This window comes from Coloeus monedula, assembly GCF_965178545.1.
Source record: "Coloeus monedula genome assembly, chromosome: 1".
NCBI classification, from domain to species: domain Eukaryota; kingdom Metazoa; phylum Chordata; class Aves; order Passeriformes; family Corvidae; genus Coloeus; species Coloeus monedula.
In genome coordinates, this window is record NC_138781.1 from 52,027,220 (window position 1) to 52,099,308 (window position 72,089).

The window sequence follows — 72,089 nt, forward strand, 5'->3', positions numbered from 1 at the left end:
TTTAAGGAAATTTCAGAAAAATTTAAAAAGAAAGAAATCAGATTTGCAAAATGGGTCATTAAAGCTATATCTACCTCCTATGGCAGGAAAAAAAAAAAAAAGTTTGTTTAAAATAAAGCATCCATCTTTATCTGCTCCTGATCTGCACTACATCAGGTGCAATCTCCTTTGTAGTCTGCTTCCGGACTCTGCCCATTATTGTTTCTTTTTAATTTCCTACTTTAAAAAAACAGTGATGATTTTCCAATAATAATCACCTTATTTGCAGGTCAGATTTAGCATATGCATTCCATTATTACCATGTCCAAAGAAACTGCTCTCACTACTATTGAGTAATAACTTGCTTTACAGTGGTTCAAGTTCATTTATGACTGGGCTCTTTCATAGATACCTGTGAGAGTTCTGTGTCATGTAGATATTTTGATACAGAGAAAGCTGCAAGTAGATTTAAGGCTCCCTGAGAAATGGAGACAACATGAAAATTCACAGAGATCTAGTAGTATTATTTGACAACCAATCTGAAATACAGCAAGAGAACCCAAAAGCATCCCTTTCCAAGTGACATTCTCAGAGCAACTTTCACATTGTGCTGTGCTGTAAATCTTCAATGTCCCAGTATTAAATTTCTGCAGTGGGATTAAACATGTGCACCAAGAAACAGTTTCCAAGCAACATCAAGACCCCCATCATGAACACACCCCGTTCGACCTTGAGTGGACAGACAGGCAGACAAGAACCAGTTTTCCTACTGGGACATGTTGTGACATTTGTCTCAAGGATGTGGATGGTCTCTTCAACTCTCAGGTGCACCAGGTAGCACCGCTACCTTCCATACACACAGCCTAGCTAGAAGAGAGTACAACAGCTGGAAATGGTAACCCTTTTCTACTCCCTTGTTACACCCAGTCCAGTCACACACACCAAAATTTTTTATCTTAACAGGTACAATCCTTTTACAGGGCAAAAATAAACTCTGCAGTTCTGTATGGCATGCACTGAATTTCCCTCCCAACTTCTCTGCCTGGTACTGAACTGAGTTTAACTCACGAGGATACTATTTCCCTCAAGAAAAATTGTCTTTCCCACTGAAGTTTCAAAGCACTTTTCTTTGTATTTCTTTGGACACTGTAATCTCTCTGCATTACTGAGAGCAAATCACTTCCTGACATGTCTTACAAGAGTTATTTCCTCATCCATGATGTTTACCAATGGTATTGAAATCTCAAAACACTATTTTCATGGCTTATAGATACATTACCAGCTAACTGCATGAGAGGCTTTCCCTTACAGAGAAATTAACTTGCTTTGCCAGGAATCAAAGTTAATGTCATCAAGTAGCATTAAGTGGTCGATCAACTGTTTGTAGCTGTGATGCTGTGATCTCATCAGTCACAACCCATCACAACTCACTAATGATAATTTGATTCACAAAGCCCAGCTAGTTCAACTGGGAGTGTACTTTGGATTTTGTTGGACAAAGCAGGTGGCACCAAAACAGTTAACTTGAAATTTATTTATTGCCATAAATGTGATTGAAAAAAAAAAAAAAGCACTCACTTTGATACAGAGAAGGAGGCAGAGACTCTCAGAAGACAGAGACTGTGCAGGGAAGTCACAAAATCTCATTTCAATCACTTGTATCATGACTCTTCAAATCCACATTGTTAAAGATATTCATCAAGATGAATTTACTACAGTAGTGTCAAATCTCTTGTAATTATGTTGCCTTTGCATTGCTTGTAGGTACCACAGATTTTTACTTTGCTAAATAATTACTTCAGGAACCATACACTAAACTTAATGAGACACAGTCTGCTCTAGCCACCAACTTCTGGCAGACCTTATCAAGGTGTATTCCTTTTTCACTACCTACTGGAAAAAAATCAGAAGTGGTAGATGAAAGAGTACTTAATAAGCACTATGTAATAACTTCTCCACACAGGAAGGACTCCAAATTGAAAGAACATGTGAAAAACCTCAAAGGTGGACACAACTGCATGCAGTAGAAAAGGGGAAGATGGAAAGGGATATGAAGACAAGGAGGAAATAGGCCAAAGAAATGGAGATGGGGAAACAAACAGCAAAAAATACATGAGTCACCATAATTCTTGTTATGATTTACACTGGTCTATAGATTTCCATGTTGAAGACACTCCGTTTTTCAGGCTCTCCTGCCATAACAAAAAGTATTTAGACTTTGGAGAATAATGTAAATATTTGTAAAGTAAAAGCAGTTTGTGAGAAAAGTCCTGTTCTGAAATATCTGATTCAAAAATATTATAAAAAATTGTCCCATTTTGACTTGAGCATTCAGTTGAGCAAACTAATACATGTGTATATTAAAAATATATGTGTTCACACACATTTTCTAATTATCTGTTTGTGAACATTTAAAGATTTAGCTTTTTGTTCACAGACAAGCTGAGGACATTTTTTTCAGGAAATCATTTATTCTCATAAAATGGAGAAACTTTCTTCATTCTTGTGTAAATAGCAAAAGAACAAACAGATACTATTAGGAATCTCTGGAGCAGTGTTCTGGTGTTATCTACTATCAATTCCCAGCTCAGAGGTACCAAGACAGGCTGGGAAGGCTGTAGCTTCTTCCACTGGCACCAGCCATCAAGGTGTGTGGGTTTGTGTTGCATTACAGTGGTGAAAATATGCCTTCTTCCCTAAGTTCCTCTGCTCTCCCTCCCAAAGTCCATGAAGGCTCTACTCATGTTTGCATTTCCTACAGGGTTCCTAAACTGCATTTTAGAATTTCTCCATCAAACCTCTGTTCAGCTATTATACAGACATAATTAATAAAGCATTTTAACCAACAGAAAGCTCATTCATGAATTTGTCTTGATAAGCTTCGTCTCAGTGTTCTGAGATGACTGAAATGAGAGGTCAGACAGTATCTTCGAAGAAGAAAGTGTCATTTACTGCAACTATCTGCAACATAAAGGATTTTAAATTTCATGATAAAGCTATGCAAGAAGCATGAGAAGCAGCAATGCAGTCAAAATTAAATTTTTCTTTTTAATAGGAAAGTACATTAATGTGCATTTTTCACCAATATTTACCCTGCTTTAATTGTTTTACTGAAATATAAAGGCATGTGTTTCTAATTACATGGAGATAACTGCTGTTCACACTACAGGGATCCTTTGTTTAAAAGCAATACTTGCCATTCTTTAAAGGATGTTGGAGAAATAATTTAGAAAGAACAAAGTCGTGAACTTTTGTTCAGTCAAAGCAGTGAGTAACTTTAAAAATAATGCAGCTTGCTTTTTTTGTTCGCTTTAAAATGGATTTAAAATTTTAGATTTATTTTAATATGTCTGATAAAATTGTCCTATCTTTAACTCACAGCTGTATTTATTTTAGCATGTGAAATTCAATAATAGCTTAAAAAATTATATAATAATTACGAAAGAATTAAAGCAGATGTATATGTATCATGAAAGAGTGTAAAAAATGTGTCTTTTAATAGCAGCTTCTAATAGGGCATGTTGTCCATGGTAATAGCATTAAATTCTGTATGTAGGTGGATCCAAATACAGCAAATTGTTACTATTTCTCTTTGAAGAAAAAGATCACATCAGCTTGAACTTCATGGTTTTATTTCCTTTCTCTGTTCAGTTAATGGTGTCAAGCAGCCACATACAGTTAACAGCAATAAAGCAAATATTTGCTCCACTTCAAATGAAAATAGTCAGATGCAGTTATCAAAGGCATTAATATGTATTTAATGAGTTCACAGAAATACCCCCTGGTTTTCCAAGAGATGTGAAAACTGTCATAGTACAAACTTTCTCCAAACGATGATCTCCCCAGAACAAACAAGACATCTCCTGATTTAGTGAAAATTTCACTGTCTACAGCATTAATGTGAGAATGCTCACAAAACATAATCCCCTCAGTACCTGCACATTACTGAGACTACAGAGATAAAGTCAGTTTTATGATTTTGAAAAATAACTGGCAGCACTGAAGAATGAACCAACCAATTATGCCCTGAAGCAACCAGTGTGACTTTGAATAGAAATAAGGCATTGTAAGGTTATTTAATACAATATTTCAAAGAGAGTGTGACGATTTTCTCATATTCTGCATGTAGTCAGTGTTTTCTTTGTACAGTGCAGGATATTGTGCTTAAATAATTGTTGACATTTTATGCACATGATGCATATATTCTGGAATATAATAAAGATTAAAGGAGTTTCCTGGGCCGCTGGAGACATTATGTGTCATTGATAGAATGCCAGAAAAGAGAAAGCACCAACAAACCAAGCTCACAGAAAGTGTTCTATAGCTAATAACAACTGTCCTCCTGTCACCTCGAGATGAGAGGAAGGTTACAGCACAAAAAAATCCTGTCTACACTCTAGCTGAGGGACTCTTAGGAAGTGTACTATTTAGACTCTGGCCCCTTCTGCCAATCTTGATTAGTGATCTCCAAGAATACAACGACAGCTCTACAGATTTGCTGTCCATAGGTTATGTTGCCAGAAATATTCTCACTCATCAATATATTGTTTTGCTAAAATATCCATGTTAATTTTCAATAAGAGTTTCTTTGTTTTTTTAATAGAGCTCATATGTGGATATCTATTGCAGTGACACCCTGAACTTCTGTATTTAGTAAGGAATAGTCTATTAGTAGACAGGACTGTGGAACACACTGTTTAGATGCCCTCTTTCCTGAAGAATATCAGTTCAGTCAAATGGATTTACACATTTTTAAAGTCAGAAGGGAACATTAGGATAAACTAATCTGAAATTCTGTGTTAACAAGAAACATTTCTGTATGTAGCACATATAAAAATGGGCTGATAATGCTAGAAATAATCACCACCATTTAGAATTTTCTCTGTCAAGTATCAAGTAACATGGCATCAGCTCTGAGGATAGAGAATCATTCATATTTTGTTGAAGGGAAATAGACACATGGATACATAAATACACATGGACCTTGGATATAGCACAGCAAATAGATTTATGTTGTCACCTAACCAGAATTAAGCAATACCTAGTTGCCACATCCATTTCAATGCCCACTCTACAGAATCCCATTGCCAGTCAAAGCAATGGATATGGATATGTACCAACCATCTCTTTGAAAGATGATGGTGTAAATATCTGAGCATCTGACACAACTGCTCTGTCATGTGCTTCTTTAAATTCCAGTGCTGAAGAATAGCATGGACTTTGTAACACATTTTCCCACTACTATTCCCAAACTGAAGAAAGTGGGTCACATTTACTCAGAGCCCAGTACTGTTACATAGCCTTGTCTTAGAGTTCCTTCAGCTCCCCAGTTCCCAGTGCTTGAAAATTTCCCTCCAGAAAGGAAAAGCCACCACTTCCTACTAAGCAGGTTATAAAATTAGTTTACTTTAAAATGGTGGTATTATCCCTGCTTCTGAAAGTAGAAAGCAACCTTAGAGTGAGAAATGCTCAATACAGTTGTTCAAATACAACACCTTGGAAACCACAGTGGGTAGTCAGGGAAGTTAAAAGAGCCACAAGAACACCCTTGCTGAGGGCTACATCTCCCTCTTTCTATTCAAAAAGAGCTGTTCCAAAACCAGACAGAATAACTGGGATTCAGAGAAGTCTTTCATGACACTTTTACCTTGTTAATTAAATAGATCTATGAATTCACACTGGTATCACTACCCTTGGGCTGTGGCAGCCCTGGGATTTCTAGGAAAGGTAGTAAAGCCCAAAGATGCAGTGTATAATTTTCACCTAAACTTCTCAGGACCGGAGGGAAGAGCACATCTTCTGCAATGAATTTTCTTTACATTTTTTTTTATATGGGAGGCCAGACGGGAGAGTGATAAGGGATCTAGTTGCAGGGCTTGGCAGTGAAACAGAAAAAAAGACAGCAGTTTTGGTGGTAATTTTAGTTCACTTAGCCAGATAATGTCTCCATGATTCTCTACAACTACTTCCCTTTTCACACCATTGAGTTTTTCTAGTCTCTGATGTTTACTTTTCTCTCAAAGTAAGGATGTAACAAGTACCTTCTATATTGTCCCATAAGCAAGGGAGACAGGACTACAGAACTAGCTATTTTCCCACTAAATGGAGAAGGACAAAGATTCATGTCCAGGTTTCCCTGTGTCTTAACTGGAGAGGGCAGATTCAGTCTGCAGTGGTTTCTGTATTATTTTGTCCAAAGGTTACCTTTTTATACTTCTTCAGTTTGGCCTTTCTCATCCCCTCCTCTCGTTTCAGTCCCTGAAAGTAAGACTTGTTTTTGAAAAGGATTTTCTGTTCTATTTCTTCATTCAATCTGCATAACCCTAGTGAGATTAGAAATTTAACTTAGTCCCCCATTAGTCCTAAACTCAGTGCATCATAGGTTTGTTGAGTTGGGATGGATGCATTTCTCATCACTTAATTGATGTCTCGATAACTGCATTTCTCATCTTCTGCATTAAGGATTTCTTCTCTGTTTCTCATTTTTTGATTTCCATGAGCCCTAAAGTTACCATCCATTAAAAATATAAAAAAATAGAATCAAAGAATCACAGAATCATTTAGGTTGGAAAAGACCTTTGAGATCACTGACTCCAGGCTTTGATCACCACTTTGTCAGCTAGACCATGGCACTACCATATGCTTCTTGAACACCACCAAGGATGATGACTTCACCACCTGCCTGGGCAGTCCATTCCAATGTTTAACAACATGGAACTTCTTTCCATGAAGAAGTTATTCCTGATGTACAGCCTGAACCTTCTCTGGCACAACTTAAGGCTATGTCCTGTCATCCTAAGAGGTATTAAGTATCTCAGCCTTTTCCTCATTCTTGGTGACTATGTTCCCCTCTGCGTCCAATAAAGATGGAGATTTTCCTTGGCCCTCCTTCTGTTGGTAACATATTTATAAAAGCACTTATTATCTTTCACAGCAGTGCCCAGATTGAATTCTAGTTTAACTTCCACCTTTCTAATTTTCTTTCTGCATGACATAATGGCATCCTTATACTCTTCCTGAGTTTCCTATCCCTTCTTCCAAAAGTCATAAACCCTCATTTTTTCCCCCGAGTTCCTGTGAGAGCCGGGCTGGTCTTCTTACCCAATAGCTCCTGTTTCAGCACTTAGGGCTGGCCTGCTCCTGCACCTTTAAAGCCTAACTTTTTAATAGCCCTATCTTAATGTATATGTTTTTTAAATTTACAGGCAATTTAATTTTCATTCTTAACACTTTCAGTCAAGAAAATTGGTGGTCATCTGTGTAAGAGAATCAATGTTATGTTATATTATTAATCAATGTGTACTAAATAACTGAGAACTCAACTTTCCGGTAAAATGAGACTGCATGAGCTGGCTGCTAAATGATTTTCTTGCACAATGTTAAGGTAAATACACTCTTTCCTAGGCCTAGAAAAAGAGTTAAAAGTTGAGTGTGTTGTTTTAACACAGAGTGCTAAACAAAGCTAATTTTGAAAGATTGGATGTGCCAGAATGTGAAATGAATACTAGCATAACCAAACTGGTACTTGGCTTACAGATACAACAGTTTCCAGTGGCTTCCAATGCCATTTCAGCACAAAACTGATCCTGCCTTTTTCCTTTAACTTTCACATGTCCAGGTGTGTCTGTTTAAAAAGTTCTCATACAGACATTTTCAAACTACAAACTATTCCATATTGAGTTAAGTGTACACATATAGTAAAGATACTGAAATAACAAAAAAATAACATAACTATACATTGAAATACTAGTAAAAAGCATACTATTTTTTTTTCAAAATGAAAAACATGGCATTTTAGTATCTTTACATCACAAGAAAATGATTTCCTATATAAATGTATGCAATCAAGAAATGTTCAGGCAATGGCATTGCTTCATTGGCTCAACATCCCTAAATATTATAATTTAGGTCTTAAGGTTTAATTAGCAGAATACAGTTTGGGCAAATGAACAGCATGGAGGTGCCAAAACATGAAATCCTAAAAATAGGAACCCATAAATCTTCCCGCTGCGGTGCACATATGCAGCTGTACAGTATCTGATGGATTGAAAACTCTGCCTGAGAACAGCATTAAGATTCACAGCAGCAGAGGAACTCAACTGAACAAATTTCATAGGGCAGCAGGAATTTATCATGTTTGTTCTGTCAATGTAACTCACATCTCACTCGCTAAACCCCATAAAGGAGCACAGGAAGCAAAGAGAGAAAGGCAGAGGAGAGGAAATGGAGTGATATCAAACAGGGATTTTTTAAAGAGATTTATACATAAGCTACTTTGAGATCACATTGCTTCTTGAGAAAGAAAGAAAATGTAAAATAAAAGAACCATTAACTAGTATATTGTTTTATTTTGCACCGTGTTTCATGACATAGTGCTTTTTTGAGGTGCTCTGTCAAAATACCAATTCTCAAACCTTTTCAAAGGAGTGCATACTGTATTTCCACTTGAAGAGAAGTAGATCATAAACCCATAAGGTGAGCTCCTACAGCAATCACTTTGACAGTTCTTAGGACAGTAGCCAACAGAAATGTTTTCTTCAGAAAAAGGATATAAAATGAGTCCATCCAATCTTTTCTGTTCTTGTTTGGCCTTTGTTTAAATCATGGAGCCTAAAAAGCAGTCTTCCTTTCTGGACAGGATGGATTTCCCCTGTGTGATTGGCAAGAAGAGGTATGAAAAATCATACCTTGATTGGCTTCAGGATCATGATATAAACCGAAGCTCAGAGGAGTCCAAGAGAGAGAATTTTCTTCCACCACACCCATCTGAAGATGGAAAGTAAGCATCTCTGGTCAGCCTAATTTACCCAGGTGACAATATTGTTTCTACTGTAAATTCTACCAGCTAGGTTTCATCACTGGGGGTAAGACTTGTTTTGGAGGTGTAAAGGTGAGAGAGAACTGCTGGTATTGAACTCCAAAGGATGTCTGGGGACTTGTACAGAACATGCCATGGAGTAAATGCCTTAAAGATTATGAGTAACAAATAAGACTTAGTATCAAACTCTAGATCAGTGTAACGCTGTGGATTGACTCTTTGGAGCACAGTATCCTAGGAAATATTCAAATCATATCTGTGTAGACAGAGGCTCCCGAAGGTGGTTGTTCATTGAAATAGCAGTGCTGTGAACTTTGCAGTCAGTGTTACCCAGTTAGCAGCACACAGTTCACTGTACAGAGATGTGACAGATGGTGACTCTAGTTCCTATAACACAGCAGGAGAAGAGCTGATATCCCAGAACAAAGCCAACTAGCTCAGCATCAACATAGGACCTGACAAAACATTTCTTCACAAATGAACTAACCAGATACAGACGGAGGGCAAACATTTGCAGACAGACTTAAGGCACAGTTTACCCTTCTCAGTGCAGAGAAGCTCAGGTATGGAAGTCTGTATTACCTGCAGAAACAGAAGCAGGAACAGCTGCTCCTAAGATGCTACAGAGCAATCAAGCTGATTAGAGAGGTGCTAAAGACCAAACAATTTTCTCTACATGGTGCTGTCACATAAAAGTCTCCATTTGCAGCTCTGCACCATGCTCCATTTTCCACTGCACCAATGTCCTAAAAGGCTGCTCCTACCTTAAGTGGGTGGTGCTTAGGTATGGCTGTGCAGTGGCTAAACTCCAGGGGACACCCTGTGTTCTTGTACATAAATAGATATGCCAAATTTCCATGTGTTTTTTTAATGTGCCTTTCTTGTTTTTCTAAATAAAAAGATAGTAGTGAGCCCATAATCTCAAGGACTTCTTGAACTGTACCAGAGGAATGACATCTCCAAAACTGACCAGAGAAAGTGGATTTAAAATTCCAGGAGCTGCAAGGCAGGAATAATGTACCAGAAAGGGGTTCAAACCTTAATTTTATTGAGAGAAAGTCCTTTTGTGTAATCTAATTCAAGTCTTTGTGCCTCTTATTGACATCTGACAAAAGACTCCTGAGCTAAATAAATGAGATTTTAAGAGAGATTAGGTGTTTCTTGGCCCTTTTCTTGAGAAATCATTGCTTTTGACTAATGTCTCAGAACCTATCTCACAGTGATCGCAATAGAGGAAAGGACAGTGAAGGATTGTGTGGAGTAAAGCACCTACCTTTGGCTGGATTTACTTACAGATCAGGCCTTTCTGCTCTATACAAAATGAAAAGTAAACTCAGTGAATGCTCTGTCTACCTGGAGTTGTTTCTTGGATTCTAGAGAGCAGAATAAGTATTTCTTCTAAACTTTTTAATTAAGATAAAAGATTGGTGGGTTTTTTTGGTTGGTTGGTTCGGTTTTCTCCAAATAGGCTATTTTAGGTGTATGCTGTTCATACCTGTACAGGAAAAAAACACATAGTCCCAAAATAAACCTGGCAACTTGTCTTTTTTCAGACATCTTTTCAAGTACAGGAGTTGGGGTTTTAGTTTAGTCTTAGGGTTTTTTTTCTGTTAAAGGAATTTTCTCCCATATGCATGTTGCTAGGGGACAAATAGCTGTACTTAAGAAAGACAAAAAGGGGGGTGGGGCACGCCCGGCTACTCCTTTGTCTGCACCTGGGTGTGGGGTCAGTTCGCTCTGAGCGTCCGGAGAGAGGAGCTGCAGAGAAAGGAGCTGCTGGGGTTTTTTTTTCGGCCGTTTTTTTCTTCCTGCTGGAAACAACGCCGGGACCCCAAAAGCCGCTTTCCCTGCCCTGCTGGAGGCCGAGCTGTGGCTGCCCTGCCCCGCTGCTGCTGCTTCGAGCTTTCGCTACGCTGTAGCCCTGCTCGCCCTGCCTGCCTGGGCATCCGTGGGGTTCCCCCTTTTGGATACATCTCGTCTGCCACCCGGGATTTGTGTTTGTGCCTGCCGCTCCAGCCTGCCGTTCCAGCCTGCTGTTCCTGAGAGTCCGGGATCGGCTGCCCAGGGGTTTGTGAAGCCTTTGTTCCATCCCTTCCCGGGATCCCAGGGCACCGGTGCCGCGTGCTCCCCGAGCTCGCTCCGGAGCGCCCCCTGCAGCCGCGGGGGAACCATCGCACCTGCCCTGCTCACCGGGAGCCGCCAGCGCCCCTGCCGGCTGCGAGCGGAACTGCACCCGAGGGGAAATAGCCTGACAGCCGAGAAGGCTGGGACTGGGTTTGTGATTGTTTGCTGTTACTGCCATAGTTATTGCTGTTTGTTTGACTGGTTATATACATATATATATATATAGTAAAGAACTGTTATTCCTATTTCCCACATCTTTGCCTAAAGGCCCTTGATTTCAAAATATAATAACTCAGAGGGAAAGGGGTTATATCTGCCACTTCAAGGGAGGCTTCTGCCTTCCTTAGCAGACACCTGTCTTTAAAAACCAAGACAACTGGCTAACTGGAATGTAAGAAACATCTAGAAAACAGCCTTCATATGTGTGCATGTGTGAGACAGAGTTGGATACATCAGATCTAAAATATTACCTTACATTGTCAGAAAATGCAGATTGAGGACAATGATTTAGTGACCAAATACTCCGACCTATGTGGTGATGTTTCATTCCAAGACTTTCCTGGTTCAACCCGCATTTTCTAAAGCAGTATGAAATGTTTAATGTTTGTCAAATTACTTCTTTTGAATGTTTTTTTTTTTTAAATATTCCTAAACATAACTGTCTTGTGACAGTGTGCTGAACAGATAAACAACATTTAATTTTTCCATTTAAAATGAGCAAATTTCACTAAATAGAGTACAGGTATTTTCTACATTTTAAGGAAACAAGAAGGATTGCTAGTCATTAACATAAAAGTATGGCATTTGCAGCTTGTTATCTCTACTACTATATTCTTCCTAAAGGACATTCCTAAATGGGGAAAACAACTGGTATAGCTGTAAAATAATAACCTACTCCATCAGGTGTAAGTCATGCAAGCTTGGAGCTGTAGGGCTCATTTGATGTTCATTCACTACGGGTGGAGTTTGGACTCCCATTCCTTTCTGTTCCCGCATCTCAGCAACCTCAGAGGTGCTCAGAAACACACTGAGTCCTTCACACAAAACATAAAATAGAGCCAGGTTAGATCAATTTGTGGCCCTATTTTCAGCTGGATTCTCTTTTCTGTTCTCTCTGAACAAACTCTTCTCCTATTCACCATTCCTACTCTCTGTTTTCTTTGCTCCTGAACACAAATAAAAAGAGCAAAGCAAAACCCAAGGAAATTTGTGAGTGCACTGCCTCTAATTCTGCTGTAACCCACTGCCTGACCAGCAGCTGCTGCCTGGCACTGTGGCAATGTTCTGTGGCTTTAACAGTTTGAAGAAAAGTAGGTTAGCACCCTTGCTATTATTAGTGCCTCATCAAAAAGGACATGAGAGCAATCAGAGAGAAGAAATGAGAGCAGGTGGGAGGGGAGATGGGGAATGAGGAAAAAGGTGTCAGGGAACCATTTGTTCATTCTCTGATGACCAGCCAGTTGTTTTCCTAACCTTCAAGAATGAATAAGCCCTGACAACATATCCTGTAATACTAATGACTAATTGCATATTATTTGGCTGTAATTCCTCTCTGATAATTCAAGCTGGACAGTATACTATGTCATGATAAATGCTGTTAGGGACATAATCTTCCCCATTCTGCCAATTTGGTTTGCATTATGTTTAGGGAAAGATGTTTGCTACAGAGAAAAGAGGAAGCATGTCAGTTCTCCAATTCAGCCAATTTGGTTTGCATTATGTTTAGGGAAAGATGTTTGCTACAGAGAAAAGAGGAAGCATGTCAGTTCTCCGTCTGAAATCCCATATCCTTGCTCTCTTTCTGTGAGCCTCACATTCAAGTTACTTGTGCTTGTAGCCAACTACTAAAAGGTGAGGGCTGAATCCTCAAAATCTGAAGGGATGAGAAAAAAAGCTGTTAGGTTGATAAACCCATAAGGCATACAGTGAGCAAGAATAAGAGTCACTACAATTTAAAAGATCATTAACCTACGCAGCATAGATACTAACAGGCCTAGAAAACTCAAAGAGGAAATCATTTGCTTATTATCACACCTTTATCAAAAGGTACTGCTTGGCTTTTCATAAGTACATTGAGGACTAATCCTTCCTAGCTCTAAACACAGGAAAGTTTTCCAAAATGAGATGGCATAATACAAAGTCCAAAACGAAAACTTAGGGAAAAAAATTACCCGCTGCCTACTGTTCAGCATCAGTTTGAGGCTCCTGTGACATCTCTGTTTGGCAGCTGCTAGGTGGCTTCAGCAATTTCTGTCCCATGGTTCAGCTGTTTGCAGGACTATGTGAGAAGGAATAGTGCTGAAGTACTCTAGCTAAAACAGGAGGAGATTTCTGCCTCGATATCCCTTGTTGTCATGGTTCTTTGTAATGCCCAGCAAACAGCAGGACAAGCACAACAACAGGCATGGCACGGAAGCAGGGAAGCAGCTCTTGACAAAAATATGCCCAAACTAGCAGTGATTCCCTGGCAAACATCCAGGAAATCACAGCCTCAGGGCATAATCACTGATGTGGCAGAAATCCAGCCCAGCAGAAGGAAAGTGAGCGAGCCTGCCAGGCTGGCTAGCTGCATCAGTTTGCTGTGCAGACAGATAACTGTCAAGGCAAAGACAGGAGAGGTGCTGGGATCTACAGGTGGGATCTGGGGATCAGGGACAGGGCAGGGCAAGCAAGAAGTTGTCTTGGTGGATCCACAGAGGGGAGACTAGGACTAGGCTATTCAAAAGAAGCAAACTGTGGGATGAGGGCAGCTGTCCAGTCAACTGCACTCTGAAGGGGTGGCCTAGGGCTATATTTCCCCCATTTCTCCTGTTGAAACTGCCATAAGGAGGTCTGAAAGTCCCAGGGCTGCATTTCACGCTCCCTGCAGGTGGGCTTTCATAGTGCTTGGAGACCTAGACTTCACACTGAGGCATCAGTGCCATGATGCAAATAGAGTAAAAGCTGTGATTCGCAGGGTGACTCCTAATCCAGTGATCCAGTGGTCTCTTCAGCAGTTGTCATTCAGGTGAGGGAATAGAGAAATGCAGTCCAAAAATGGGGAGAGGTTGCTTCCGTGAAGACACAGGTGTGAGTTCAGTGATTTTCTACATTGGATCCACCACAGAAGAAAGCATGTAATGGAACTGCAACTTAAATCCATTTAGCACTTTGTCAGTCAATGGGGTTAAGTTGAATTAACCTCTGTGTGTGGAGTTTGACTGATGAACTAATGAACTAATAAATTCCTTATACTGACCCTCTGGTAAACTTAAACTGACAGGCTTTTTGTTTTATTGTAGGGGTTTTTGTTTTGTTGTAGGATTTTTGTGTCCATGCTATCTCATAATCAATAGTTGTACTTTGCTGAAAAAACAGAATAAACACTATGTGCTTTAGGGAATAAAGTGGGCTTAGCAGAATTGTTGAGCAAATGTAAAAATTCCAACTACTCAGCTTGTGCCTATGAATCCACAGTAATAAACTTGTCCAACTCCATGCATTCTCAGCAAGCTGCAAGACTTAGTCTTTAAATATGTACACACACATATATATATATATAAATGAGACCGGTAAACCAGTTGCCCATTCATTTTGGGCTGGAAGAGGCTTATCTCCTCACAAAAGATACTCAACATGGTGCTAGTCTTCCTAGGACTTTGTGTACACAAAATACCATCTCACTGATGTTGGACATCATGGCAAAACCTGAAATTAACCACTTGCATGAGTCCCTGCAGTCCCTGCTAGTATGTCAGGATCCCGTATCTCTATCAGCAGCGGACACTAAAATTGGAAGCTCCACTGTCCAAGGTTGAAATTGATTTCCAGATAGTAAAACATCAATGCCAGCTTAAAACTGCTTCCCGTAAAGCTTCTCTAGTGTGATGCTTCATTCTTTAAGGATGAAATAAGGTGTAAGTGAAAGAGCTCCTAGCTTTACATACTGCATTTATCAGATTCACTTTTTGAATACTTTTAATGCAAACTCTTTTCTTGTGACAGGGTTTTTCCAAGCTTCCTTACATACAACTGCATTTATGTACACACACAGGAATGCAGCTTCATGTTTGGAAATTTCTAGGAGATAGATCCCAAAGGAAGATGCAGAAAGCATGTGTATTTCTGGGCCACTTAAAACATGGCTGATTCCAGCTGTAAGAATAAAAATTACATATGTATAGTTCTTTTTATTTCGACCTATGTTTTATATTATTATTTATTTTAAAAGCTCAGTACACTATCAGCCTTTTCTTATTCTTTATAGAGAAACTACTCATCCCATGTGCTATCTGACATTTCTTAGAGTTCATCTCCTAAACAAAGTTTTAATGTTTTGGAGTTTCTACCCAGGGATTGTGAAGTCTTGAGAAAATAGATGAACATCATTCACCTCTACAAAATAGAAAGGGATTTACCACAAAGTAGCAGAGACTTTTCTCTGGGCAGCTGATGGACATATTTGCAGCCATTTGGATATACCTTGAGAGAAGCTGTCATTAGATTATCTCATCTTCCTCTATGGACTGAAGTTTGGATGTGGACTTCACCTCCCTTAATGAATGGACAAAATAATAGTGTCTACATTGCTGTGGAGGACATTTATGTTAGACCCCAGAAAGGAAGTCTTAATGGATTAGATTCTGTGGAGAACTTTTTGAGTCATGCTCACAGTAGGTCTCCGGGAAGAGGCTAAAGAGACACGCCATAAATAACACAGGAACTCACTCCCCTCCCTACTCATTGTCCTCAGCGGCAGGGTGGTGCCAAGGGGAAGTGGGAGGTGCAGTCCCACTCTGGAGCCTCTCTAAGACTCAACAAAGGGCTTGTGGAAAACTGCCATGGTAATTTGCACAGTCTGTGCCTATCTTTTTCGTTGCATTTGTCTTCTAAGGGAGGGGATTTTTTTCTGAGCCAATAACCAGCTGTCATGTACATTTGCTAAAAATAATGCATTCGACCTTGTAAATTGACATTGCAGTCTTTAAGGGGAGAGGCATTACTGGTGTTTGTTCCAGGGCTTGAGATGAATCCCACTGAAGGAAAAAAGAAAAGGTTACAGTCTCAAGTACTAATAAAACAATCAATTCACACCAAAATCAAAAAGTTTTAAGAGTACCTGCAACCTCATAGAATCAGAAACAATGGCAGGTGAGATAGGTGTGGTAGAGCATAAGAGACAAAGCTTTGTTCAACAAGTTGAAATAGGATTTTTGATTAGGATGAGAATCCAGGCACTTCACTGGAATATTTTGGGTTGTTTATTTATTTAATAATTCAAAAATTCACTCTAATAACAGCATCCAAAAGAGACCTCCACTGAGCTCTGCGGGCAAAAGAGGGGCATGAGGCAGTAAGATAAACAGCTGTCAAAATGCTGGTTTTTGTCAATAAAACACCTTCAGAGGCTACTTTACCAGACCCACTATTGGTGTTTAAAAGAGATTCTGAGCAACTAATATCTAGCCCTGTAATTTAGAGCCACAATGCATTACAGCAATAACAACAAAGAGAGAGTGACACTGAAAGCCATGAAGTTGGATGCCAGTAAATGCCTCAAAATAGTTTACTTTTAAAGCTTGACAGAAGAGGGACAAATGTGAAGAATAATGCCAGAAATCAGATAAACTATTAGTTAATATAGCTGTGCTACATGGCCATTGCCTGTCACCTTCATTCAAGATGCTGCTTACAGTAACTGAAAGTGACAAAATCTGGCTTACTGTATTTTAGAAAATCCTTTTGAAGCTACGTTCTAATGTATTTGCCTTTCTACAATGAGACTGAAATAAACTTGAGTACTGTGAAGCTACACAGTTCCTGTGAGAGATTAACTGAAAATGCTTCTTCATCACTTTGATACAATAGTACATTACACAGCTACCAGTTAAGACTCAGGGAGATAACTCCAGTAGCCAGTTGTTGAACACAGCTGAAAGTGTTAAAACATGATCCCCTACAAAAAAAAATCTATCCTCAATCCATCTTACATAGTCCTGCTATTCCATTTCTATTTGCAAATTCAAATGATCTCTGAAGTAAGTATTATGCCACAGAAGACTAAGATAGTCTCAGCATCCTAAATGTTAAGGTCATACTCACCGTTAGGAGCATGACGTTTTCTTTTTCTTTCTATTCTTATCAAAATGTTGACGTGTCTCATGACTCTAAGATGCTCTCTCTTTTTTCCACTTTTCTGCTACAGCTGATAATCTGACTAGAAATAATAAATGATAGTTAAATATTTAATATTCAATATTTAATTAAATGACTGCTGGATGAAGCTTAGAAATATTTTTGTCCATCACTAGATGGAGAAAAACATCGCTTTTAAAAATTGCATTTTTGCAGCTTTAAATTTTTGGGGTTTATTATTTTTAAATGAAAAAGGAACAAAAGCATTTCTATATCAAGCTCACAAATTATGTGGAGCAAATTCAGACATATTTTCGGTCCCTTTCTGAGTAACAGCAGAATCTGGTTCAGGTCCAGACTACATTTCCTTTCTGTACAATGGATACAGGCTTAACCCCATTGGTTTTGCCTTTGATTGCAATACTCACAGAGGTTGGGCACTGCTTAGAACGTATCCCTCAGCTGATACACTGAGGTCAGTGCATAAATATCAAGTAACGGAATACATGGTAGAAAAGTACACCAAGGCCTTGATAATATGCTCAAAAATTGACACAGAAAGAAAGCTGTTATCAAGAAAATTCAGCACTGGAATGTGAGGCAAAGAGGCACTGAACAGTCTCCATGCTTACAGATTTACTAGTCGCAGCTGGAGAGAGCCCTGGGAAGGTGAGTCTGATCTCTGAGCTGCCCCTGATTTGGGCAGGAGGAGATCCTTTCAGACCAGAGCTGTCTCATCTCTAGGATTCTGTACCCTCAATGTAGAAATTACAGCCAAGACAAAGGTTAGAAAACTGGATGGCAGCTGAGTGATGCCATGAAGATTTTTGCTTTTTCTTTTATACCCCTGTTATACCTTTTTACAGCTTCTGTATTCCTAGTGCTTTTTGCCTACATTCTTAGACTTGTTTGTTAAGCTAAGAGACTAAACATTTTAAGAAGCTTCGTAGCTAGGGATCAGTGTGCCCCAGACCCCAAGGTCCTCTCCAGAACATATTCTGTAAACCAAGATAGAACCATCCAGGGGAAGGTTCCTTGGGGAGGGAGGGCTCACTTGAACCTCTCATTGGGGAATCTTTGATAGATATGCTAATTAGTAAAGCCTATAATGTTATACCCAGTGTTGGGGGGGATGGATACACAACACACACGAGAGGAGAGACACAGAGACACAGGGAAAGACTCAGTGGGGTACATCTCGATGCATATGACCTGGATGTGTACACCTAAGGATCCTTAAGAATAAATACCAAGGTAAAATCCCTTTTCCCCTTCTAACCGTGTATGCCTCTTGATTTTAAGACCAGGAAAAGGCATCATGAGAAGGGTTGAAAGAAAGAACAAGGGCTGCTTTCTCCTACCCAATTCTTGTCACACTGCTTACAGAGCCTTCTGCAAGACAAACTACCACGATCAAACTGGATGCTGCACTGTTTTCCCAGAGGAACACACATCAGTTTATATGGTCCACAGCCTCCTGCCAGGTGACAGTATTCCAGAAAAAGATCAGGAAATAATCAGATTATCAGATCATAAATCTGTGCTGATTTAGATTAGATGTTTTATGAAGGCACTAATGGGGGAACTAAGGGACAGTGGATCAAATTCAGTAATTAAAAGGGTAAATTAAACTCACTGGGGCAAGTAAAGGAGATTCAAGACGTCAAAGAGAGGAAGACAAAGCAAAATGATCGTAGAGGGATGCAAAGCAAAATGATTATGGAAACCTATGATGCAGTTAATAATGGACCTTTAATGGGACAGAGGAGCTTTAAAGTTAAAGGAATGTAAATTAGATCCAAGGGTGACAAAGCAAAGGAGTAGCTGAACACAGGAAGAGGAAGAGCCATGGTGTACCCTCAGGCAGCAGCCTCAGAGAAGATGAGCCTGAAAAACACCAAGTCAAAACAGAGAATCAAATAACAACTGTAAAATTGCTTTAGTTCATAGCCTAACAGCATCCAGATCCTGTCAAGTGTAGGGCCAATGAGATTAGCTCCGTTGGTTAGAGCTAATAATGACAAGGTTGTGGGTTTGATCCTCATACAGGCCATGCACTTAAGAGCTGGATTCAATAATTTTTGTGGGTCCCTTCCAATTCAGAATATTCTGTGAAGTGGCCTGAAACCTTCCAGATACTGAGAAGTTGTAGTTCTCCTCAATTATAGCCCACTGCTCACTGTCTCAAGTGCTGAGAAGACATAAATTGAAGGCAAATGGATTCCTCTTAGATTTTCTCAGTATGTTCAATATATATTTTTAAGAGACGTTAAAAGTTATGAAGAAGGCTACATTTGTATTTCCAGCCTATGTCATACAAATCCTCTGTCTCAAGAAAATTTACTCTTTCACTCTTGAAAGTCTACAAGGGTTGGTGTTTTCTCACTAAGCCTGGAAATCTTTTGAAACAGTTGGAGAGTTTCAAGATTGACTATCACTTGACCTCACTGATTTCTATGAATTCCTCACCAGAGAAAGTGTTCCTCACAGTCTTTTAGAGGCAGCAGAAACCAACTTCAGCACAAAGAGCTAATCTCTAGTTGTTTTATAATCCAACACCAGAAGGGGAAAGCTGACATTAAAAGAAGTGTCTGAGGACTACAGTCCCATTTAAAGCTTTTTAAACACATACTAAAAATTAAGCATGAGTGGGTTCTTTGACTTAAGCAAAAATTGTTCATCTGCTTAAACTTAAAAACTTATATATCTTATTAACTGGGTCAGGTCAATACAATTTCCCACTTTTCTGCATAGACCATGGATATAACTAAATGTTTAAATTCCTCTCAAGTCAAGGGAATGATTAAGGAAATGGTATAGCAAATCAAGTTCAAATATATCTGTGTTATGGATTAATCTCAGTGTTCTTTTTTAAGTGGTCTGAGAGATACTTTGTAAGAAATCATGTTCTTTGCGATCATCAGGATGCACAGCAGTTAGGGACCTGACTATTTTATAGAACAAAAGAACCAAGCTGTTACCTTCAAGATGCTCACAAGCTATCTGCCTGAGCAGCTTAAACTGAAATGTGCCAAAACTAAAAATAAACATTTGAAACAACCAAAAGAAATAGCAAGATGAACCATTTCACTTAGTTGGTACCTACTATAGGAAGAAATATTCTGTAGTGTTAAAGCATACCAAGAAAGGTTTTATTGGTCCATTAATGCACATAATGGGAGCATTGCAAAGCATAGAAATGATACAGAGGTGAATGAATTTCATTCAGTGATGGGTGAAATTGTCCCTCTATATGAAATCTCTGCAGTCTTCTGTGATATTTCTCTGTGAAAGCAGGAGATAAATATCATTAACTTTTGTTGCCTTTGCTTTCGGGGTGATGCAATGATGTCAATTTCCCGTAGACATGTGAAGTCATCTTCACACATGTTCTGATGCGTTGCTTCCCGTGTGCAGGGCAAGAGTTGTCTAAGAAATGTCTGTAATAGAATAAAAAATTTTTAAAGGTGCTGTGCTAAAACACAAACATACATATTAAAAAATGTAAATAGCATGTCAAGCTACCTCTGCCGCTCTGCTTATGAGGTAAGAGGTTTTCAATAAGTATTATTGAAATAGACATGGAAAGATATCTGAGAGCAGCTGGTCACAAGCATACCTAGTTTATTTTTATCTCCCAATCACAGATGTTTAGAAAGTCTATGGATTGCTCTAGGGGTCTGCAAACGCTAATCAAAGCAGACATATGATTGGTAGTCTTAATTCACTGTACTAAGGTCAGTGCCATCAGTGGAAACTTTTATAAATCAAAAAAGGTGGAAAACACAGTGTAACACAGTATAAAAGTCAGATTCCACAGACCACACTCTTCATTAATCCATCCCAAACACATGAGCATGAATGATTAGCCAATACGCAGAGTCTTGCTGACTTCTCTCTGTGAGAAAGAGAAACTCATGATATAGTCAAGTATTGCTTGCATGCAATCCTTCTTTTTAAGGAATGCATACAACTTTGCTTCCCTCAATACAATAAAAATAAACAAGAGGAAGTTTATTTTTCCAGCACTCCAAGCTGGCTCAGTTTTCTCTCTCTGAGCACCATTGTACCAGTGCATCTTGGATTTTCTCCTTGTTTTTCTGGGTTTCCCACTAATGGTTTTTCACTCCTTTGTGTCTTCCTGACAGAGAAAACTCAAAAGTGAAACTGCTGCATTGCAGCCCCAGCCCCAGCCCCAGAAAGCCATGGATCCTGTGGTTCAGCTTCTGTTCATCCTGCTCCAAAGCTCTGTGTAATGTTCCTATCATTTCACCTATCCTATTCAGTACAAGGCTAAAATGCTCTTTATGGTGGTTAGCACACCTATTAACATCGTGGGTATTCAAGGTCTTTCTTTGCCTAGCAGCAGCTGCTGGTAGCCATCAGCCTTCCCTAGCCTGACAGGTTCATATGGAAGCTGCAATGTTCAAGAGGGCTGGTGACCAGGAATTTCTGACAGTGAGCTATACACAGAAGTAGCCTGTGGTAGAAATCCTACAGTAATTTCTGGAGGACTGAAAACCTTAAAAAAAAAGATCTATTCAGTTTTGTGTTACAGCTCCAAGAGTGGCAAACGATAGCATAAAGAAGTGAAGAGAATTATTTGGTTTGACCTGTTGTGTTTCTTGGATCATTTGGAAGTTTCTCAAAGAGGGAAATTTGCAGTCTTTACCACCACTGTGTCAGGAAGACTTCATATAGCAGCAGCTTTTGTAAAGTTTTTGGGGGTCAGGGGTATTTTACATTAGGAGTTCTAACCCTTCTCAGCATTTGATTTTCTTTTTATTCTGTTATTCCAAATGAAGTACAGACAATCTGAAGATTTCTTACGGAGGAAATCTCTTTCTGCATCACAGCTGGAAAAAGACAGAGTCCTTAGTCCTCCTCTGTGTGTGCATCTCTCCATATCTGGCCCAGAAGCAGAGAAAACTGAGAGGGGAAAAGTCACCTGAAACTAATGGGTATAGCAAAGAGGGCTTGCTCACACACCTCCAGCAGAGCTGGTGTGTTCCATGTTTGACAGTTACCACTAAGAACCCGGGGATGACAGCAAGCAATCACAATTTCCCCCTAATTTTTTAGATGCGCAAAGAATAATGCACAAAGAAATAAGGAATACAAAAATCATAGAGAAATAGAACATAGCCAGAGTAGAAAGCAGAGCTATATTTTTGTTGCTGCGCCTGCCTACGCAGTCACCTTCCATTTTTATTTTCATCTGTCGAACCTGGGAAGCTGATGTACGACTTTTGATGTTCAGACGCACAGGACTGAATGTCAGGGAGCAAAGTGATACTCCTTTGGAGGAAAAAAAAGCACAACAAAATCATAAATCAACATAAAAGTAATATGCCTTTATCTGGTACTTTTCTTGGGGGCATCTCTGAGAAGAATATTCAGAAACTGCAGACAGCACAGCAGTGGTTGGGAGAAACCTAGACAGCTGATCTGAAAATCTAAAGAAAACCACTGCTTCAGATCCTTCCTCTCTTTAGTATCCTGTCACTGTCTTCTTGCTGTACAGTAGCCAAAGGATCAAGCAATTTATAAGTCTATAATGAGGAAGGCAAAGCTCAGAAATCTGCTTCATATCTAGAAGTTCAGTATGTGTCAGACTAAGGTTGTGTCTTTGCCCTGACAGACACAACTCCAGCTGCCAAATACAAACCTACTTTTGGATTTTTTCACCCCCTCCCTGAACTGCCACATGTTCTTACCCATCTAGACTCAGACCAGAAAGCCAGATGACTTTATACCTGCTGGCAAACCTTGTATAATGGTATGGACTCAAAGCTGCTTCTAGGAGTGTGGTCAGAGCATTCCCATCATGGCACAGCACTGACATTCTTCTTGGCCACCTCAATTCCAGATGGCCAGGTCAGCATGGAAGAAAATCCAGCTGGCCAGAAAATTCCCTTAATTTTCCAACTTCCCAAAGATCTGGAGTCTTATTTTACCACATTTTCAGGTAATAAAATGAGGGCAGGTGGAAGAGAAATGTTCAACACCCTCCGACAGAAAGCATTTGCTGACGGTGTTGCTGAATAACTTGCACAGTGTAGCAGTTCAATGTGCCCAAATCTCTTCAACCTAAAAGTTTTGTGTGTGAAGCCTGCTCACACAAAGGACTCGACCACCAATTCCAGTGCGGAATATTGCACGGAAAACCTTATCAGCAGAGCAGGGGCAGGAGGCAAATGAACTGTGCAGAGCTGTACAGCTGTTCCAGCAAAATGGAATGGTCACCAGGGGACCTACATAAGCTGTGGAGAAACAGAGTATGTTGATTTCTTGAGAATAATCTTCCTTAAACATCAATCTATTTATTCTCTGATCACTTGTCTATGGGGACTGAGCAAGAGAATGCTTAGTTTTATCCTTTGCAGATAGAAGCAGATTATTCATAGAAGATAGAAGCAGAATAGTCATCTTTATTAGCAAGACTTGCCGAGGTGCAATAGCCCATCCCATCCAAAATACGTTGCTAAATTTAGAAATAGCCAAAGCTATTGCTACCACTGATGTAAGACATCACTTGATTTCATCTGGGGGAAAAGAAAGAGGAAGAAAGGGAATGTAATGGCTGCAAAACCTGATGTGTAGTCAGATAGTTCAAAGACATTTTTTTCTTGCCGGAAAGGGAAGTGGTAATTTAATTTTACATCCAAGCCACAAAAAGCTTTGCATTAAGATAAACTGGAGCTTGATTACTTGCTGTACACCATAATTTAGGTTGGAATTTTAGAAGGAAAATGTCCTCTTTTACTATTTTGTTAGTCTTGCAGTTTCCCTGTAACTGGCTGCACACACTACTTTGCTAAATAATATTTACTTGCTTTTTTCAAATAAATATACACAGACTTGGGTGACGCAAAAATATAAAAAATGCAAAACTACCCAGTTAAGCTTTAACTCTAAGTAACCACTCTGTATCCAAATAATGAAGAAAGACTTGGAGACAAGTCAGCATAAAACACATGGCACAGGAAAGCATGCTGAGAAACATAAGAAATTTGGGTGTAAACACACTTTCCAGCATTTGTAAAGATCCAGGATATCTAGCTTATCAAAAGGATCAAATGTGTTCTGAGATTTGTGCAAAAAAACAAAACAAGAAACAAATGACATTTCATGCAATGCCAGGTTTTTTTACTAGGAGGTTGGAGCTCTTTGGAGCAGATTTCCTTTGAGCACTTCAGATAACATTTTGCCTGCTGCCTGAGAACAGTGTTTGATAGGGAACAGTAGGTTTTAGGTTTCTGAAGGTTTTTTTGGTTTTCTTGCATTGTACAATAAAAAGAATGTAGATCTAAAAAATTTGCCACCTCGTTTTTCTGTTGCTTCTGTCATAGCACTGTTGCACTCCAGTTTCAGGGACTTTGAAATCTTTAAAGTGTCTGGAACTGGAGCCTGCCACGTACAAAAGGCGTGAGCTTTCCTCTACCCCAGAGGTGGCAGCTGCCAGGAAAAGGCTAATAGCTTTTTGCAAGCAAAGGAAAGCCTCTGATGTTTTCTCATCTAAGAGACTATAACTGAAGCTACCTCTAGCCAAGTCAGCATAGGATTGTGGGGTTTTTTTCTTTTCTCTGGGTTTTGTGGAAGAAAAAACCACAGTTTTCCAGGATCTGACTTTCCATCAGTTACTTATGTTGCTGAGAATGAGGATCTTTCTCCATCCCCAGTGCCTGTCGTTTTTTTATTCCAACATGACTGTCTCAAAAGTAGAGCCAGCAGAAGGGAATTGTTGTTCAGGTCCTGCAAACCATAGTGCAGCCTAAGTTGCCAGTTTGTGTGATTTTGCAGGAAAATGCACTGAGAATGCTGAGGCAGGCACACCCTCTGCCTGTAGACCCTCACTGCAGGTGATTCCTCACAGCTGGGAGAAGGAACTTCTTGCACCACACCAAGCATTGGCTCAGTGTGAGTTGAGAGTCCATAGCTGCTGTCTTCTATTCATTTAAGTAAATCAGCAAAATATTTCAATGCAAATTAAGACCTAAATCCATTAAACTCTAATCATGGGAATGCTGGACCTGGTTTCCAGCAGAGTAATGTTACTTTTTACATTTGCTGGTGCAGAACAGAAAAAATGTGACAAGGCAAGTGTGTGACACTTCTCACTTGGGTCATTCATCTGCTTTCTTCTCCCTTGTGTGCCTTCAGTGTCAAGTCACACAGGAAATTTTTTTACTGCTTTTACAATGTGTTATGACCCTTTCTTTTCTTTGGCAGGCTGTTTGAACAGTAGACCTCTGCAGAGCCTAGTCTGTGATCTTCTGACATGAGGTGGGGTCTCATCCAGTGTCACCCAAAGCTCAGCCCACGTTGTTCCATGGCTTTCTTAAGGAGAGAGCCTCCCTTTAGTTTGCCAGCATGAATGGTTGCAAAACAATGTATCTAGCTATGTGAACTCAAAATTGAAAGAGAAGACTCTTGCAGTTTTATTCTATAGCTGCAATAACAGTGATGCCATACTGCTGTTACTGCACATCTCAATATTTTAACGTAGCAAGGCCTTTCTGCAGGGTGTGTTATAAAACCGTCCAAAGATATTACAGCAATAGTTGTCTACTGCTGATTCTTAATTGCTGAGGGTAAATGCTTCTCTTCAGGAAAGGACTTTGAACCAAAACATTTTTATTTCCTCCAGGCATCTCGCTACACCTAAGAGCCATTCACAGTCTGGTAATGTTCTTTTTTTGGAAACAAAATTTAACACTATCTTTGGGCTACATACCTGAAGTATTTTCTTCTACTTAAAAACACCTGTGCTTCCCTTCCTTAATTTCACTTTCTCTCTCCAACTGAGACCACTTCTCATATTTAGTCATTCAGCAACTGGAAGAAGTTCTGGTAAGGACAGAGTTCCTTTTCTTGATTTTTTTTTTTTTGCTTGTTTGTTTGTTTGTTTGTTTGTTTCATTTTGGTTCTGTCAAACTTGTGAGCAGTCTTTGGTTAAAAAAAACAGTACTTTCTCTAATTTGTCAAGAGTTAGAGGATGTAATTTGGCCAGTAATAGGATATCTTCATCTCTTGCATTAAAAGACAAAATTTTCTTTTATAGAAATGTCATTAAAAAAGAAGGAAATTATTTAATTATTACACATGTTTATTTCTCTTTGGGATGAAAAATGCATTTCTAGAAAACTGAATTCAAGTTTCAACAGACTGGTGCTTGTGTGAGAGCCTCTGTGTCTATACAGGGTATGTGTTTCCTGTGCAAATTGATATTTATTCATTCAAAATCATATGTAAACCAATTCTGGGAACAACTTGCAGAAGGTTTCAGGCTTCCAGTTGTGTAAATACTTCCTTGGCTTTTAACTATATTCCTTTCCCTGATTATTTAAATCCCCGTGATGGAAAGTAGTAATAACACTGCTGTAGACTATGTAAAATAATACCAAGAAAGACTGAAACAATCTGTCTAATCAGGAGAGGAGTTATTATAAATAGTATTGATATTTTCAATTTTCTTTTTTTTGATAACTTTTTATGGGTTCACTATAAGTCTTAGAGGAACTGCTGCAGACATCAGGCATGCAATTACCATTTACAGAAATTCATGCATGGTTTCTTTTTTTTTTCCCCAAAAAAATCTACAATAGGAACCATGCTGTGCCCTTGTTTCTCACAGTAAAGTGTATTGCATTTCAGTCTAGAGAAGATGAGGGATGTCTTATCTCCCACAATGCATCAAATCCATCAATTTCTTTTATCATTTTGTTTCCTCTTGACCATGTTTTCTTTGCTTTCTCACCTATTTTTCAATATTTTGTCCATAACTGGTTTCATGAGTTCATTTTTATCAATAGTCACAGATACTCACTACTACTAATCCAGCAAAGAGTTTTGTGCTTCTGCTTTTGCTGCTTTTAGTCTTGCGGTTCATGAATACATCTTTCATTGTTGTCTGAAATTTTCATTCCCTTATCCACTTTTACTGCTACCACATTTCTTTTCTCACTTCATCACCAGAATTTCCTTTTTTAATTATCTTACTGCTTGTTCTGTATCCTTGTCCGTGTACTCTAGCTTTATGCCCATCTTTGCACTAGAGCTCAATTATCTGCAGCTCTGATTTGGTTGTATTCCACATCTCATGTCTGCCTACTTCACCTTGTGTTCTCACTTTATCTGTTTTTTATGGAAGCTTCATATCTGAAGCCTTTTTTAGTCATAATTTCTGGCTCTGGTACATCAAATTTATTCTTTGAACTAACAGAATTTTTGTAGGTCATTTGGATTAGGTTGATGGGGTGTTTTTTTGGTTTAGTGGGTTTTAGGTGGGGTTTTTTTGATTGTTTTAGGGTTCTGTTGTTTTGGGCTTTTTGAGGTTTTTGTTTGTTGATTGTTTCACCAGCCTTTCAAGTTTTGTTTTCTGCTTCTCCTGTAAGTAAGTGGCTTTTTTATATGTTGGCTGCTGTAGTTAATAGCGCATAGGAAGTAATGCTAATCCATTAAAATAAAGATCACATAGAGCAGATGTCTATCACATCTAGTCCTTAATTTCAAGTAATTTTCAAACTAGGAACTACAAATAAAACAGCAGGCTGTGAAAAAGGCTGTGAAGGGAGCTGTGGAGCAAAGCCAAGCCCACCATAGTAGAAACACTGTTACAAGAATATCAATAGATGCCGCTGGCAGAGGTTTAAAATGACATTCCCTTTCCCCTACAAGCCAGTAAAAAGGAAGATGATGTGTTCTGCTTTTTGAAATTTTTCTAAAAATAAAGGAGAGAATAATAAATCGAGGAATTCTAAGTAGCAGCTGCTTCTCTCAAAGCTAAACTGCAGTGAACGGAGAGCTTTATAAACCAAGGACATTTTGGATGCTGGTGGTGCTGGAGGCAGTGAGCATCCAGAAAGGAAACAAGAGAATCATCTTGAGGGGACACAGGGACGGAGACTTCTTGAACCGTGAAGCTTGACTGAGCAGCAGATGTAGGTTTATCTGAGACGCTGAGCTGCCTGCTGTTTGTTTATCCTACTCTTCTCAAGGAACCTGCACTTTGTGCTTATTTTCTGTAAATAAACAAGATTACACCAAATGATATACCTGACTTCTATTTTTCATCTTAAGAGGAACAACTTGCCAGGATGTATTGGCTAACTGCTTCAACAAAGTGGGTAATAGTATGAATTTGTAGTGTAAATTCAGAGGAGGTGACAAAGTTGATTTGAAAGATAGAATACAGTGGATGACACCCGCAAATCAGTGCTCTACATTCACATGGCTTTTAAAACTGTCCTGTCTCTAGTTAGCTATTTAATATTTCACAACAATATAAATTTATTTTTAAAAAAAGGTCTAGAGGCCCGCTTGAGATCAAGCTTCCTATCCTAAAGAAATTGTAAATAGGGAGAATACTGTTCCTATATGACAAAAGGGGCAATTTTCAAATAAGCATATGAAAAAAAATGCTCATGGGGCTTTGAACTAATATGATTTAAAGTTGCCTAAAGGTACTGTCACATTTGTCTTGTATCTTTCACATGTCCAAATATTTAATACATCATCATGAAGAATTTTAAAAGGAAAACAGTGAAATGCAAACTTGTTAGGGTTGAAGCAAGGTGACTTGCATTTTGTCAAGGAAAATCACCTTTACATACTTGCAGAAAGATAATAACTCCAGTTTGTCTTTCAGCAGTAAGTGTGCTAGAGTCTGAATAACAGTAACCAACCTGATTTTAGAAGGTGCTAATGTCTTCTTCTGTTGACATGGGTCAGGTAAGGCATGTAGTTGCTGTTCTGTCACTGTGAATACTGACTGAAAATTTGAATATTTGTTGGGAATTTTAGGCATTTTGAACAAAAAAAGTGACACTTCAGATCATTTAATTCAAGTGTTGCATTTCAATGAATCAAAAACCTATTGTTCTCTTAGGAAGTACTGTATTTCTGAAGAGGTATTTTAAGCAGTCAGATTTCTAAGATTGAATGGCTCAATCAAATTGTCACTTTTCTAAAACACAGTTTCATCACAAAATTACATACTCTCATACAATAATGATCTCCAAGCAATGGTAATTTCCAGTTAGCTAGAAGAAAAAATAAGTGACACTATGATAATTTAAAGTCTCCTATAAACAACCCATTTAGTAGAAGACAATCCCAAAGACACATCTAGTGGTTACAACAATCCCCCTTTCCCTTGATTTCATTGTTGTCCCTTTGAATTGTGAATTGACAATTATGTCAAGTAATTATTTGCCAATTCTCATTAAAAACAAATGGTGGTTCTTGTGACTGCCCTACACAAGTGAGTTGTCCAGCTCTGCTCTAGCTCACTTTTAAGATCTATAGCTATGAATGTAGATAGGCAAAAATGCTAGCTTTGTGGTTTATCACAGAGGCAAGCAAGGAGCTATGAAAGGGAAACATTACCTGTAAAGGCAACAGAACCTTTCAGATCATTAAGGTTAAATGGCACTTTTGTCTGAGCGAGGAAGCAAAAAGGGTGAACACATCTTTCAGGACTTGTCTTTTTTGATAAGCAGAAATAACAAAAATCTCAAGATGCATAGATAATATTTTGCCCTGCTGACTATTATTTGTTGGTTTTAATTTTTACAGTTGAAAAACCCCACCTTATATCTATAACCTTTACAGCTCCTCTCATCTTAAGCAGGAAAATAACTCTAATAACTCCTTTTCTTTAAAATCCCAGATTTCTGGGCTTTGCAATACTGTGCTACACATTTACTGCCAGAAGCAATTAGCAACAATTGAAGAAGTTGCTTCATTCTGACAAGAAATGAATGAGTTGCCATCTATGCTTCTCATTAAAAAACTAATCTGAAAAGCCACTGCTGAAACAATTTTGCAGCATTTTGTCAGCTACCTTTTGTTCTTTTGTTGTACCTTCTGTGGACCTTGACAGGCTTCAGAGGTAGGCTCATGCAAACCTCACGAAGTTCAACAAAGTCGAGTGAAGGTCTGCACCAGCACAAACACAGGCTGGGTGATGAATGGATAGGGCCATGAATATGCTCAGAGGGCTGCAGCACCTCTGGTATGAGGGCAGAGTGAGAGAGCTGGGGCTGCTTGGCCTGGAGAAGGGAAGGCTGCAGAGAGACCTTAGAGCAGCCTTGCGGTGCCTTAAGGCAGCTACAAGAGAGTTGGACATGAAGAGTTTTACAAGGGCATATAGTGAGAGGATGTTCCAGTTTGGCCAAATTTAGAAATATATCCTCTGAGAGAAGGCACAACCACCCCTTCCCCCCCCAGGTTTGGGAAAAAATAAATTTTCCTCGAAGGAAAGTGAAGGAGATAAAAGTATTTATTTACCAAACACATGGGAAAAGGATAATAATGCTAAGTAATAAAATCTCTCGCTGTGGAGGAAAAACCTGGGAAAGTGTTAGAGTCCTCCCTTTGGTCTCCTCGGAGCTGGGGCTTGGCCCAGGGCCAGGCCCTCTGTGCCCAGTGGAAAGTCCTCCTGATGTGCTCTGAGGTTGAAAGCAGACCAGTAGAAAGGGAGAAAATCCGGAATTCCAGGGAAGGAAAAACAAAGTTCAACTCTCAGTCTCTCTCCGGAGAACAAGAAACTGAAACAACTGGCCAAAAGCTGACTGGAGAAGCTGCAAGCCCGGTGCTTCCTCGCTCCCCCTGCCACAGCTGGGAAAAAAACCTGCTATCTCTGTGTGACCTTGAACAAGCTGCAAACTGCTTTGAGAAAGTTTTGCTCCGTTTTTTCCTTCCCCCTTTCAGGCTCAGTTTAGAGGCATAGAAAGGCACAAAGTTAATTTCTGGGCATAGGCAGTGATATGGGATACACATCATAAGGTCACCCCAAGACAGAGGAGAATAGCTTGAAACTGAGAGAGCGTAGATTTAGATTGGATATTAGGAAAAAATTTTTTACTGTGAAGGTGGTGAAGCACTGAACAGGTTGCCCAGAGAAGCTGTGTGTGCCCCATCCCTGAAAGTGTTCAAGGCCAGGCTGCATGGGGCCTGAGCAACCTGGTCTAGCAGAAGGTGTTGCTGTCCCTAGCAGGGAGGTTGGAACTAGATGACCTTTAAGACCCCATCCAGTGATTTATACCAAACCATCCTATGATTTATTCTGTGATTCTCTGGTCAAGAATCCAACAGTGACCTGGTCTCAAAACACTAAAAATCCACCCTTGAAGTTTGTTCTCTCCTTCGTAGGAGATGTTAAGAGCTCATTTTTTCCCTGTGCTACTTGCTCTGTGGCATGTAAGCTGAGCCTCTGAGATTTCTGTCCAGGGCCTGTGAAGGTCAGTGTCTTTTTAAGATTTTAGTTTGGAGACAGCAGAAGATTGCAGAATCTGTCATAGGTGTGTTGGTTACAGTTTCTAGTATTTTGACTAATTAATTTCATAAATTCATGCAATACCTGTTGTTGATAAATGCTATTTCACAATTCTTCAAAGGAAAAAAGATGCCTCATGTCCCTGACATCATATAAGGAATTTTGCTCTTACTGCTTGTTTATTTTTAAAGTTTTTCAAAATCTTTTCAGAGCCTCTTTCCAGTGTGGCCATTTCACACATTTTATCTTGTGAAAAATATGAAGTCATACTATTTTTAATTTATTAGTAAAAGTCACAAATTTAACTTCAAAAATTGGAGCTTTTCATTTAGATATATTAGAGACTTAACTGGTTAAAACATATAAGTTTCTACATAGCAAACAGCAATTGGTTAGTAACAGATTCATCTGATGCTGAATAACCTTCTTGAAAACAGAGTATCTTAAGACAGTACACTGTGCCTGTGAGTGTCTAGGTGAAGGTTATTTTTAAGTTTGTGAAAATTTTTTCCCCTATTGAAATGGATTTAATCAGCCAAGCAGATTGGATTAAGCAGCTGTTTACTGAGAATAAAACACAGAACCAAAATATTTTTCAAGTCAAGAAGGAAGGGGTGCTTCTTTTGCTTTTTATGTCATAGGATGAATTTTAAAGACCCCAGGAAAACGGTGTGTATTCATAAATATAAGCCCCTTCAAGAAGTAATTTTACTGTTGAAAGTGCCTGTTGTTTTCTGTTGTTTACTCCCTCCAGAATTTCTACATGACTTCAAATTCAGAGGTGAGTGTTTACACTGAGGATGGATGAAAGGTAGCTGTGAGATGCCCGCACCCCTTGCAGACCCAGAGCATCAGCCAGCCCCACATGTTGGTTCATAGCACCGTCTGCCTTTCTTAACAGTGTCACTAGAAAGACCGCTTTGTCCTTGCACAGCTTTGCTGAGTGCTACTCACCCTCCAGCTTAGGGACCCAGTCTCTCCTTGCCTGCTGGGGGTTTCCCTTCCTATTCCTGATAACCACCTGTCAGATGCTGGTGACAACACGCCTCACTGCAAGGAAGAGACATCACAGACCTTTGCCTTCTCTGTTTGAAGGTTCCCCAGGGATGGTGACAACATGGAGATAGGGAATGAGAGACGTCTGTGATGACAGGTCTGGGTGAGACAGTAAATTTTGTGGCTTCTTCAAAAATAAGGTAGCTGTGCCTCTGTTTTGTTACGGAATTTATATTAGGTGTAGCTTGGACTCAGTCTTAAAGTTGTTTTTCTAAGCACTATGTAGATCTTAGTATATTTTAAAAATATTTCTTAATTATTGTGTATTGTTATCTTTAAAAAAAATATCAAATATGCAATTTTTAGTTGTCCTGGGTCATTAAACAAATTGCCATTTCTTATCCTACAGATTGAGATTCTAGCACCTTCTGTGGCCCATTTCTTGGATTAAATATATGACTTTAAATGGTGAGAAAAATGATAAATTTCTCAGGAAATCTTAAGATTTGCCATACACTTATCCAGAATCAGAACAATTTTTCTTCCTCACAGGTGACAGCTCTCATCAATCTTTTGCAGATAGACAAATGAAAATATAAGTTGTGAACCATGCATACTATTATAGCCACAGGTTGCTGGTAAAAAACTTGTTTAAGTTCAGCTAGCTGAAACTTTCTGCCTTCTTCACTAATAGAAGCTTTCTCTCTGTTCCACCTGTGATGCTGGCAAGCCAAAAGGGTAGGATCTAGCATTTGGGTTTGTTTCTCTCACTGTTTTTGAAAGGAGAGTGGTAAAGGATATATATCTATATGCCATTGTGGTCACAAATGCTGTCAAAACCCCTGAGATTTGTATAGAAAAAGCAGCACCTGCTTCAGCCAGCTTCGTGATATATTAAGAATCCCCTTTTTCCTGCTCAGAAGTGGCAGACAGGCTTGACCCTTAGTGTCTATATGTCACCTCTCAAACGTTTTAAAATTCATTATAATCTTGGATACACTTTTCAAAACCACTAATGGCTACATCAAGGTTTGCATTTCCCAGCAGACACTCTGAAAAATTTTCAGCACACCTGAAAGTTCACCATTTCTTTTGCAAAAGGTGTTGTTCCTTCTTTCTCTGTCTCAGCGTTTTTTCCCCTCTCTCCTTTCCACCTGCCCTCCAGCTGCAGCTGCTGTATCCTGGGACCTCATTTTATTTTGTAATGATTATTTCAGAGCCTCTGTGATCCCTAGTCTCTGGTTCTGCAGACAAAGTTTTCTCTGTCGTGTTGTTTATTTACCCACTCATCTGAACTCCTAGAGAGTAAAAGACATGGAATAATGCATCTTTCAGAAAGAAATAGTTCATGTTTCCATTTTGCACACTCTTACCAAAATATCGTCTGTTTTATTAACAACACAAGTAATTCCAGTAGATATTACTGTATCAAAAATGCTTGCAGGAATGGACCTAATATACTATTTATTGCCCTTTAACTTAGCACTTGTACTTGAATGACAATAGTCCCATGTTTTAACGTTCCTTACCATACACTTTTATGCTCCAAAAAAAATTTTCACTGTGCTATAAAATATAGGTGATACTGGATTTTTCTCTTCTTTATAGTTTAAAAAACTAAGCAAAAAGAGCCCAACTAGATTTGGATTTTTTTTCAAAAAAGAAATATTTATCTACAGTGTGAAGATACATATATTTATATTTTTATATTTATGTATGTATTAATTGGGCTTAATTATATTGTCTCCACCGAAGTAAATGAAGCTGGTTTGGTTAAGTGACAGAAGCCAGCTGTGTATTTGCTCTGTGAACTGCAAAATATCCTATTGGGACTAATATAAAATACAACAAACTGATGTAATTTGGAACAATGTTTTCCTTGCTGAAGGAGGAAAACAATCATATGATTAAAATAGCTGGAATAGAGCTTATTGCACAAATAAGAAGCTTGTATGTCAAAAATGTGTGATCAATCAGGGAATAGTTTCTGTGTTGTATAGTATAGCTGTTCACTGAGAGATAGAAAAATCTCCTTTGAGAGATTGTTTCTAGCCCAAATTGTTAATAATCTATGGATTTAGGGAAAGCATATGAAAACCAGCAAAATTTAACATTGACAAAAATGCTCTGCCCTGCCACAGTGTAAGGTCAGAGCAGAAACTCATATTGTTGGAAAGTGCCTCTATTACAGGTGTTGCAAATGGAACTGCCCCTCTTGGCTCTCTAAGGTTCATGGAGCCTCTGGTTCTCATTATCTCCACCTACTCTTAGCCTCACTGGTCATCAAAGCATCTTCTTTGACTTCCTCTCCTAGCACTTTGTGAAATGATGTTCAAGTGTATGTTGTATATTTACCTCCTCTTTTTATTGATTTTTTTCTTTTCCTTCTCCATTTAGGAGAGTGCCTTGAAAACCAGTCCCTTGGGGATGTTCCTAAGCTCCCTGGACAGCTATTTCTATGAAATGACTTTGCTACTTTTAGACATAAAGTGTGCTTTTGTTCTCTTTTCCAAATTGCTTGTGGGAGTGCAAGGAAGAAGAGAATAAATTTTTTATTTTCTCTTTGAAATGTGTACCTATGAGTATGTTGGTGAAGGTCGTCATCATCTGAGGATGCTGAGGGGGAAACTCGAGAGCTTGATTATTCCAAGGTATTTCCTCTTGATATGTCCATAATATTTATATTTAATTGGTTGACAGCCTTTTATTTGTGTGGCAACCCAGCCCAGCAGCGAGATCTTGAAATCTCTGGTGAATAGCCACTGTACATGTGCAGGTTGGATGTGAATGTTTGGGCTTGATGACCAACAGTGGGACTGAGTGGTCTTAGACATCTTTCCAACCTTAAGGACCCTATGAAAGACCCACGAAGAAAAAGTCCACTCTGTCATATCCCTTTCCAGTTCAGACCACACACATGTGGAAGTGAAAAACATCCAGAATAAGCTGGATGACTGTGCCTGCCACTGTTCTCCCTGGTGGTTTACCCAGCTGGGGAGATTCACAGTTCAACTCTTCTCAAGAAAGACAGTTATGTTTTATCAAAAGTCACCAGGAAAGGACCTGTGTATGAAATGCAAAGCACAATCAAGAGCAGTATTTAAATGTTGGTAGGTACTAGGCATAAAAACATGGCACGTACACTGGTTTCCATTTGGACTTTCTGAATAAGCATGAGATATTTGGAGTGGGAAATGCTTTTGAGAAAGTTGTTAGATATGTTTCTAAGCAGAAAATAATCTGCCCCTTCTGAGACCCAGTTAAGGAAAAGGTGGCAGGGTTGCTGTTACTGGGTATCTGTCAGAGATGAGTAAAACCATCTTTGGCTTTTCTGTAAAAGAAAACATTTGGGTATAGATTTACATCATTGTTGTGGTTTAGGAACAGTATTCTACCATTTAGTGTTCTCACTGAAAACCATCCTGACCCTTCCCCTCCACACCCTCCAACTGGAGGCACAAAAGAGAAAGATCATGGGTTGAGATAAGAACAATTTACTGTAAACAGCAAGGAGATAAGAAAACTAACAGTAACCACAAAAATATTAATAACAGAAGGTTTAAGAAGAAGATTTACACAGGAAGCCCCTGATAATAAACAAATGCCAGACCATTCAGTCATCCATGTTTTCTCAACCTGAAGGAACCCCTTCTTCACGGAAAAGAGAGAGACAGTGACTCTTCCCCCTGCCTCGGGCAATGATATGAGGTGGTATAGAACATCAGGGTCCTGACCATGGCCCCTCATGGCTATTATGAAAAATTAACCTGGACAGAAGCAGGACATTAATTCTTCACGAGAACTGTTCTAAAATTATATGTGAATTACAACTTTCAAACTAGAACATGTGTCTTCAGAGTTTTTATTCCTCCTTTTTTGGAGAGATCTGTATTGCTCGTATGCTCTTCGACTAGCAATAAGTTTTCTGTGTAAATAAGCAGAGCCCCAAAAAGCCAGTTTGTTACAGCAGGAGGTAAGAACAGCAAACCAAATGTTGTTGCAACATTGCAGTGGAAATTCTGTGCCTCGAATAATATAAGATATTCATGCCCAAAATGTCCAAAAAGGCCTATTTTTAAGAAGGCAATGTCAAATTGTATAATTTTATAAAGTGTTTTTTACAAAGCTGAGCTGTTTTCTTTGCATGTTGTTACAGCATTGAAGTGTGAGTTTTGTATGGGAAATAACAAAATGGACAAATAAGCATTTACTAGGGTTTTTTAATTGGTGGTAAATTTCTAAAACATAAAATCCGTTTCACCTTTATTATTTTATTTCTATGTGTACATCATGGTGGTAATGTCTAATTAAACTATAGTATGGTTATCACTTTTTGCATTGTGAAGTAGTAAAAAAAAAAGTTAGAAACAGATTTCTGTTGGACAGATGCTCTATCCCTTGCAGTTAAAAGTGTGAAACTTACACATCAGGGTCAAAATGTATGCAAAAATCAATAATCTGAACTGCTGTGACTTAAATAAAATAGAAAAACATGCCTTTCCCATGAGGTGGGGGAGAAAAGTAATTTGGTAGAAATAATGAGAATGCTGTTTACTATATATTAGCTTTTTTTATTTCCATAAATAAATAGAAGAATTTTGCATGCAACAATCAGAATAAAGAAACCCATTTGTTTCTTGTGAATTGTGTATTTCTAATGGTTTATTTAAAACAAAATGTGGTAAGATAGGGTGAAAGATACAACTCTTCTGAGCTCCTTGATCTGACTGATACTTGGAAGAGTAGCAAGAAAGCAAGGTTTTTAACCTCTTCAGCAAGTGCCATCATGATTGTTGCTCTAAGAAGGGACAGTCTTATGTGTGCTGCTTTCTACAAGTAAGAACTAGAAAAGCTATCAAATAAGTAAAATATAAAATATGGAATGTTTAATCAATGTTTGATGAGGTACATGGAGAAAAATGAAGATTTCAATAACTACTAAAATCCAAAATCTAGGGGTCAGGCCATTGCTTCCTCTAAATAGTGCCTCTCACCAGTAATAGCTCCTAAACTTGGATTGAAGAAACTGTGCCTTAGTTTCATTTAAATTGCAATATACAGGCTCTTAATATGACTCAAAGCAAAACCAAAATTTGGCTCATGCCATTTGGAAATATCTACTGGTAAAAAAAGCAATCCAAAATGTTTTAATTGGTTGAGATATTTTAGGAGGAATTGACACCTTGGGCAAATTAGGGCAATCCCTGGAGGGATCCCCAAGTGGGCAAGTTGGAGGAAAAATTGATATTAATTATTGTTTTAATGGAGATTTTATAGAATAAGAGAAAGACTTAAATTCAAACACATTTCTGTCAGAACACTGGATGGATCTGAATCACAAAATGCAAGTTTTGTGGGACCTCCATCCCAAAGTCTGATGCTGGCATGTGGGATTTTGAGCTAACAAAATCTGTAGAGCAAACAGTACCCACCTGGGGAAAATACCCATGATATAAAAGGCCAAATGAGGATCGATACCATTAATAGATCACTTTCCTCAGAGCTATTTCCTGGCCATGTATTTGAAGCAGATTAATAGACAAGTCTAGATTGTTTCAGTAAGCAATTTGGATGGAGCTTTATTCACCTTGAACAGAAAGACAAAAGACCTGACACAATTCACAGGCTGCAATCCAGATGCTGTTCAATGCGGAGACTTAAAAGAATAGGAGACGCAAAGAGAGACCTCTCAAGCAGGGAGGGAACGAGTGATGTGAGGACTACGGCATTTTATTTTCCTGCTAAACTCCTTTAAAAAACTGTCATTTGGGTCTTGCAAACAGGGACTCCAGCTGTGTATAGCAACTTGGTATGTACTCAAAATTTTACATGAATGGAATACACAACTGACAATCTGACCTGTGTTATTTTCTTGTCATTCAAGTTCTGGCTGCAGGCATCTGAAGGCAAAGGTTTTAACTGGAAATAGTTTAAAAATATGGGAGAAAGTTTCTAGAAATTGTGTTCCAGAAAATACATGCTTGGTTTTGGAGTTTTTTGTGTCAGTCCCATCAAAATTTTTTTTTTCACTGAGATTTTCTTCTTTTAATTGCAATTTCTAACCCTGCTCAGAAGTGGAAGCTAAATGCTTTTATCTCAATTTAGCTAGTATTTAATACACCTATGAAAACACAGACATTTGTATATATGATCTCTTTATGGATCTCCATGTATTTAAAAAGTACTTAAAATTCGGTGAAAAGTATTTAATGATTTTTAAACACAATAACCTTGATTATGCATTACAATAAATAATAGGGTTTTTTTCCCAAATAACTGCCTTTTCTCTTTTATGAAGTATTTAATTATACATTTTAAAGGTAAAATGCTAAAAGGGCAGTTTACAGAATGAAGTGTAAATGTCTGTTAAAATCCAGTTTGAAATTTTATGTAACTGGAATTTATTAGCATTGAAAGAAATTTGGCACCTAGTGCATGGTTCCAAGTACCAAATTCTTCTGTTCTGACTGTAACATATCAGGTGGGCCAGAGCAATAGAGGCTGCCCTGTAAGAGAGTGGATGACTTGAGTAGGATAACAAGAGATGAGCAAGTACTAAGTGTTCTAAGGAGAGATAGACCAAATACTATCCTAAGAAAGAAAAAAAGAAACTTCTAAAAATATCTGACACAGGAAACCAAGAAAAAACAAAAAGCTTTTTATGTATACCAATACATTTGAAACAGATGTCAAACATTCAAGACCAGCAATTTCCAATTTGAGATCAAATTATAACAGAAATCAGGAGTCCCGAAAGGAAAAAAGGATTGTCATAAAGAATTCTTTTTTGTACATTAAAAAAAAAATGCAGATTTGGCAGGCTGAGGAAGGCAACCAAGACAGGCCATATGTTTTGAGGGGAGGGAACAAGAAATGCTAATACACTGGATAAGTCTTAAAACTCTTATGAGCATACAGAAATGGAACAACATCAAACACTCAAAGGAAAGTCTAAATAATGAATTGGAATTTCCTCAGAAGCAACAGGATGAAAAATTGTGCAGGATAAAGAAAAAAAATCAGATTTAGGCAGTATCTGGTTTTAAGACAAACTATATTTGGAAGAAGCAAAACCATCTTCTAGAAAAGCCTGTGGAGGATGACTGAATGCATCTAAAATTAAGCTAATTATGTAGTTTTTGACAAAAAATAAAATGAGGGCTCTGTGAGAAATTTATTCAAAGAATTATGTGTGAGAACTGGAGCATCAGCTTAAATAGTACTGAAATCTTTATAATATATAAAGTAAACCCTGGTGCACAAACTTGTGTGCTAGCAGCAACAAAAGCTTTGGAGCAAAGGTAGTTGTGTTAAAATAGGAAATGTTTGAAGAAAAGAGCAAGAGAGAATAATTCCTAGTATAAATGCGTATGAAGGAAGGTTAAAAAAAGGCAAGCCAAGTTGTATCAAAAGGTTCTTTTGATGAAATAAGAGTAACATAATTTTGTCAATTATTTTTGCTAACTAGAAGTAGCATCAGTAGAAAACCAGGGCTTTTGGATGTCAAAGTTTAGCGCTTACTAAATGGGACATATTAAATATTGTTATGACAGTTAAAAGACCACATTCAGTGATTATGAGACTAAATGGTTTTCTGAGGAATAAGATAATAGTATTTTACTTCAAGTCCAGGGTGTCTAAGCTCAATAGTGTTAAGGATACTGCTGTAGAAAGTGACAGGAGAATGCTTTAAAAAGCTGAAAAAAATCAGATTCCAATTTGGCATTTTTGAATTTCAGGGAGACATGCTTTAAATTTGATCTGTCACCAACTGAAACAGGATTTGACAGAAAACTTAAAGCCAGACACTTTGATTGTATAACCTCTTCTTTTAACTTAGAGGTAAGTTAGAAAAAGACAAAAATGAAACAGAAAGTGTACTTGGGGAATAGAAAATAGCATGCAGCCTGTACATCTGTGGGACAACATACATGCCAGACAAACGTGAGCAAACAGCAGACATGATCGTCAGTGAACTTGTCTCAATGAACATATTGAACATACAGGAGGGACTGGAGAAACTTCTCCTCTTCAGGAGGAAACTGAAGGAGTAAGAGGTAAATTCTGAAAATATAAGTGTAGAAATAAAAGCAGCTGCAGAGAATTTGGTAAAAGAAGGCACAGTATTGCAGTATTTGAAGAGCTGAAGATGGGAAGAGTTCTAGAGGATCCTTCAGGAGACCAGAGGAAGGATATAAAAGGACTTCTTGCAGCAGATGGTTGTCAGAGAATTTCTTCTAGATGAGCATCAAGAAGAAGCAGTTAATACAGAATTTCTCTTGAATGCAGCTTTGAATATGTCCCTTGAGAAGAAGAAAGGAGTACTGATATTTGGGGCAATCTGCAACCACATGTCAAGTGTCATGTTGTCAATGGCATTCATGGCTGAGCCAACAGAAAATGAAACAATGGAATAAGCACCGTGTTAAAGGGTGCTGGGAAGACTCCATGGCTAGAAAAGCTTAAGGGGAGATTATGAAACACATGTCAGGAAAGAGGTTGACAAAGCAGGTGTCACTGGAGGGTGACCTTGCCCAGGACAGGGATGTTGGAACTAGAAGATCTTTAAGGTCCCTTCTAACCCAAACCATTCTAGGATTCTATGTGAATGTAGGCCTGGAGATACTTTTTTCATAACAACTTTTAATCTTGCACATTTTCTTCAGGAGTAGTTTGGAGTGTTAGGAGGAGTGGGATCATGCTATTGCTTAGAAATTAGAACGTAACAGGAGATTTTTCAAAATAGCAAAGGTACTCTGAAAACATCAGTGTTCTTTGAAAGTCATCAGGTATTTTATTCAGATGGCACAGTGCAGAAAAGTCTTGCTGTGCACAGCTCTATGTATACTCAAAGGGTGCAATTCATATCCTACTACCTCACGCTCCAGGGCGGAAAGACAAAAAAGTGAATAAGAAAAGATGGTTTTATTCCTTTTTTACAAAAAGGGCACAGAGAGGTAAATCACTTGTTGTGATCATACAAAAAGTGTGTAATAACTTGAAGTCATGTAAGGACTAATTCAGTATCTTCTGTCACAGCATCTTTTCTTTCTTTAGGAGTGTTGCGTGTCTGTGATGTAAAAAATTAAGATATATTTTCTAAGGTCTCCACAAGGATATGCTGTCTTTCCCACATGGATAAGAGAGTCTTTTGTTTAGCAGTTTGGGATGGTGTTCAATGCAATCCTGCAGGTTGGTTAAAACTGGCTACTATTGGTTGCAGATCCAGATGATCTAAAACTAAGCCCACCAGAGGCCATTTGATCTTCCTCCACATTTTGGGAATAGATGCTGTGAGTGACTAGACTGAGCAAAAGGAATGGATAATTCAGCAGTCAGTTAGTCATTGCCATTGTGTGTGCCTGCATGTGTTGCATTTGGTTGACAGACTGCAAACCCCATTAGAAGCAGTAATGAGAGGAGCAAGACAGGAATTGAGAATTTTTCTTTTTGAGACATGTTACCTATGATGTTTTCTAAAGCTGAATTTTGAATAGTAAGATGATGGATAGTGAATTTCTTAAAAAAAATCTCGTTTAGTTCTTTAGCTTGTATAATAGGATCTCATTTAACAGAACTCCTTGTTAACTCGTTAAGGAAATTCAAGACTGGGGGATGAAAATGGCTTTGCATACTTTCAGAAGGCAAGATGATGCATTGAGTTGTCTCACAAGCAGGTGTATTTATTCCATTGATTCTTTCAAAAGCATTCTGTGGATTTTATGACTTCTACTTTTCTCCCTTCACTTCCTTCAATCTGTAATTATTCTCAGGGAATGTTTCCCATGCATCATTGTCATTTGGTACTCTGTGAGACAGCTTCAGAAGCCTGGCTCTTGAAGACACAAAAGGATATTTTTTTCAACACGTAGTGGGTACATGAAACATCAGGAAGACTATTCCTGACTCTTTGTGCAAAGTGTCTACAACCTCATGGATTAAAGGCAAGAAATGAGGAGGGAAAAGTGCACATATGCAATGGAAGAGAGAAGTGGGGACAGGGAATGGAAAAAGTAATTCTTTAAAGAAAATAACCCTGTCCTCTCTATACTGTTGTATTTGGACATGTATATGAATAGACACACCTTTAAATATACAACTCTTACTAAAAAGTGAGAGATTAAAAATATTTGGTTCTGATTTTTGGATATATTAGTGGGTGAATTTTGCAGCAAATTCAATCAAAAATTGTATTAGATATATGCTGTCAGAGTGTTGGATTATTCTAACAGTGGAAAAATAAATTTCAGTACAGATAACTAAGAAATGTAAGGAATCAGAAAGCTATGGTGCTCATTAAAAAGAAACCTTGCTCTTTCCAAGGTTAGGAATTAAGTAGATGAAGACTTCAAGGAATTACTACTTTAGTAAGGAATCATTTAATGAGAAGTATGTCACAATGTGTTGGATAGGAAGTTGCAATGAAGTGACATTTGCTTGGATTTGAAAAGGAAGGAAAAACATTGATTAAGGAGCATATGAAATACTTATTTATGAGTATTTTTCTAATGCATTCTGCTTGTTGTAAGTCTGTATGAGGTGGTTCTGCTCTGTGAACACACATGGACTCAGTAAAATGGGCTTTGCAGACAAGCCTTACCAAGTATTAACCAGGCAGAAAGATGTTCTTGTTTGTGCTTCAAAAAATCATAGGGAGGCGTTGATTGATTTTTGTTTTGATTATTTTTAAGATGCACTTTCAGAGAGTAAGATAAGACCACCCTGGAGGAAAAAACACAATGTACATCCATCTGAAACAGAAACAGCAAACAGCCCAAACTTTCAAAACTCTGAAACTCAAAGTGTTTCAAAAATCTGCACTAAAATCTCTTTCAGTGCAGATTTTTGTTCCCTCAGCAAAGGCAGACACCTCTGTTCTGACTTTGCAGCATAGTTTCTTTATTCCCCCTGCCATCCTAGTAGCCACACTGAATTCATCTCTCTTGAACCTTTCTGATTAGAGTTGTGGTTTGAATTCTAGATAAACTCTTAACAGGGTTTTGTAAGGAAGTATTCATTCCCTCCATCCTTGCTAGAATGACTTTGTCTGGTAAATATTAGCTGTTTCTTTAATGACACCATCAGATTATTGTCTTGTTTTTCCAAACTGTCTCTGCATCCTTTTATACTTTCTGGTGATGTCTTCCAGGTCTGCAACATATGTATATTTCATTATTAGAGTTAGAAGTATTTTTCTTGCATAAAGGTCATTAAAGAAAAGCTGACAACAGCTTTTTCTAAGACCTGAGATGTTCCCCTAACAGCACCCCCCTACTGTGAAAGCTCATTATTTACCACACTGTCACTCATCTCCCCCTAACTTCCTAACCCATCTTTCAAACAGTTTCCCAATTCCTAATTTCTTTGCTACAGGAGTTCCCCGAATGCCTTACTGTAATTCAGGCAAATTGGATCTAACATATTTCACTTGTCTACAGAAAGCCAGTATCTTCTCAAAGAAAAGTATCATCTGTACCTGGCATGATCTGCCTTCTTTCTGTTCCCCATACACATTGCTGCAACAGTTATTCTTTTGGGCCTGTCAGTGGTTCTTGAATTCTCCTGAAAGGTAATTACAACCTCTGTTGAGACCTCTGTCTAAGAAAAATCGTCAGGATGATGTGAAAATGGAATTGAAATATTGAGCAGGAAAGGCAAAGAAATGGCTGCACTTCTCCTAATACATTTTAATGTCTCTGTGACAACCTCTGGAGAAACATCAGCATTCAGGCTGTGTTGATATTCATGCTAGTGCCATGTAATGATTACAATAAACACATTTACATGAGAAGCACAAGATATTATAACAACAATCTCCAATAATAGGAAACGAAGTTTCACGAGTTTTCTATGTTTTGCAGTATTTATTTCAGTTTATTTTTGAAGCAATGTGAAAGGACAGGATCATTTTAGTTTCTTACAAGAGAACAAGGGTTTGATTATTTTCAATCATTTCAGATAATTATTTTTAGCTGTAAGAGAACTGAAGTGTTGGGCAGTCAAAGGCTTTTCAGCACTAGAATTTGCCACTTTGAAGCAGGTCAGTTTAATTAAATAATTATGGCCCTAATAGATATGCAGACATGTAGAAATTGTGACACCAGAGTTTTATGTTTTCCTAAATCTTGCATTGAAATGTTTATTAATATTGCACCATAAGCTTTGAAAATATGTTAATTAAAACTGGATAAATGATATATTGAATATAACTTCTTAGGTTACTGCAGGAGCCTTTTTCTTCGTCTTGAAAAAAAGGTCTTTATTTATTTTGTCAATACTAAGGCTGTCAAGATGAAAGGAGGAAAAAGACAAACACAAAACCTGAGGGTATTCTGTTTCCTCTGTCCAAACACACACAGTAACAGAAACAAGTGCAAAGCATTAATAAATCTAATCCAAAAATCATTAGTCATCTGTGGTTGCTGCATGGAAAGAACTACATAGAAAAAAAATCTATCTCAGTGACGAGTGGCAAGTCCATCCAGAAGCTGTGTAACAACAATGAGAGTGTGTCAACAGACATTAACAGATTAAAGATGTAAGCTCCCACCTTACATCTACCATCTGCATACGTTTGGATGTTTTCTTTGGTTTTCTGAACTCAAGATATGCTCTACCTATTAATTCTTTATAGATCTCATAAGAAAGTGTCTCTCTTAAACTCCTGCATTCCTAGATTTTGGGCTTCTGACAGAAACAGTGCAAGAACAAACAGTATTCAAAAGATCCCATTTTGCCTGCAGCTAAATTCACCAAGTGTCAAAGCAAGTGATTTATTTATTTATAAAGCAAAAGCAACTCGGTTTTCAAATCACTAAGATTCATATTAGGGTGGGGAGGTGGGGAAGGCTGAAGACTAAGTTACCTGCTTGGTTCTTATTTTATTTAGCTTGGTTCCCCTGTTAAATGTGACCCTGTGGCAGTTTATGGCCCCCACATGGTATACACTTTGAGTGAAAAATAGACCCATTTGGCCATAGTTTCAGGGAACGTTTCTTGAGAGTTTTACACTGCTGAAAGCTTTATTGCTGCTATAAGTGGGAGAAGATACAAACTTTCAAATAAATCTGCTTAATATTTACCTTCTTATTGTCTCCACTTATGCCTACACTTTCTATGCAATTTCAAACAAAAATGTAATGAAAAAACTCCAGAAAAATTGCTCCTAGTTGGCTTCTCATAACTAAATGGTGGTTTAAGAGTTCCTTCAGTTAGAGTAGCTATCTCAGGTTTGGAATTTATTTTTTTCATTTATTTTCCCTTTTGAATTTTTTTGGTTTTTTCCTAAAATTGAAAATCATCTATGGAATGAAAAGCTTTTCATGTTTTTATTGGATTCAAATGATTTTTCACTTTTCACATGGACTCAAGCCAATGTCTTTCAAAGTTTTTGTGAAAAGCCACCAAGGTAAGTTATTAATTTGGTGGGTGACATACCTTAAAAGTAGTAGGCTCAGGTATAAAATGAGCAAGGCTCAAACCTTGGTTGTAGTTATTACAGATAATATGCTATCTACAAAATGTTAAGTTTTGGGTCAGTTGGTTATTTTGTCACTCTTTTTCATGCAGTTTTGTTAAGCAAGCACATCCTGCAAGCAATCAGTTTGGGACAAAGAAATTAGCTAAAAGCCCCATGTTTCCACAACAAGTTTTTTTCACAGAAGCATTTTTTCCAAGGGATTTTTTTTTTTTATTAATCCCATCCAAGTGTTTTAATGGTGATACAGGCAGCCCAAATTTGAGATACTTGCAGATCTTGGTCACTATCTTTGCATTCATAGAATAAGATTCTTTGAATTTGGAAAACCCTGAAATGTGGACCAAAAAAAGGTAGAACTTCAAAGTTTTATTAGAAATTTTTATTTGATTGGTTGGTTGGTGGGTGTGTGTGTAGTTTTCACATCATAATGTGAAATGTTTGAGAAACCACTTCAGTACTTTACAGAACTATAACAAACCAGCCTTTCTGACATTTTCATTTTATTCATCTTAAGGCAGATCCAAATATAATATCCAGTGTTCAACCTGCCACATTTTAATGGAGGATCACAGAGGACTGTGAGTTCATAAAATCATAACTACTTTATGTTATTGTTAATGAAGTTTCTTCTGGAACATGAGCAATGTGTTGATATTCTGTAGTTAATAGGCTTTTCTTGCAGAATCCAATGTATAGTGAAATAAGTCATTATGGAATGGAAAAGCAGTGTTTCTTTTTAGGGACTCAACTGACTCTGGCCTGTCATCAAAGAAGTAAAAGGACAATTACATTCAGTTTTTTGTGTCAGGCTTAGAGCTCCTGTGAGGGAGAGGTCCCCCATAAAGCCTATTTGCTCCCTGCTTGAAACTTTATATGCTGTTGTCCTGTATCACGAGGGGATGAATGCCCTCAAGGAATGCAATCCATGGGCAAAGCTGAAAATGGCAACTTTGTGTAAGCCCTTATAAGGCAGCAAAGAGTGAGGTGCCACAAGCCAGTAGGGAATGCCCTAGTTCCCTATTGGCAGTGTACACTGAGCTGCACCAAGAAGGAGCATGTAAGAGATGCCCATGAGGCCTGCTGGCGCTCACACCGCCCTCTGTGTCCTGGTGTCCTGCAGACAGAACCATAACATGAAGTCACTGACTTCTTCTTTCCATGGACTTTTTCGTTTTAGAAACTGCTGAAAACCTGCAGTGGTCTTTTTATCAGCATCCCCCAGGCACATGGGAACACAGATTAAAAGCAGAACGTTCCATTACTCCAGGAGCTCACTACACTGCCGGGAGTCAGTGACTCTGGGAGTCAGACTGACTTCAGTTCCTCAAGGTTAAACTATCATGAGAAGCAACTGCAGTACAGTCCTCTTGTTCCTTTGTCACTGTGCCTTGTGGTGACTTGATGAGATCATTTGACCAGATTATTAGGGAGTTTCAGAGACAGTCCAGTCCTTAGGCAACCCTAAAGTAAATTCTGTAAAGCTTAAGTACTAGGGAATCTGCTGCAAATAAAAAATCAGGGTCAGATTTCTCAACAGACCAAATTTGCCCAGATGAAGTAGTCTATTGCCATGTTTATAACCTTTTGGTTGGACTTTTACAGGTTTCTGCACCCAGCAACCTAATTTGTTGGCAAGTATTTCACAGTAAAAAACAGTTCCATTTCATTGTTGGGCAAAAGTGAGGGGCAGAGGTGTTCCACACATCTCTTCTGAATTGATTCAGACACTCTCTGAAAAGCAAATGATAGTCTTACTTTCAAAAAAAATCTGCACAGGAGCAGTCTTCACTCTCCTTGTAAGGCATTCTAGGAGAATTAAAGCCCAAAATGAGCAAAATGCTTACAACCCAGTTGGGAGAAGAAAAACAAACTTAGAAAAGTAAGCCAGCTACGATAATCTGCATCTTCTTATACTTGTCTGGAACACTCATGCAATAGCTTTGTGGGACAAGCTCAGAAAAATTGATACTCCAAATGAAATATCATTGGAAAACTCTTCTCATTTCAGCTCTGGTCTCAGTGAGGAGCTGTAATGTATCTATGAATAATGTTTAGCTTCAATCTCTTTTACAGCCATTCCAAACAGATGAGCAATTTTTGAAAAGCTACTGTTGAAGATGCACTTTTGCCTCTTCATCAAAAACATATAAAAATGAAATATATTGCAATATTTATTGCAATGTATTACAAACATTCATGGTGATCCAGTACAGATGCTTCTTCTTCTCTGTGGCACTGACCTTCAAAAGTGATGATGTGAAAAGCCCTAGATTTTATGACAGCTTAACTCAGAATACATTACAGCTTCTATATTAATATGTATTTGTTCAGCTGTAAACTTGGAATATGAGAAGAAACTCTGTACCTTGTACTCCACTATAAAGTTTAAATACGAAGAGAAAGAGGTTCAAAGAGCTATAGCTAGGAGTTAACAATATTTCTGTGAAATGAATACCCCTTTTTGTTTTTCCCTAACACACAAATCATTCTTTCTGTGTTTCATGAATTCTGCATTTGTTAAGTGAATCTAATTATCAACAATGTAAAGACCACCAGAGTAGCAATACAAAGACCTGTATGACACAGCCATGTAGATAAACCGGTCACTATATAGTTAAGTTTGAAAGGAGGATTCCAAGACAAAACATGCAGGAACAACAGCTGTGATACATGGGCTGTCTGTGTCTGTAACAAACTTTGAGATCCAGTTCTGTCAGCTTGAGCTAAGCAAACAGCTCTAACACTGCTCACTGAAGAACATTTGCTGTCCCTGTACCAGTGGTGAAAACCTCAAGAGAATTACAGCAGTGATTCCTCTCCATAGTCCCCAACGGCCTCACCCCTTTGAGGTGCTGGCTGACTCCATCTGTTGCTGGCCCAAGACTTCAAAGCACTATTTCCACAGTCAAGGGCTCCAGAATCAGGCACTACTCTAACAAAGGAATGCCCCTAGTGGTTACTGTCTCAGGCATGCAGAACTCTCCAGCCAGCTTTGGCCGTTCCCTGGATAGGTAAAGGAAGACACAACAACCATTCCTGAAAAAAGTGAACATCTTTTTTTGGAAACCATCACTTAAGGTTATCAGCTTTGATGCTGCAACTGGCAGCATTTTGCTGGCAGGATGAGAGAAAAAAATGAAGCAAAATGGATGACCGGAAATGACATTCATGGAATCATTCAGGGAGGGCATTGTTCGGCCTCCAACTACATAGTTTTAATTATGTTTGGATTCTTTGTGTTGCTTAACCTACATGTCTTCTTTGTGTACACAGTGTTGTTTTACTCCCATATGTTGCATGTCCAACCATCCTGTCAGGTTTGAATTATGGCTTTGCTTTCATGGGCAGTGAGAGAACTCTGGCTGAGATAGTGCCCTCACCTCTGCAGGTGAGGTGTGATTGATAGCAGGCCCATGAGCAGTGCTGCCTTTGTGAGACATCAGTTCTGCTTCTGGACAATAGTTGTGCCAACTGGGAAAAGAGCACGCAAATCCATGCACTCCAGTCACAGAGACAACACAGACAGGATTATAGAGGTGTGTCTGAACGGCAGGTGGAGAGAGACCTGAAGAGGGCGATATTTACTATTCATGATGTATGTAGCTGACTAGATATAGCAAACAGCAATGCAACTATGCAGCAAGTCCAGAGAGGAGGCTGGGGATCTGTAGGATTTGGGATCCATCATTTGGATCATACTGGGTTATGTCTTGAGCAGATAATTCGAAGCAGCACTTGCTGCTTGAATATGGCACAGTCACAGATGAAAAGGACATGGGATAATTTGTAAATTGCAACATCCAATCATGGAAAACCTGTCAGGGGGTCTACAAAAGAATCCGGAGACTTCTGAGATGCAGATGTGACTGTTGAACACACTTCTGGGCACTACTATTAATTTAGAAATATTACCTCTTGACTCAGGGCTAGTCTTTGGGAATGGGTGGCCTTAGCTGTCTCCCCTTTCCTTTACAGGAGGTTTTCAGTACATCCCCATTCCTCTGGTATAATAAAAGTTGATCTGCCTTTATGAGTTGTGTCTATGGCAATACATTGGAGCTTTCATATTATTCTGCTGTCTTGATCCAGTTCTGATGTTTCTAGTGTACAGTTACTTTTGTGGCATTTCTACATGCTGCTCCAATGTATCCCATATGGACATAAGTTCATCTTGTGCTCAAAACATTCACTTAGGAGTACTACGGTTATGGGAAGTGTGCTGCTGAGACTGAGCAAACCAGCTTGGAATCTATTACCTCCCACTCACTGCTGTCTAACTAGATATCCTGGCTTCTAATTGCCTAAAAACGTGGGTGAGTTTACTTGCAACTCCTTACATGTGATCATTAGATATACCTTCAGATTCATGCAGCACTCTTAGAGAGAGAGTATTGAAGAAAAGTCAGCTCAGTTCTTTGGCATTGAGTGTGTCTCTTAATGAGCAGTTATTAGGAGGGATGAAAGTGAAGATGACTCATGAAATGAAATACTTTATTCACATTTTAGTATATACAAGGCATACGTGTTTATGAAGGAAACCAATCCCTGTGAGAATAAATAAAATATACATAGTGTCCTTCTCAGTTCAGGCTTAATAGCACTTTAACAGTATGTAAGTCACATTAATACCTTCTGCAATGAAATGCATTTGATGTTTTCTATATAACACAACACAATGAGAGAACTTAAAACTCTTACATCTTTCAAACCTGCCTCCTTTCCCCAATGGATTTCTGAAATTTGGACTATGAGCAAGAGCCAGATCCAAAGAAAAGTACTTTGGTGCCTAACATTCAAGAGCAGTGGAATTTAAGTTTCTCAGTCCAAAAGCAAACAATCCACACCACTTTATTTAACTAATCATAGGACTGTCCATTTCCCTCTCGTTGACCTCTCAGACAAAAGTACATATACAACTTATTACACACCCAATGGAGGTCAATTCCTCCCAGCTCAGGCACAACAACAGCTCTTTTTCTATTACAGTGTGCAATAAGCCCTGGAAAGTTTTCAAGTGAACTTGATTAGTCTGCAGAATAGAAGATCATACTAACTATCAGCTACTTTCTGTTGAGGAAACAATTTCCAGCTGAAGAAGGTAGCAACCTCTTACATTAAGCTAACATCATCACAAGCAGTCACCTATTTATAGAAGTTGCTATTTAGGTTCCTAATAATCTGTTCTGTATGTGTCCAGTCATACCAGACTCTTGGCTGGACTAGGCTGAACTCAGCAATTTGGTGTCTTCATATGTCCAACTTTGGTGTGCATCCCTAAAATATTGATTGAAATCCTATTAAGAAGCCTTCTTGCAAGGGTCTTCAATACTGAGATGGATATTGCAATCTATATACCAAAATATTAAAGAAAATTATTTATCAATACCTTTTTTTGATGCCAGCCATAAGTTTTGGCTGATGTGCAGAGCTAAGGAACAGGAAAAGGATAATTACCTACTATCTACTGCAAAGAAAGTCTCAAAGAGTTGATTACAACACCTTTTAGAGGACTTTGAGGTTTATAGCATAGTGAAGAAAGCCTTGCTGTACAGTCTGAAATAATGCTGGAGTATCATGGTCCAAGATTTAGGTAAAGGAAAATGAAAGAGGATAGCACCTGTCAAGTGGATACTGGTTTCGGAATTCCTGTGGAAATTGCTTAAGGGAGAAAGGGTTGAAACTGCTGAAAAGAGCCATGTATTTTCTAGACCTGGAACAATGTGTTCATTAACCTTTGGCAGTGAAACTGTAAACAGTAAAACAGTAAGTAGGGGGCAGGCACCCTGTCACTGTGCCTGCTGTGTGTGATGGACTACAGGCTATGCCATTCCCCCGCAGGGAAACAAGGCCTGGGAACATTTCTCCTTCTGCAAGCAGAGCATTTAGCCAAAGGCTAGGGAGTCTCAGTCCAGACAGAGGCAGCTGGGACAGAACTAGCAGAAATGACACGTGAGCCCAGCTTTCCTAAATGACACAGAGAAAAGAAAAAAAATGATTCAAGATTTTTGTGACAACCAAAGAGCACAACTCCTGCATAAAACAAACCAGAAAAAGCCCAACAAGGGTACCCAGGAGGACCTTCATAGAAATGCAAATAGAAAGTGTTTATAGGTAAAGTTTCTTATAGAGTCACACAAAAATGTATAGGAAAGATGACAAATCTGTGTACCCAAGGAGCAAATCATAATAAAAATTATCTGTTGGAGCTGAAGGGTCAGTGGGGTACAGTGGGATAAAGAGCAAAGAGCTTGGAAGAGTACAGGATTGCTGGGTGGAAAGGAGGCAGTAAGCAGTCTCATCTCAGAGGAGCTTTGAGCCAAGTGGTTTTGCACAGTGTTTGCAGCGACTCAGAAAGCTATAAGTGGACTGAAATGATCCCTGTGGAAAGGACCTGCCTGCAGGAGCAAGTCCCTAAGAGCATTGGCCATTGCTAGCTTTCTCAAGGCAATCTTCTATGTGTTTAAACTCTTCCTGGTGTTTATTGACAAGTTCCCCAGAAAGAACAGACATCAGAAAATCTGTTGACAGGCCCCTAAAAGTTCTAATAACCCTTAGTTGCCCTTTCCAGGCTTCACATGGGACGACAACCTACACCTGCCCATGGGCTGTGTGGCTTCTATTTAAGTCAGACTGGGGAATTCAGTCCTTACTGAATTCAGTCCTTACCAGTACATACACCTGGTCTATTTTCTGCAGCCCTAGCTTACTGCCTAGGTCTTCTGCATGTACTCTGGAGTTACACTGTAGGTAGCATTGTCTCTGGGCTTTTATTGAGGTCTGAATCTGCAGTGGCTAGCTTTGCTAGTGTGCTCAGCCCACCACAGGCAGTGGCTAGTGTGCCTGTGTGCCACAGATATACTTCTTCATATGGAAGCAGAGAAAGCTGTACTAGTCTGAAGATGGAAGTTGCAAGTTGTGCCCATACAGCTGTGCTGGGCTTCCAAGGACAAAAACTGCGTATTTGCACTTCAATACCTTGCCACCTTCTACACTTCACAGAAAACATTGTATAAGAGAATACTGCAGAGCTTTGGAGAGCCTGTGACAGGGAGGCTTGTCACCTAATGGTAAATACACATGAGGGTGCAGGAGATAACTTTTGTATTAGCCTTGGTGACCATGTGGTACAAAGCCTGGTTCTTTTAAAAAGAAAATGCTTTCATCCTAAGGTTCATATAAAGGCTTAAAGTGTGAGAGCACTGAGAGAAAACAAGAAACTTGCAGTTGCTCTTAAAATTCAATAGTGCCATATAATCTCAATAAACAGGAGTGCAATAGCAGAGCCAGTCTTTCAGAAAATGCACAGTGTGCTGATAGTCATCTCACCAAGGTTTAAAAGCTGCCCCTCATTTCAGCTGCTGTAATAACTCTGGGAAGGTGGGAGACAAGTGTGAGCAATGTGACTCAGATTGTAGTGGAAATGTTTATATTCCTTGGTGACGTGACTCCAAATTATGCAGGGTTTGGAAAAAAATGGCAGCCTGGAGTTCTGCATGGTTTTCTGCAGGTATATTTCCCAGCTAGCTTGTCACGCCTGCTCCTTGCAAATATGTCTGGATGAACAGTCTGTGATGCTGCATTGTTGTCCTGGATTTCCCTCTAGCATGGGTGAAAGCAAGAAGGGGGTAAGTTTTCTGGAAGTATTCCTCCTCTGCGAGTTCAGGTGCTGCTGAACTTCCAGCTGCTGCAGTGTTTGCTCTCCCATGCAGAACCCTTTTGGTGCTAACTCTACACTTCCCTCTTTTGCCCTCTGACAACTTGAGGAGCCACAGCAGCCTGCACTTAATAGACCAACAGGGGAAATTTCAGTACTGCTTTGTGACTGTAACTAAAGCAGTTCAGGGTCCCTTCCCTGACTGTCTTTGCCTACATGACAGAGGGGGAAAAATATTCCATATAAATATAAGGTAAATTATTTGATTAACTCCCACACAACATGCAGGAATTCTGTTGTCATTAAATATAAGACTATGATGAGTGTAATGATGACTGTGGCAACTTGTGCCGTCAGAACGCTGCTCTGTTCTCACCAGCATTACAATTATTAAGCTTAAATACATGCGAGATATCTTGTCATATTCCATCACTGGACTGTGATGACCCTGGAGAATAGCACTGGGCACATAACGTTGAAGGGTAGTGTCATGCTTACAGACTGATCCCACTAGTATCACCTTTCACTGCAGTTGGCATGCAATACATTCCATATTTCCATTTTTCTTATCTTCTCCTTGAGGGTTATGGTAATTCTGCTTCATCCAATTCCCTGTGTCTAAGGTGAGACAGGCAGCTGCAGTTCTGCTGGTCTTGGTGTTCATTTGTCCTTACACCTGTTTCCAGGGGACCCATTAAAAGCTAATAAAACTCTCCTGACTCCAGACTTGTTAAAAGAATAGAGAAAGCTCAAGATGTCTGAAAGCAGGATCTTTCTGGGCACAGTCACTGCCCTCTCTCTTCCTTGGAGTTGCTTTCCATGGACAGGCAGGCCATCAGCTGTGGAAGACCTGCTGTCTTGCTGCCATTTATTGCATCCCACCTGGCACTCAGCTCTTTGTCATTTAATGTCTCCTACTTTGACAAGATCAAACTGTCTTTTATGAGTGTAGTGGATTTTTCAGGGCAAAATGATGACTATATGTATGTCCATATGATCAACTTTCACCAAATCTTTTGAAGGAGTCCTTTCCAGTTTCTAGGTTTGAATGCTTTAGGAGTGTACAATTAGAAAACGAGCTCCACGAGACAATATTCTAAAATGTGGCATAACCTGATGCACTTCCAGAGATTAGTTTTATGTCTTGGGTCTACCACTAAATTCAGGTGAATTCTGTAAGAACACCCATAAATCCTTTAATCCTAAATCCCAAACGAATCCTATTAAGCATAATGGAAAGTTCAAAAAGAGCACAGCAGGAAAATATTAAGCAAGGCAGCATCCAGTCTGAATTATTATGAATTCTGGTTAATCTCACTTGCCCTTCTCACTTGAATTTGTCACATTTGTAAACATAGCCTTTGTAGACTTTAGTCAGTTTTAATTGAAAGCCAATGACAGTAAAGTACATTTCATACATTTTTAAAGATGTTCCTTAAAGAAATTGATTTTGCTTAATGACCTTTTTTTATTTCTTATGATAATGTAGCAAATATGAATCTCTGGTTTAGAAAAAGCCATTGTAGGGGGTGGACTGAAAGAATACTATGTCTTCAAAATTACCTATTTTCAGATATCACTTGGCAATTTGTCAGAATGAGAGATTTAACTAACCGGGACCCAATTTTAAAATAACTATGTAAATGAAATTATTTCAATCTCTTTTGAAGACAGGTAAAGCAAACTTCAGAGCATACTACAAGGATCTGATGTCCTCCCAGCCACCTAAAATAAATTACCTTTATGGTAAAATCATGTAAATCAGCACAGTTTGTACAGCAATCAATCAACAGTTCCCTATTGCCAAGTGAAGTGGCATATTTCTGCCACTGATGCATGGCTGATTGGAGAAAGGCTTTAAAGCAAGGAGCAAGATTAGGATCAGTTGAGACAACTGTAACCTACTTTGACTCTGAAAGTAAGTTAAAGTCTTTTTTAGGACTGCAGGGTCTTGATAGCCTGTACTGTCCTTGGATAAAGAGGAGCTTTTCATCTGGGCTTCAGACTGACCAAGAGTTCCCTGCAATGTCTTCCCTTCCTCTGCTCATATGAGACATAGATGACTGATTTCAGGTGCTATCTCTTTGAAAGATTATGCTGAATACTAGTCCAAAATGAGATCATTCTCTAAGAGTAGCAAAGTTTGGGAAAGTTCAGAGACACAAGCTTGATATCAAATTGTAGACCTTGGAACATGGGAGATAACAGCTGCATCTGTGTATCCCATGAAATACATCAGCTATTATACAGGTATATGGAGGAGAAGAAAATTGGCTTAGAGCACCTAGAACAATTTTTCTCAAAAGCAAATTAAAAAACTATAGGATGATAAAAAATTTGCAGCCTATAAAACATCATAATTCATAAAATTTCACTCGTTCTTACCTGAGCATTAGTCTATGCAGCAAAACCACAAGTTTGTACATGTGGGACATAGCATAGCACACTTGTAAGGGATGATTAGGAGTCAGTAATCCTCAAACCCATTATCATCACATGGTTGGTTGCCATCAGAACTGGCTTCAAGATCCGACAATTGTCTTATATTTCCATCTCTTTGAAGCTTTTGTACAAAACGTCTTTACATAAAATGGAAGTTTCAGGGTACGGCAGGAGACATGCACACAGCTTTTTCAACTGATTAAAGCACTTTGGCTGAAGATTTTTCAGTTCTTAAAAGGGAGGGTAGAAAGGAGGGAAAAAATCCAAACCAACAAGAACAAAACCTTGCCCCTTTCTGGTATGGAGCAAGATAAACCAGAAACAACAGGCAGGGCAGTAAATTATATCTTTTTTTAGCAACTGTCCTCTCATGCAGCACTGATTACACAGTTCTGAGTACTGCTGAACAGTGTTTGAACACTGTCAAGGCCTTCTGCTTACTCTGCCCTGTTCCTACCCTGCCCCGGGAAGAGACTGGGAGTGGGCAAGAGGCTGGGAGGGTATGCAACCAGGTAGATGTCCCAAACTGACCAAAAAGCTTCTTCATGCTGTGTCACATCATGCTCAGTAGTAAAATTGAGAGGAGGGTAGGTCAGGGAATTTTTCTCATGGTCTGAGTGAGCATTCATCCCTCCATGGAAGGAGGTGAGTGAGTACTGTCACGTCTTATATTGTTCCTTTGTTCTTTCATGTCTTGTTTGCTCATTAAACTATTCTTATCTTGACCCATATGTTTTCTCTTCATTTTCTTCTGCAGTCCCACTGGGCGTGAGGGAGGAAATAAAGTTAGAGTGGTTTGGTGATTAGCTGACCACTGGAGTTAACCCCCAATAGCTTACCTTGTTTCCTATGCATTTTTGACTCTTCATAAACATGCTTTCTCTTCATTTTTAAATTAATAGCTTAATCTAGATAGAGATCAGGGTGTTTATAAAACACCTGGCTAACTGAGATTGCATCTGCACATCTGTGGCAGTTTGAAACAAAGACACCTTTTAGGCCTGCAGCCCCAACATTTTCCTTTAGATCCCTCAGAACATAAAACATAATTTTACTTTACTACATAGGCTGATGTAGGAACTAGACATTTTAGCATTCAGTAAAGAAGAAGCAACTTCTTGTGACTATGATTAGGTCAGGTTCTAGAAAGAAGGGAAGACTCAGTCCCTGGATCAGCTTGTAACTGGCTCTTCTGTTTGGTTTTTGGAGTTTTTTAATCTAGAAGAGAGTAACTGAAACTGAACAGTACATTGGAATGTGGTTAATAATGACTCTCAGAAGTATTTATTTTACTTTCCTGATCTGCTGCAGCTGCTACAAAGTAGATTTAGGTTTTCTGTTATACCTTAATGGACAGAAGATTTTGAAAGAGGCATACTTTTAACTATTAAACAATATTATTTTATAAATCTCTGCATAACCTCATCTTTACTTTGAATAGGATTTTTGAGCGGCCCAGTGCTCTCAGTATGAAAATATTAGGGCCACAAATCTCCTGTGATTCCTTATAAGAGTGAAAAACACAGTGTGGCTTATGCGCAGTAACTCCTGCGGGAGTCTGTGTAAAGCTCATCTATTCAGCATGAAGTCATGCAGGACTTGCAAACTTTCCAGGAGTACATGAAGGACTTGCTTCTGTTAAAAAGTACTATGAAACTTCTAGTGTTTGACAGAATTATTAAGCATGTTGAAGTCCTGTGGAGTGTGAGGCTCTACCACAAAGTTCTAGACATGCCAGATGGGACTGGAGAAGTGGCTCTGACTAGTCCTTTTCTCAGCTACATCCCGTTCACTGCTTTACTTCTGGGCCTACTGGTACCCACAAACTGTAGCATCCTGGTTTAAAGGCTGTCTTGGTTTGAAAGACAGGTGTCTGCTAAGGAAGGCAGAAGCCTCCCTTGGAATGGCAGATGCAAGCCCCCTTCCCTCCGAGTTATTGTAAATTTGAAATCAAGGGGTTTTTAGGCAAAGATGTGGGAAATAGGAATAACAGTTCTTTACTATTATATATATATTATATATATCTATATATATATATAGATATGTGTATAACCAGTCAAACAAACAATAACTATGGCAGTAACAGCACACACAAACCCAGTCCCAGCCTTCTCGGCTGTCGGGCCCTTTCCCCTCGGGTGCAGTTCCGCTCGCAGCCGGCAGGGGCGCTGGCGGCTCCCGGTGAGCAGGGCAGGTGCGATGGTTCCCCCGCGGCTGCAGGGGGCGCTCCGGAGCGAGCTCGGGGAGCACGCGGCACCCGCGCCCTGGGATCCCGGGAAGGGATGGGACAAAGGCTTCACAAACCCCTGGGCAGCCGATCCCAGTGTCCAGCCAGACCCTCGGGAACAGCAGGCTGGAACGGCAGGCTGGAGCGGCAGGCTGGAACGGCAGGGACGAGCACAAATCCTGGGTGGCAGACGCAATGTATCCAAACGAGGAACCCCCCAGAGGTCTGGGCAGGCAGGGCGAGCAGGGCTACAACGCAGCGAAGGCTCGAAGCAACGGCAGGGCAGGGCAGCCACGGCCTGGCTCCAAGCGGGGCAGGGAAGGCTTTGGGATCCGGGGGCTTCTCCAGCAGAAGGAAAAGCGGCCGAAGAAAGCAGCTTCCCTCTCTGTCCAAACGCTGAGACCGACTGCCCCCACACACTCAGGTGAAAATGAAAGAGTAGCCAGATGCGCCCCACCCTATAGCCAGCTCTTTTGTTTTTCTTAAATACCCAGCCATTTGTTCCCCTAGCAACCTGTATGGGCAAAATTCCTTTAACAGAAGAAAAATCAGGAGAGCTCCTAAAACCCCAACAAAGGCAAATAAATAAAACTAGATCAGCTCTTTAGAAATTTTGCTGTAATCTTCTTAAGTACTCAACAGCATTAGTTTGAGTTGCCATGTAATGAAACCTATTCTGTAGTGAAACCTGAGCAATGGCAAATAAACAATAAAGGTAGTCTACAGTCATGAAGTTGATCAGATATTTTGCACTGTCCCAAGAAGAAATAGTTAAAAGACAAATGGTGAGCATTGGTACTTATAAAGTACAGATTCCATGTGCATGTAGGTGAAAGCCTTTGAAAATAAGTTTCAGAAGCCAGACCTGCTGTTTATGGTACTCACAGACAGTCTGAGTAACTTCAATGTGTAACTAGATAGATTTAAGCCCAGACTGTTGTAAAACAGTAAAAGGAAGATATTTTGGACCTATTTATTCTTATTTATGCATTATACTTACAAATTTGTAATGGAAATAGAGGAGGTCAGACGTTATATTGCTGTAAGATGACACTAGACAAATAAAATAGCTAGAGATTGGCAATTAGTGTGTGGGAACAGTTATTGGAGAAACAATTAGATATAAAGCATGCTATGTCAGATCCTCCATTCTAGAATGTCTTACTTAATTGCTTCGTCTCGAATATTGAAAACTCTGCTGGTGCTATTCCTGCGCAAAAAAAAAAAAAAACTGATAAACCGGATTTATACACCCTCACACAGATTTGCTTTTGAATGGTGTGAATGAACAGCAGAAAGGATTGCACCTAATTTTTCTGTGTTCAAGGAGATACTTATAGCTCAAGAAAAAGTACAGACCAGCTTAAATGACAGGTTCCATTTTAGCATGAAAATTCAAAACCTAATTCTGGTGTTCTAGTAAATATGTTTTTGAATGTGTAAAATAGGTGATTTCTAATTGGGGACAAAAACAAAGTAATAGAGCCCAATACTGTTTTGATCAGTTATAGGTGATGTGGTTTGCTGTATTTTCTCTGTGAAGTGTTTGCAATATGCTTTAGTCATGTTGAAGTATTGCAGTTTTGACCTGTTTCGATTTCTTATTTCATTGTAGCATCTTATTTTAAAGCCCAGATTCTGCAGGGTAACAAGATTAGTCTTCTGCACTGCAAGAGTGATTGAAGACAAACCTGGGATAGTGTTAAAGTGCTTTCTGGTTATGTCTTGGACAGCATTGCAAGCTGGAAGTATTTCTCCCTACGAGTAGGGCTACAATAGCATGACATTGCTTCAGAGTTAATGCAGGTATCTCTACAGAGTACAGCACTATGCTGTGTTGACAGATTTATTCACAGCTTTGAACACACTTCATCTGAACTTGCCCATGCCTCTTTTTATGTTCCCTTGCAAACTAATCTGTAATGCTCAAAGGAGCAGGAGGCAAAAATGCCAGCACTTGTGGCCAGACTGTTTCTGGAAGTAGATGCATACGGCAGCCTTACTGTGGTGAGAGTAATACAGCTGTGCTGCATTGCTTTGGTAGCTGCAACGGCAGTGTGACCTAGGAGTGCATGAAAGTCATCACATACCTGCTAGTACCGGCACTACGTACATTGCCCTATATATACCTGGCTGCTCCTACACTCAAAGCCCCCTTGACTGAGATTAGGGACCTACAAGTTGTATGAGAGGCTGCCTCATGCTTTGTGTAGGTGCAGAACAGAGGGAGCTTCACAGAAGTAACTTAACATAGTCTGATGGTTTTTTTCTTCAGTTATTCAACTTGATCATGGATCAGCACATCTCTCTATAAAATTGTTTTCATTTTTTTTGCCAGGTTCTTGATTACAAACAGCCTTTGGGATGACTCTTGAACAGTCATTCATCACAATATAACAGCTTCTTACTAGAGAGGTGATGAACATGACGTAGTGGTTAATCTCTTCATATCTGGTAGGCAGTTCTCCAAGTCCCCTTGCTGGGGTGCACTGGGGAAAATGAGATTTATGCCCATGTCACTTTTATGTAATTAGAACTCAGATCTTTAGGAGCTTTGGCCAATGCACATTGCAGTGAGGCTGCTGCAGCTTCTGTCTGAAAGGCTCTGGTAGAGTGGGCTTGCCTAGAATTTCCTGACAGGCATAATTATGTATAATGTCACTTGTGCTGTTTACAGAACACAGCATGGGGTGATAGTTATTGCTTTTGAGAAGTGTGCAATCTTTTCTGAAGTCATTTTTAAATATGATTCATGTGGAAAATTGGCATTTGCAGGCTTTGTACCTAGACTTCCTATCCCTAGGAGCCTTTCATTTGGTTGTATTTTAGAAGTACATATTTTTAGGCAGTAATAGGAAAGGATGGTGAAGGGAAAATAAACAGAAACAAGTTCATTTCTGAGAATAACAGTGGGCCCAGGGAGCATTGTTTTTCTGTATCTGAATCATTGTACGTTTACATTGATGACTCTACTACTTCCTCTGGCTACTTCTGTTTAGCACAGAGGGGAATTCCAGCCTTGCAGTGTCTTTAATTTCTCTTGTGACACTTCTGACAGCCTGATCACACTCATGCGAATGCTTTGCTATCAGTTCTCTCATCCTTTTTGTCTTTCATCTTTCCATGCTCAGAAAAGACATTGCATAAGATATATTGAAATTCATAGGAGTCTTCTAGTGCAGATTTAGGGTCTGTAAGGATTTTTCGTGTGGTCAGACCTGTGAGTCTGCTGGTTATGGGTCTGTGACATGAGATCAGAACATTCTCATATGAATGTCTCAGAAGGCCTAAACTAAAAAAAAAAAAGATTCTTGTTATTTTAATAAAACTTTGCATCTTCCAGAATAAAAACATGTTCTTCAACATTATCTGATGCTTCACAAAAACTCCCATCTCAAACCTCATCCATATTTCATTCCTTTAACTAGTTCCAGGTATTTTATCCAATATGATGTCCATAGCATCTGGCTAAAGCCATCCAAACACACTTGGAAACTTGTGTAATAAAAGCCAAAATGAGGTCATATGAATGAATAATAAAAAGTATAAATTCAAGACAGGAGCACATCTATAGATATTGAGCAATTCAGCACTCTCTTAAAAGCTAGGTCTTAGAATCTTTAACGCAGAACCCCATCAGGCTGTGTCCTACATATTTTCAGTGAAGGAGATTCCACCAATCAGGTAAACTTGTTCCCAGGTGTAACTAGATTCAGTGAAGAACTTTCTACAGAACTGCCTCTTTTGCAAAATAAAATACTGGCTTACAAAATCTGAGTGAACAGAGTTTGCACACTCATTTTCTAAGACTTTGTTGATTCATATTGCTGTACATGAAATACAAAATGCATGTTGTAAATGTTATAGCCAAGATAATTAATGTTACAGAGAGGACAAGGGATGCCAGCTGTTCAGTCAAAACTTACTGATGTGGTTCTTGATATAGACCATGATGTTTTGGTTCTTGATATTTGAACCAAGATTTCCTATGTTTTAGGGGGCAGCAGTTGTTAGAGGATGAACCTTTGCTTAAGGATCCTACCTACTTGCACCTTCAGGAATCTTGGACAATGAGGAGTAACCTTCCCTGATTTTTCTCTTGTCTAATAGGAATATGTCTGTTCATGAGAGTTTACCAGGAAAAGGAATGGCATAAGAGGTGCTGCAGCCTTGTTGCTGTCCTCATACGATTGTGATTCAGGATCTCCTGCTGATGACACATCTCTGCTGGGGCTTTACCAGAGTACAGGTCTTCATATTAACTATCAATCATCAGTGTTAACGCCTGAGAGCAGTATCTCAGGAATTGTCTTCTCTTTATCCAAACAGACTATTCTTTTAACTTTGTCATGCTGTTTCTTCAGGAACTTGTAAACACACATGCTCTGCTATTCATATTTCATTTGTACAAATCTTAATATTTCCATGGAAAATACCTACAACTCAAACTTGCGCCCAAGTATATGCCTTGAACTTTTTACACACCCATGCTTCTTCGACTCATACATGTATCCATTAATAAGGACATTCAGCAGTGGAAGATAGTAGTGCCAATGATTTACTGCCACTCCTTCTTGTTTGAAACTGTCCACAAACCTCAGGAAAAAAATATTGAAATATCCTTGTTTATTTTAGAGGAAATTAATTACACATGACTTGAGGGCAAAGTGTTCTAATTCATATCTGTGATTACTCGGTATTTTGGAGGAGACATTTTCTCTCCACTCAGCTATTTCTAATGTAAGAAGCTATGGTAGAATTAGTCATGTTAAGATATATTTGTTTAACTTTCTTAATCCCATGGTGCTTTGAAAGTGCTGCTTTTTCTGTCACTTTGACATATCACTCCTTTCAAAAATTTGCCTAAGCACAGTGATTATTTCAAATTCCTCTTCTGACAATTGATTAGAACAGGTTCTGAGGATAAAACAATGTTTTTAATTAGGTTGAACATTAGTTTCAATCCACAATACTTGAAAATAGGAAATGCTACTTGCTGTTATTAAACCAAGGAATTCTTCATCAAAATCATTAAAAAATATTGAAATGTAGGAGGTAGGTCACTCTTTTCCTTGAAGAACAGACTAAGCATGAAGACTATATTCTTATGGCTCTTCTCAGAAAAAGTACTGTGTGGTCTTTCAGCACTGCTAAATAAGAGATAAGATTACTGTTTCTCACACTGGAAAATAGAATTTATTTCTTTATTTATTTTTAATAGAAAACACTAATATCAAGCCAATTACATAAATCTACTGAAGTATGACACTGAATAAAATCTTTTTTAGACAGTTTATAGAAATGTCCATATTCTGCTGAAAATTATTTTTCTCACCCAGACCAACCTTCCATGGAAGCCAGTGGGTGTCTGTTTGTTGGATAAGTACTTTAATATGTAGGCTGGGGTATTCTGAATTGAAGTGTAAAGACACTTCAGATCTAACACTAGTTAGCAAACTAAATGGATTTTAAATATCCTCATTGGTGAGGGAGGAAACTGAAGGCATGAATGCTTCTCTAATAAATCATTGTGTGTCATCTCTCTTCTGTAACAACCTTGTGAAAACTCCAGCTGTAAAATACCTGCTTACAGAGCTTGGTCAGCACTATATACATGCTGAAGTGTTTTCCCTTGCTTCTACTGTTTCTGATTCAGGTTGGAATCCTCGACCTTCTACAAGTGTCAAATCTGCATTGCTGAGACACTGAATTACTTCCTCCCTGTTTTTAAGACTCTGGAAAAAGGGCATAAGTGGAGTTCAGATCTTTCTGTGCCTTGCCTGAAGAAATCCTCAGGCTTCTTCTTTAAATTAGCAAGTTAATGCAGAAGTAAGCGTCCTGGTTCCAGCTAGGACAGGGTTAATTTTTGCAGTAGGCAGGAGGCAGCATGGCTAGGACCTGGAAGTTATCCTACAGCACCTCACATCATTTTCTGGGGACAGGGAAAGGGGTGTCTTCTTCGCCGGGGCAGCATGGCTGTGATTCATGTATTCCCGGTTTTCCACATGGCAAGCATTCACATGTGAATTGTTTGCCTCTCTTGTGCCCTCTGTTTTTAATATTGTTGCCAATAGTGACCAGCGCGGGGTTTGGAGTGTTTCAATGGGAACACTAAATTGGGGAATAACGTTCCTAAACCATGATGGGAAGGAATCCAGCATTTTTCTCAGCTGAATGCCTCTCTGTTCATCCCTCAGTATGAATTACAGCTATCTGAAGCTGCTTCATCTCTTCTCTGATTAAATTGATGCTGCTTCAAAGCTGCTCTACCTTCATACCTAATAAGGGGAGTGAATTCATCCTGAACCTCTGTTTTTGGAGAAGAATTCAAGCTGCCCATAATATGTCAATGTAGGTGGCACTGTTGACTGGTAAGTCAACAGAAATTGAAGAGCTAATTATTCCTGCAGGACTTTAGCCTCAAAAATTAAATCTGGAATCTCCTGGCACACAAGAAGCTTCCAGTAAAAGGCTTAAAAGAGAGCAGCAGTATCTCCTTCCTCCTCACACTTCCCACCTCCCATCATACTGCCTATAGATTTTGACATGGGTTTTGTTAGGTTACTGGGCTTTTTTCTCCATGTTTTTCCAACGCTTCTGTGCCTGAATTGGCTTCTACAGGAAAGTAAAGAGTATTCTTCTCAGACAAATGCTATCAGGAGTCTCCTGAAGACCAACATTATAAAATTGGGAAAGGCTGGGCAACCCAGCCTTGTTCCAGCTTCATCTCTGCTGCAGATACATTGCATATAAGGAGCACATGAGCTCCTAGGGGCTCCATCTGCAGCTCGTTTTCTTTTCTCTCCCTTCTCCCTCAGTACAAGTTTTGAGGACCATGATATTGACCTGAATTTATGACTGCTCATGTCCACCTACTGATGAGAAAACTGACAAGTGTTATCTTGTAGCATAGTTATAATAAATCTTGAGTGACTACTACAGTACTTGACTTGCTTCTGTTTATTGGACGCTTGCAAGCAGGCTGTCTCAGCTCTCCCATTAACTGCACTCCTGGTTGCCTGGAGCCACATGATATATCCTTGTATACCTTTGTATAATCAAGGTTGTGTGGCATTCACTATTTTTATTTTGTCAACAAACTAAGATCAACCTTCACCTCTTCTCTGTATATCCTGGGTCTCCACTGTATATTCTGTTCTTGTTCAGTCCCTGTGGATAAAACGACTGCAGCAGGCACAGAAAAGGTGAGATTTCCTCTTATCTAAATTGTTTGCATGCATTAGTTAAAAGCTACCTGACCTCTGAGGTACCTCACTAGTAAATCCTTTTCCTTCACACCTCTTATTACCTCTTCACTGTTTCCTATTTTTGAGCTAATTTTCTATCCTAAAGCTATTATTTTAACCTGTGTATCACAACTCTCTGCCTTATTCAATTATCTTCAGTGTGGAATCTTATTACTCTGTGAAAATGTAAGTGTATGAAACACTGCAGTTCCCTTACTCCTGCTGCAGCAATATTATGTCTTAAGAATGCAAGCAAGTTAGTTTAAGCAGGACTCCTAAGGGTCCAAAATGGATATTTAGAATCAAATTATTCACATGAAAATCTTCATTAAATGTCCTTCATATCATTTCTTCACCTATCCCCCATTTCCCTTAACTATGCTAACCAGGCTGTGATTTGTTTGCCGTAATACACCTTGAGGCTTTTTTTGTTCACTAGCAGTTGTAGGTTTTCTGTTTTCCAGTCCTCTGGAGTATGTCCTGTGAAGAGAAAATGAAGCTCTGTCTCCTTTGTCCTCTGAAAAGTTTGGAGCAAAATAACTGTTTAACAAATCTGCCATCTTCATCCTTGTTGCCAATTCCCTACTATCACTTTTTAGTGGACCAATTTTCTCTTTTATGATCTGTCAAGTGAAAATATATGTGAAAAGTCCTTTATTTTAGTTGAACATTGCCTGGCAATTTGGATGTTTGGTTTCCTTATTTTATACCTTTAACCAGAAAGAAACATGCTGCCATTTACCGTGGTAACAGAAGTTAGTAACTATTGAATTCATCAAGCATTTTATAGATTGCTACTTGAATGAAAGTTCTTTATCATAACCCCTGCTATAATAAAGTGCTGATGCATTTCCCACCTTTCTCATCAAAAAGCTCTGTTCTTTACAAGACTGATATAAACAGATGGTCTTCTGGGGGGCCTTTCCTGCCTTTGTATCATTTGAAGGGCTTTAGAGGGAATAGGTAGGACTCCGTTGGAGAATATGGAAGCTTGAAAAAATAGATAATACCAATTACTGTCTGTATCTGTCAAACTGAATAGAGAAATCAATTTACATTTAATAACACAATTTCTTCAACAGCTATGAGAATCAGAATAGACCCCAGCTTAGCTGCTTCATCACATGTTTAGTTGGAGCTCTTTTATGGGAAAGTAATGGTACTTCTGAAATCACCACATGTTAAATCCCACTGAATTTACCGCGAGGGAAAGCTTGTTTCATCTAGGTCATACCTATATTATGAATGGTCTAAAATCAGACAATTGGAAATCTCTCATTTATTTGCAGTTTCCATATAAAATGGAAGATGGTTGATTAAACTTAATAAGCCTATAAAAATCAGGCTTATCTTCTGTGTTCTTTGGTAGAATAAAGTTATGAAAGAAGCTCACTTTCAAAACCTTGACAAACATGGAGCAGATTATTACGCATTTTGTAGAGGGGGTTTGCCCTCTTTAGGATGATATTTTAAAGCTTGTTTTGTTCTGTCCTATTTCAGAAATTTTAGAGAATCTGTAACACTGTCCCTACTGGCAGAGTGGGGTAACACTGTCCCTACTGGCAGAGTGGGGAAAAGGAATCTGCAATTCATACACAGGAGATCTTCAGTCAGAGATTCTTTGGGAATTTCTTCAGATTTTGGATCTGTCCTTCTGATGCAGAATCACAGAATTTCCTGAGTTGGGAGGGACCCACAAGGGTCGAGTCCAGCTCTTGGCCCAGCACAGGACAGCCCCAAGAGTCACACCATGTGCCTGAGAGCATTGTCCAAATGCTTCTTGAACTGTGTCAGGCTTGGGGCTGTGACCACTTCCCCGGGAAGCTGTTCCAGTGCCCAGCCACCCTCTGGGGGAAGAACCTTTTTCTAATGTCCAACCTAAACCTCCCCTGACAAAACTTCAGGCCTCAAGTCCTGTCACTGGTCACCACAGAGCAGAAATCAGTGCCTGCCCTTCCTTTTCCCCTCACAAGGAAGTTGTAACTTCAGTGAGGTCCAGGCAGAACAGACCAAGTGACCTCAGCAGCTCCTCATACGGCTTCCCCTCAAGGCCCTTCACCATCTTCATTTCCCTCCAACAAATCCACTTCCTGAGAGGCAGTAATCTCAAAATCCCAAATCTTGCTAAAAATAGGACTTAGACTATTATGTGTACGTGTTAATCCAAAGAAGAGATGATGATTTTCTGTCAGAACAATTTTGTCAAAGAATGTTGATTTTCGGTAATATTAAAAACATCCTTAATAGCTTTGTCAAGATGATTAATAACAAAACCAGGTTTTTTAGGTATGGAAAAATAGTTTTGTTCTGACTTCTGTACAAAGTTATAATGCAGCATAAAAATGCTAAATACAAAAATGTCTCAAATAATTAATGGATAGCAGGGCTAAATGTGTCTTCATAAGACTTGAAAAGGGCTGCCACCCAAGGGGACCTCAAAAGGGTAGGGGAGTGGATTGGCAGAAACCTTGTAAGTCTAGTAAAACCACCTGACTGGGAGGGAATAAATCTATATGTACAACAGTACAGGTGCTTGTGCAGATGGATCTGGAGAAGTAGCTGCATGCTCTTCTGGCAGTCAAAGCTGATCATGTAGGAGGCTGTGTTGGCCAGGATGTAGTTGCTGGGTTGAGGGAAGGGACTGTTCCCTCTTCTCCAGTACATGTGTGTTGAAAGTACTATGCCTGGTTTTGCCTCTTCCCAGTAGTAGAGACTAACAAAGTGGAGCCAGTCCAGTGGACAGCTGCCAGGATGGTGAAGGGGCTGGAGGATGTGACATACTGAGAAGACTGAAGGCTCTGAGACTGTTTATCCTGGAGAAGAGAAGGCATTTGAGGGGATCTTCTGTTACCTGTAAGAGTACTGTTAGAGAGGATGGAAGACAGGGTCTTCCCTGAGGTGCAGAAGGCAGTGAAAGGACAATGGTCAGTTGTTGTATGTTACTGCAAGGAAATCATGGGTTATAAAGCAAAACTTTCACTAAGACAGTGGTCAAACACTGGAACAAGTCATCTGGAGAGGCTTTGGACTTCTTAAGAACTTGACTGGGCAAGGCCCTAGTAGCCACACTTGACTCTGAAGTCAGTCTTATTTTGAGCATGAAGTGGGATTAGATGGCACTTGAAAGTTCTTTTCAATCTAAATTACTCTGTGAAAAATTTTGGTAAAGTTTGATATGGAACTTGATCAAAATTTTGGTAATATGGATTTTTTTGTTTTTCCAGAATGGGAAGAAACGTTCATAATTCTACAAGTGAAGAAAATTGCTGCAAAACTGTTCCCATCAAAATTGTAGTAAGGTTGCTCCTGATTCAATTTTTAAATTTTCACAAGTATAAATGAGTTTAAATATGATACTTCTACCTCTCTTTTAGTTCGAGCAAATAGTGTGTTGTCATATACCAGTGATAAATGTGCATCTTCCTCCTGTTTCAATCCATGGCATGCTAAACAAAAAGCAGTAACGTGAGTTCTGCAGCTGAACTCCAATTTGTTAATCATGTTTCCTAGGGCAGTGGTCACAGACCACAAGAGATGGCAACCCAGCTGTCCTAAGTGCTCTACCAGCATATTGTATTGTTTTATATTACAGAAAATGTAATTTTTCTAAATCACTTGACATCTGGAGTTCTATAATACAAAAACTAAAAGATATTTTTTCTCCCAAGCAGTGGGTTTGAATGGCCAGTGAGTATTTTTCTACAGTTTGTCCAAAAGCAGACTTATTTGTGCGCATGTTCACGAAAATCTCAGCTTTCTTTTTAAATCCTTGTGTATTCATATAAACATTAATAACTGCATGTTGAAATTAAGAATCTGCATGTCATGGTTTGTATTTTTTGGGTTATGCAATTTAAAAGGTATTATTCTTGGATCCTGTTTGAAAGCTTAATACAATTTATATCACAGATAATGTGCAGCAACCAGCTGCACATAGTGCTTTAAAAGTTGTGCTAGTTCTACAAGTTGATTTAGAAGGTTGCATCTTGTATTGCAGCACTTGGTTTTAATAGAGAAGGCTGAAAGTATTTACAAGACCAAGATTATTTACTGAAGCAATTTGAGAATACTTTTAATGAAGTACAGATAAAAGGATTCTTCATACTGCTTGGAGAATTCATAAATATGGAAAAATATTATGAATCTATCCCTTGGTTGTCTGAAAGATCAGAATATAAGCAAAGATCAGCCCAACTTTATTTTCCCTTTTAGACCAATGTTCTGTCTAGGATGCAGGTATGCTCCAGAGGGGCACACCCAAGTATCAGTTGTGTAGCTGACAAAGGAGACAGGACCCTTGATAGTTGTTTAAGAAAATCCAACTGAATTTTAATTTATTTTACAAAGAAAATTTTCTATTAGCTGTTACTTATTAATCTTGCTAATGTAGAAGCAAATGTTAAAAAAACCAACAACTTCAAGAAAAGAAACACAGTATTGAAAGTGCTGATAAAATATGGAATAAGAGAGATTATACTTCTGCATCTTAGGTGTGATGGAAGTCCTTGACAAAGACTCTTTCAGTGATGTGCAAGAAACAGAGGGCAGGCTTCAGAGAGCCTGACCTGGAATTGGGGGAGGAATTATAAAGTGTGTATTTGATAAAAATGAACAAGGTCATAGAAAGTAATTGTGAGATCAGCAGAGTCACAGGAGAGACAGTAGACAGGAACTAAATATGAGTTATTAAATCATACCCTCTGTGTGATATGGGGAGTGATATGTGTAAGCCAGAAGAGAATGAGATATTAAACAGGGAAATCAGGGGATGGAAGCAGGTAAGAGGCATCTTAGAAACTGGAACAAGTGGGAGAGAGAGAGAGGAGAAAGCAAGCAGATGAAAAATATTTGTTTCAGGAGAAAGTGTTTTAGAAGAAAAATGGGAAAGAAATGCAAATGAGGGTAAAGACAAAAATAATTTTGTCAGTTTTGTGTGTAGGGAGGGAAATTAACAGATAAATGAACCAGAAATTCAAAAAACTTAGCATCCAGGATTCGGTTAATTTAAACAAATTGCAGACGTCTGCTCAGAAAGATGTTCTTTATAATGGAGTAAGTCAGCATATTTATGGGATTTCCTCAAACACTGCAGCATACCAAAAATACAGGAAGTTTATTTTGGAGCAGAGGGTGTTGCCAAAAACCTGAACTAGTGATCCTTTTATCATCAGCGAATGCCAAAGTCTGGGGAGATTGAACAGCTCTCTCTTCAAAAGAGAGCACTGAAAGCAGATGCCAGCTCATCAACGGAGCTGAGCTGAAGTCAGCAGGGTTGGATAGAAGAGTGGGGGGATATAAAGAGGGGCTTGCTGGATAGTGGTGGAAGGAGGTGGTCAATGAGAGAATGAGTGGTCAGCAGCAGAGAAGACCAACAGATGAACTTTGGAAATTTACAAAAGCAGCCACAGTGAAGTTTTTTTGAGCCACTGAATGGCAGGAGATAAATTATTTTCCTTCTTATGTGACCCTCCATTTTTCTGTTGCCTGTACATACTACACTGGTTACAAGCTCTACAAGAGCTTCACTGCTCACATCATTAGAAACTTAATTCACAAACAAAACTAGCTCAAAGCCATTTGTTCTCTTGCCAGTACCAGCTTCTGCTTTCAACTAGCTCTGGCTTAGATATTTCTCATTCTCTTGTATAAAGTTGAATATCTGTATCCCTAGTAGATGCTTTTGCTCCCTCTCACCATCTCCAATGCAGCTGACCTAAACTGTATATAAAGTCTTTCTAATGCCTTTTCCAGAGTGCTAAGAGCTGCTTCTGGTGGTGGCTGCCTTTTCCACAGCTGCCTGATTGATGGTTTATTCTCATCCTAAGGCTAAGCCACATACCCTGTCTGAAGAAGGGCACAAGATGACACTGAATGAAGATGACAAAACAAGGACACAGCTACCTGAGATGGAAGGCTTATCATCAAGGGGATTATAAAGTCCTATCAAGTCTTATTCTAGAGGTGCTGCTCTTTAGTGCAGTGTTGTTCTGATTGATGACAAAAAAGCCCTGCACCATGAATCTTGATACAGGGGCCTCCAAGACTAGTAGGGTGCTTTTGTCTGGAAGAGCCTGGTATGTAGTGAAATGCACAGACCTTCTCAGCACTGGTCTGAAAACGGCCACGTCCAGCCTGGGCATCTGCTGATCTGGACACAGTCACAGGAAGGCTTGGTCTGGTGCTTGCTTGCAACTGCAGGTGTCACTGAGGTATATGCATTGCTCTCCCATTAGACCAGAGTAACACAGTCAAAGCCACTTGGGATATGTTTATTCTTACTGGCATAAAATTTCTTAGACACCTAGACAACTGGAGCCTGTTTTCCTTCCAGGATTTGTCTTCTGCTTCAGATTTATACAGGAAGAAAAAAAAGAATTAGCAAAAAACCACAGAACTGCATTTCTAGCTCCAGTCTGGGGGGTTTTTTTAGCATTTGAAGTCGTTTTCAACTGTACATATATTCTGTTACAAATTACATTCTTCAATTTGTTTAAGTTCAGATCCCCTTCACTGTTTTTTCAACTTGTTTAGCTAGCAGCACTATGCAGTCTGTGTGTAAGTAATGGCAGCTTTTTGGTCTAGGAACTCCCTTAGCAAAGGAAAAATTTGGATGGAACTTTCCAGTCACTGAGATCTTGCATCCATTTATTCCCCTCATGGCACAGAATTTTTCTTTCTCAGCTGCTTGTGGAAAGGCATTTGAAACACACTGAGCACTGAGGAATCT